Source organism: Thamnophis elegans, chromosome 12, assembly GCF_009769535.1.
Source record: "Thamnophis elegans isolate rThaEle1 chromosome 12, rThaEle1.pri, whole genome shotgun sequence".
Taxonomy (NCBI): domain Eukaryota; kingdom Metazoa; phylum Chordata; class Lepidosauria; order Squamata; family Colubridae; genus Thamnophis; species Thamnophis elegans.
Window position 1 is genome coordinate 34,640,681 of NC_045552.1, and position 71,263 is coordinate 34,711,943.

At 48.4% G+C, this 71,263-nt stretch overlaps 1 protein-coding gene across 3 annotated transcripts; it reads left to right on the forward strand.

The window, feature by feature from the left end:
- Window positions 1–2,168: 2,168 nt before the first annotated feature.
- LOC116515688 (ubiquitin carboxyl-terminal hydrolase 12-like) lies at window positions 2,169–57,762 on the forward strand. Of its 3 annotated transcripts, XM_032227849.1 has the most exons (9): window positions 2,171–2,352; window positions 35,624–35,704; window positions 39,429–39,642; window positions 40,776–41,002; window positions 42,070–42,146; window positions 42,726–42,809; window positions 44,749–44,946; window positions 51,589–51,667; window positions 55,266–57,762. In XM_032227849.1, the coding sequence occupies exons 1-9, from the start codon at window positions 2,305–2,307 to the stop codon at window positions 55,365–55,367; spliced, it is 1,110 nt and encodes a 369-aa protein (XP_032083740.1). In that variant the 5' UTR covers window positions 2,171–2,304; the 3' UTR covers window positions 55,368–57,762. The 3 variants fall into 3 exon arrangements, with proteins under 3 accessions (XP_032083741.1, XP_032083740.1, XP_032083742.1); XM_032227850.1 differs by lacking the exon at window positions 44,749–44,946 and having other exon boundaries at window positions 2,169–2,352; XM_032227851.1 differs by lacking the exon at window positions 2,171–2,352 and having other exon boundaries at window positions 35,623–35,704; window positions 39,569–39,642.
- Window positions 57,763–71,263: the final 13,501 nt, after the last annotated feature.

Below are 71,263 nucleotides of genomic sequence, written 5' to 3' on the forward strand. Positions count from 1 at the left end.
CCTTTCCCTTTGACAGACAGATGCTAATCTCTCACAAATATTCCCAGAGAGAAATAGGTCTAGCAACCATCCCTAGAGACTTCTTAATTTAAATCAGCGTTTCTCAATCTTGGGAACTTTTAAGCCGTGTGGACTTCAAGTCCCAAAATTACTCCGCAATGGCTATGATGGCCGTGGAATTCTGGGAGTTGAAGTCCACACATCTGAAAGTCTTGATGGATACACATTAAGTTTGTTCAATCAATCATGTTGCTCATATCTAATTCTATACCATAAGCCATTATGCAAACTTTGAGAGCAACTTTTCCAACTCACACATTTGATTAAATAGCTTTGAGGGAGATGGGCGGTATAGAAACATGAAATATAAACAAACAAACAAATTAATATGCAGCTCACTTCAAGAGAGAGATTTTAAATTGGGAGGAGGCAGAAAGAGAGAGAATGGGAAGCTGGGTTATGTGTGAGGCTGATACGTGGTATTTTTTTACTCTAGCAACTTTTAAGATGGGTGAACTTCAATTCCCAGAATTCTCTTACTAGCATGCTTGAGAAACCCAAACAAAGGAAATCAAGCTGGCTGGGTCATGAAATGGAGAGAGGGGTTATGAAATGGACTGGAATGAATTATCCTGAGACTTCATGAGAAAATGGATAATGGTGAGGAGGAGGGGAAAGGAAATAGCAATATAATTTAGACATATACCACTTCACAGTGGTTGACAGTCCCCTGTAAGCGGTTTATAGAGTCGGCATATTGCCCCCAACAATCTGGCTCCTCATTTTACCCACCTCAGAAGGATGGAAGGCTGAGTCAACCTTGAGCAGGGGAGAATCTTAAGCCTGCAGTACTGCATTCTAACCTCTGCGCCACCACTACCGCCATAATCTTTGCGGATACCAAAGGACATAACAGAATAGAAAAGCAGAATTGTTGGAAGGGATCTTGGAGGTCTTCTAGTCCAGGTACTACAGTACTCAGGTACTAGTGATACTGCAAACTCTATTTAAATATAGGAAGGAGGAAGATCATTCAAGTCTACCATATTACCTGAGGAATTCTGGGAAATGAAGTCCACAAATCCTAAACGTTGCCAAGGTTGGACACCCTAAACTAGAGCCTTCAGCAGCTCCAGGGCTGAATGTTACTTTGAAGTGCTCAGCACCCAGTGCTCCTGAGCACCGGTGGCAGCTGGAACTCTTCCCTAGAGGGGTTCACTGGCCCAGATAAAAGCTGCTCCAAGGTTCATCCTTCCCAGGTTTCTGGAGCACCTTGGCTCAACCCTGGCAATTTTAATGATATTGAAATATATGCCGTAGCATCCTGGCCAGGGAATTCTGGGCTTTGCAGTCCATCTGTCTGAAAGCCTGCTGGCCAGGAAATTATGGAAACCAAAGTTTGTACATCTGGAAGTTGCCAAGGTTGAAAACACCCCATTGCCCATTACAGGATGTTGGTTTGCTGGAACCTATAGAATGCAGGTAACCCAAAATTTATAACCTTCCGTTTGGTGACTTCGAATTTTCAACAGCACAGAAAAAAAGTGGCTTATGACCGTTTTTCTGAGTTAGGACCGTTACAGCATCCCCATGGTCACGTGATCGAAATCCAGATGCTTGCCAACTGTCTCATATTTGTGACAGTCGCAGTGTTTCAAAGCTCACACAATCCCCTTTTGCGAACCTCTGACAAGCAGAGTCTGGGAAGACCAGAATCACTTTTTACAACCCAGTTCCCGGAACTAACAGCAGTGATCCATTTAACAACTGTGACAAGAATGGTCGTAAAATGGGGCAAAATTTACTGAACAATGGACTTGTTTCATTTGCTAACGGAAATTTTGGACATTTTGTGGTCGTAAGTCGAGGACTACCTGTTGTTCCTGTATGGGCGAGACGGGAATTTTCCAAAACCCGGCTGGGCGGGAGAGGCGTCCGCAGCCTCCGAGGATTCCCCCGCCCAGACCTTTTGAAACCTCCACCCGCCCAAGCACCGAAGCCTCGCCCCGCGTTCCCGCCCACTTTCGCGGGAGGTCACAAAGGGGCGGAGCTTCGTGGCGTTCGAAAGGGGCGGCGGCGGAACGGAGGGTGGGCGGAACTTTCTTCCCGAGGCTGCGCGGGTAGGACGGAGCCGAGAGCGAGTGACGCGCCCCCCGCCGCCTCCGCCTCCTCCTCTACCCGGAGCGCTTTCTCGGTGGCGCCACCTGCGGCGGCCGCGGCTCCGGCGGCGGCGCTCCCTCGGGCGACGGGCGGCGGGCGGGGGGCCAACATGGCGGCGACGGCGGGTTGCGGGTCGCCGCGTGAATGGCAACACTGATGACCATCCGGAGACTTGCCTCCATCTGTATCATGGTGAGGAAATGAGGAGGGGCCCGGCAGGAAACCTCTTCCCTGGGGCGGTCCCGTGGGCAGCTCTCTGAACACGTGCAGAGTGTTTTCTCCCGCGGGAGAGGCGGAGGGAGGTGGGAGGCTCGAAGGGTGTCTTCTCTCCTCTGAGCGCCTGTTTGGATTCATGGAATCAATGCACGTCGCCCCCCCCCCCCCGCTGCTGACTCTGGGATCCCAAAGACAAAGCCTGCTCCGTCCACGCAGCTCAGGGGGAGCTCGGGCTGCTCCCTCCATTCGGACTTTTCTGGATCCCAGATTTCCCTTTCCTGCTCCTTTTTTTCAGCTAACGACCCCAGTTTGGAGCCCCCTCTGGATCATCTTCTCCCCCTTGGCTAAGAGGGGCATCTATCCCTCTATCGCTTTTTCTGATAGTTTGTTTATGACGGTGCTCTTTAGACCGCATCCTCCGTTGTTTTTCTGTTTGCTGTAGCGAGAGATGTCGGTAACAGTTCTATTTCAATGGGCCTGGCCTTATCGGTGATTTGATTATGACATAATTATATGCAGTTACAACAGTAAAGAAAAGCTGCCATAGCAGAATAAGGGGAGAGGGCGTCGTAAGTTTGCACACAATGCCAAAAGGGTTCTCCCTCCATTCCTTGATAAGGTTTTATTTGATTTTTATTCTGCTTCTTTACTTTATAAGTAATGCAAGGCAGCAATCACTCCTAATACACTTCCTCCTCCTCCTATTTTATCCACAACAACCCTGGGTTAGGCTGAGAGCGAGAGCATGACTTGTCTTTTTCCTCAGCTTTCTTGTTCCTCTTTGGTCCCTTCTGCTTTATTACTTTTAGTTATTTTTCTCCTCAGTATGTTTGCCACAGAAAACATATCCTGGAGTAGAAATGGCTTGAAATGTGTGAATGCACCGTGAGGTGCGCAGATGAGTCATGTAGGTGCTCTGTGGACTTGAGCTACAACATGTAGCCTGTTGGGAGACGGGTGACATGGTAGATTCCGTAAGTTTAGTTCATTAAAGTGAGTAGGATCATATTGTTCCCACATTTTTAATGTAATTTTATGTCACATAATCTGTATAGAAGTGGAACGAGTTGGTGAAATGAGAAGCAATACAGGTAGTCCTTGACTTACGACAACAATTGAACCCAAAACAAGACATTTGTCAAGTGAGTTGTGCTCCGTTTTCCGAATTTTCTTGCCACAGTTGTTAAGTGAATCATTGCAGTTGATAAGTTTGTATAACACGGTTGTTAAGTGAATCTGGCTTCCCCATTGACATTGCTTGTCAGGAGGTTGCAATGCTCACATGACCTTGGGACAGAGCAACCATCAAAAGTATGAACCAGTTGCCAAAGATCTGAGTTTTGATCGCATGATCATGGGGATGCTACAAAGGTCATAAATGTGAAAAATGGTCATAAGTCACTTTTTCGGTGCTGTTATAACTTTGGACAGCCATTAAATGAACTATTGTATGTTGAGGGCTACCTGTATTTAACAATATGGAGAGATTAAAATGTCTAGAAATAGTAATATATTAAATGTATATGCCACCTAACTTTCAGTAACTCTGGGCAGTTGATTATATGTTGAAATCTTATTTTGTCCCCCCTTTGACTCCAATTCATTTTTATTGAGTCAGAAAGTTGAGTTAGATGCTCTTATATAGTGGTGTATACTTAAAGTAGCACAAAGATGTGTTGCAGTGTAGGTCCTTTCTAGCCAGCAAGCATGAGATTTTTCCCTCTGGGTTCCTGAGAGAGAAAATAATTGATTGTCAAGACCAGAAAGGAAAGCAGTCTTCTGCAAATGAGGAGGTCCTTCCCCCCTGCAGCTCTTGCAAGCAATTCCTTCTCTCCTGAAGCAATTTGTGCTGCAGGATTGATGCTTGTACAGCATTTCATTCCAGCAAAGATCATCTGGAATTCTCATTGCTTTGTATTGGGGAAGATCTCTTGACATTTTATATATTTCATCTTTTAGCTTCCTTCCTTCATGAAAGTCAAGTGTCATGGGATAGTTTTGACTTGAATGAAGGAATGCAGTTGAAACTTCATCTAGATGAGAACCGTGCATTATAGGTGAGAATAATCTGTTGATCTGATTGGAAATGCACAACTGAGTGATTTGCGTTCTCCTTGAATGCCTCTGTTGTTGATCTGCATCTCCCAGCACTACAGCTGCTGGAAGCCGTGTTCAAAAATACCTGGAGGGAATGTGTTGCATAACCATGCCTTTAAGACTGAGGGATGGTGTTGAGATGTTGTCATGGATGTGGCATTTTGTTAAACCGCAATTGTGTCAGTGGTTGGGTGTATCATTTAACACTGTTGGCTTGTTTACCAACTGTGATCTAAAGAAAACTGATTTTGCCTCCATTAAACAGGATCTGATTACCCTACATGCTTTATTGAGGCTGATGTTGCTGATGGCTTGGAAACATTCAGTTCAGTTTTGAACTGAAAAAGCTTCTTGGATGAGAAGCGAAACATCTTCAAGGACAAACAAAGAAAACTCAGTTGGCTTTTGAAAATTCACCTTTGGGATCAGTTTGTAAGTTTCTACTGTCTGGCCCATCAGAGCCCATGGAGCCTTCTCCCCAATATCCCCAAATCTTTTGAATTGTCCCCCCCCCCCGAACAAAGTTTCTATTTTTTTCTTTCCTAACTTCTTTCTTTTAGCTTGTAGTTGTCTAGTTACACTATATCAGTGTTTCCCAGCCTTAAACTTAGACGTCCACCCTCAAAATACCTGAGCAAGCAATGTTGTGATGGCATTCTGGGCATTGAGGTCCACCTACCTTTAAATGGCCTCAATTGAGAAACATTGTGCTATATTAAACATTCAAATAAGATCTTTGTTGCAGTTGTCTTTCTTCTGCTGCTGATCACTTAGATCATGGGTGTCAAACTCGCCGTGTCATGTGCCATTCCGTGATGTTTTTCCCTTCATGGAGCTGGGGTGGGCGTGGCCTGCATGTGATGCATCTGGTCCACTTTGGCACCCCTGACTTAGGTGTTTAATTTTGTGGTTTGGTTTTTATTTTTAAAGAATGGTCTGTTTTTAAGAGGTTTTGCTCTGAAAGATGAGTTAAAAATGGCAACATAAGAATAACAATGATAAATATCCAAGTGTTTCCCATCCTACCTTCTCCCTGGATGCTTAACATCAATGGGACATTTGGCTCATATATTTGGAATCCATATCCTGTCTATTTCTTTTCCCACAGATAAATTCTCAAGACAAAAGCTGCATTTCTCTTTAAAACTCTTTCTGAGATAGATAAATGAATCCAGTCCAATCAGTTTATCTTCTTTCTGTCTCCCTGAATCTCATGGAGCTTCCCTCCACCCCTTGTCCAAGAAGGCCACCTGCATTATGTTCATCCCCAGAGATTGTTCTAGTTTCTCGTACCAAACCACACCTCGCTCTGCAGAGGTACATGGTGTTGATGGCCATTTAGCCATTAAAAGAGTCTTGGGGAGAGTGTCTCAATCTTGGCAATTTTAAGATAGGTGGACTTGGCTGTCTGGGGAATTCTGGGAGTCGAAGTCCATGTATCTTAAAGTTGCCGAGGTTGAGAAATACTATTCTTGGATAAAAACATTCTCAATGGAGAAAAAGGCCCTTGACCTTTCCACAGCAACCTCTTTCTCCATCAGTAGCTTTCGGCTTCTGTTGCATTTATTCGACTCATTATGTTTGTTTCTAATGCATTAATGTGAATAAGCACAGCAGTTTTGGACCATTGGGCAATATAAATAGTCCATAAGTGGACAAAATCTACATGGAGGCCACCAAAATGACATTGAAGCATGTGCCTCTTCTCAGTCCCCCAGAACCTTCTCTTGAATCCTCCTGGTGTTACTTAGAGCAGTGTTTTTCAACCTTTTTTGTGCAAAGGCACACTTTTTTCATGAAAAAAATCACCACCATTAGAAAATGTTAAATTTTTTTAACTCTGTGCCTATATTGACTATATATAAAGTAATTCTCTTGAATCCTCCGCGATTGTTGCTATGGGCGCACGCATGGGACGTCAGTGACGTCCCTGCGTGCGCTACCTCCCGGCGGTCCCCGCGTTTTTAAAGTAAACGCGGGGCCGCAGGGACTTAATAGAGGACACAGACAATGTTCCCTCTAATTTTTTTTCAGTGTGAGCAGAAAAGTATAGTGTTTGAGCGGCATATTTTCATGCCTGAGCACCTGAATTTTTTTCACAGATGTCACCTAAGACAACAACGAAATCAGTATTATTTGAAACTCAAAGTTATGTTTATTCAAGGTACCCGCTTAATTAAAAGTGCTATATAATATCAGTATCACTTAACAATGGTCCTGCTTAGCAACCAAAATGTTGGCTCAGAAACTCTGGCATTGAAGCATGCAAGTCTTAAAGCTGTCAAGTTACAAGACCTTTTCACCCCTAACCCTTTAGAAAAAAAAATCCCAAGGGTCTCCAAACCTGACAGCTTTAAGCCTTGTGGACTTCAACTCCCAGAATTCCTCCTCCAGTCATGTTGGCTCAGGAACTCTGGCATTGAAGCATGCAAGTCTTAAAGCTGTCAAGTTACAAGACCTTTTCACCCCTAACCCTTTAGAAAAAAAAAACCCCAGGGGTCTTCAAACCTGACAGCTTTAAGCCTTGTGGACTTCAACTCCCAGAATTCCTCCTCCAGTCATGTTGCAGCAACGTCATCTGCGTGGATCTGCTCTATCTTCGGTTTTTTTCACAGGGGGCAGGGCTGCCGCTGAAGATGCCAACGAGCCCCCGCCGCCACTAGAATAGCTGCTGCCGCCTCCTCCTCCTCCTCCTCCTCCAACAGCACCAACATATTTGCTGCCCAGCGCTGCAGCCGAGGTGAAGCCTCCAAAGCTCCCGCAGGCGCCCCCGCCCATGGCAGCGGCGGCGGTGCCTCCCCCTCCGCTCGGAGCACCTCAGCTGGGCTCTGGGTTACCCCTGCCGCCGCCTCCACCTCCGCGGTTTTTCAGAAGCCATGAGGCTTTTTTCCCTGCTCCCCCCCCCTCCGCCGCCTTCCTACTAGCTCCCGCGGCCAAATGACTTCTCAAAAGCACGGCGGAGGAAGAAGGGGGAGGGATAACAAGGGGGCCAGCTCAGGTGCTCTGCGTGGAGGCTAAGTCAAGGACTGGCTGTATTGCAGAGGAGCTGGGAGCCACCCAAGAATTTCACGGAGCTACGAGGAGGAGAGCGAGCCTCTGAGCAGCTGCGGGGAGCCTGCCTGGCCAGGAGCGACCTTCGGCTGGACGGAGGGGCGAGGGCTGCCTGGAGAAACAGCAAGGGCCCTTTTGAGCTAGTGAGCAGGAACGTTTGTGGAGCACACCGGTTGTGTGTGGAGGCTCCACGCAGAGCACCTGAGCTGGCCCCCGTGTTATCCCTCCCCCTTCCTCCCAAAGCGGGAGCTTTGGAGGCTTCACCTCGGCTGCAGCATTGGCGGCAAATCCGGCAGTGCTGTTGGAGGAGCCGCGCACCTTAGAGGGAACAGTGGACACAGAGATGTCCCGAGGCAAAAACACCCGGCGGGTGTTTTTCCCACGGCACACCTTACACTATGTCACGGCACACTAGTGTGCCGCAGCACAGTGGTTGAAAAACACTGACTTAGAGGGCAGGAGGGAAGAGGATGAGGCAGAAGAAAGAAAAAGCTGTGCACAGGTAGTCCTCAAATTATGACCAGTCATTTAGCAACTATTTGAGTTTATAATTGACCTACCTGGGGAGTACAGGTAGTCCTTGACTTACAACAGTTCGTTTAGTGATTGTTCAAAGTTACAACAGCACTGAAAAATGTAACTTATGACCGTTTTTCACACTTACGATCTTTGTAGCGCCCTCCATGATGAAGTGATCCAAATGGTTCCAACTTACGATCGCTGCTATGCCTCAAGATCATGTGATCTACTTTTGTGACCTTCTGACAAGCAAAATCCACAGGGAAGCCAGATTCACTTAACAACTAGGTTACTAACTTATGTTATGAACTGCTTAAAGCGCGTGATATTTTCTATCAGTTCAATCTAGGATAAGGAAAAGAAAATTATACTGATGAAATATTGAAGCAATGGGATTACCTACTTCTTATTTATTTCCAGCCTTTATTATTTTTACAAGTAACTGAAGATGGCAAACATATCCAACAAATCTTCCTCCTATTTTCCTCACAACAACAACTCTGTGAGGTGGACTGGGCTAAGAGAGAAGGGGGGGGGGACTGGCCCAAAGTCACCCAGCTGGTTTTCATGGCTAAGGCAAGACTTGAACTCACGGTTTCCTGTTTTCTAATCTCATACTATAACCACTAGACCAAACAGGCTCTCTGTGTTCCTGCCTCCCCCTTCACCATTGAAGCTGTTTTCCCTATTTACCCCTTCCTTCTAAATCCTGGCTTCCATTTGCACATCTTCATTTTTATTATATTTTATTTATCAAATTTATTTGCTGCCCATCTCATGGTTCAGGTGACTCGGGATTTTATGAGTCCAGTCTACATCATTTCAAGCATTTTAGTGGCTATTTGCTGCTAAGCTTCGTGAAATTTCCCTTTGTGGAGCCACTTTTAAAGGCAGAGCTAATACTTTTGATAGTTTCTTGTCTGCACTACATTGCAAGGCTAACAAGCTTTGGGATTATATATTTGGAGATCCTGGATGCTGCTTTATGAAATAGTTGCTTTAACACACTTTGACTAAAATAACTCTTGCAGATGTTGTATAACTGTAGTGGGTTGCTTTTGGCACACTTTTAATCTATAGCATGAAGGGCCTAGGGTGACTTTTCTGTTAGCTTCTCTCCATGATCTACTCCAAGAGGGACAATTAATCTTAGAGTTAGTCTTTTGATAACATGGCCAGGAAGGGATTGACTAGTAGATTTGGAATTCAGGCATGTTTCTGAACTGTTACTGATCTTTGCTTGCCAGTATGCCGGAGATTTCTTTCTAAGGAATAGCTGAAGAGTAGTCTACACCAGAGAGTAGCAAGTTCATGACTCATCCAGAGACACAACAGACCACCTCCACTCTGCATGGCTGCATTGGTGTTACAGGCATCTAGAGAAATATTTGCCAGCCTTAGCCATTTTAAGATGTGTGGACTTCAAATCCAGAATACCTCAGCCAGCATTGCTGGCTGGGGTATTCTGTGATTTGAAGTCCACAGAGAGGAGGAGAAAGCTGTGCTGGATATGTCTGCCATCTTCTGTTATTTGCAAAAATAATAAAGGTGGGATTAAATATATAAATAAAACACTGATCTAGAGTAAAATTTCATTCTCAATTATTTTACAATTTATATTATATATTTCCATATGTTTTTCAAATAACAGGGTTTGGGCAAAGATTGCAGTAGCAATCTTCCCAGTGAAAGGTGTCAATCTACTTTGCTTTAATTTGTGATTTCCTTGGTTTTGGCTTGTCAGAATGGCAGAGTGTTGTAGTTGGATTAAAACAGTTATTAAATAGTCCACTCATTCTTCTTTTCAAGCTGTTAGATGATTTATTCCAGAACTTTGACCTTTTTCATATTCATTTGCCAAAATCACATCCAGTTGCAGCTGAACATTTCTTAGAAGTGTTATTTTTATCTGAAGGGAATAATTCTGTGTTTGAGATTTTGGTGCATAAAAAAGAGGACACAAATGCCATGGCTGACACTCCCACAGAGCTCCATATGCTACTTCAAAATTGACAGAAGGAGAAAAGAAGTAAATAAAATTCAAATCTTAACCCAAGCGTTTCTCATTTTAATCCAGTCTATTCCCCCTCATCATCTTATGTGCAAGGCCACCGGAGTCACTCAGGCTCTGCCCAGGCATCTGCCCAAATAATATTTTGTACTTAGGATTGACAGGATTTTAGGGAAATTCTGGCGTGATGGTGGAATGCAAAATATAGCACTTCCACACTTTATTTGCTTGTAAAATGCACTATGCATTTTATACGTGACATGCAAAAAAAAAAAATTCTGTTCTTTAGCTTTTGTGTTTTCCAGCTTTGTGTTTCTTTATGTCAGAGAGCAGCCTTTGGATAGTGTGGTGGTTCCACTACTTTTATACTCAAGCAGTATCTCAACCTTGGCAAATTTAAGAGGTATAGATTTCAACTCTTAGAATTCCCTGGGGAATTCTGGGAGTTGAAGTCCATACGTCTTAAAGTTTCCCTGGTTGAGAAATGCTGCACTAGGGTCTCTAGTGACATAGTGGAGGAGTGATTTGTATATCCGGAAGTCGTGTTCAGGTAAGCATTTGGGATTTCAATACTCACTTCAGTTAAATTGGGGCTAGTCCATCATTTTTCAAGCTTGGAAGTCTTCATGTAAGAATATTGTTTGCATCTGTCATAAAGTAAGCAGCACATCGTCAACTGTCAAGTTCTGTGTGTAACCCTTTGATTATATCCTGAGTGGTGGACTGTGGTAGTCTGTTAGTTTTTGTTGTCCTCCCACCTCATAATTACATGCTTCAGTGATTTTGTTACTCTATTTGTGGCAAAACCGTACTTAGTGCTTGTTGTAGGGAAAATTGACAGGCGTCTCTAGCAAGCAAATGAGTGGATTTGGGTGACAATGTGTTAATAGGGATGAATCAAGTGTGAGGTGTTCCTCATTGAAATGATGCATCAGCATCCCTTCATGGGCACCATCTTTTATCTAATATTTTTCATTATTTCATAGTTTTCTAAGTTTGACACTTGTTGCTTTAATATAGGTAGTCCTCGACTTACAAAAGCTTGTTTAGTGACTGTTTGAAGTTACAAAGGCCCCGAAAAATGTGACTTACTACTATTTTTCCCATAGGACTGTTGCATCCCCATGCTCACGTGGTCAAAATTCAGATGCTTGACAACTCATATTTATGACGGTTGCAGAGTCCCAGGTCATTCCGTCTCCTTTTGCAAGCAAAGTCCAGATTCACTTAACAACCATGTTAATAGTTTAACAACTACAGTGATTCATTTAACAGCTGTGGCAACAAAAGTCATAAATTGGAGCAAAACTCACTTAGCTGTCTTGCTTAGCAACAGAAACATTGGAGTCAATTATGGTTGTAAGTCGAAGACTACCTGAATTAAGAGAGATATTTGTAATGCACGCATTCTGGTATCAAATTATTAATTGAACTGATTGGAAGCTAAGTTGTGGCAGAATTTTTTTATTTTTCTGACTTTAGGTGAAACTGGTGTGGGCAGGTTGATAAGAGGTGGCTTCTGAGCCTTCCCACCTGTGTGTGTCCATCCCTGTGGCAGAAGGAGATGGGGAGGTTTGCATTTTTTCTGGGCAGCTTCTGCCCAGAGAAAGTCATTATGACCAGGCCAGGGTTAGAAGCAATGCTTTTAAAAGGGAAGCTTTTTGCATTGCTGTTAAACTCACCCTGCCTTCCCAAGCAAGACAAACCACACTGCAGTGGGTAAGCTTGGCCAAGGCATTAGTCAGCGTCTCATCTCATTGCAAATGCAGCTGGAGATAGCAAAGGTTTATCTGGTCAGATGCAGGCAAAGAGCTGCGAGGGATAATGTTTCGTGTAAAACAGCCGTCCCCAACCCTTTTGGTACCAGGGACCAGTTTTGTGCAAGACCATTGTTACCCAGACCAGGGGGGCGGTGGTTTCGGTTTCACTCACCTGCCCGCCGCTCACCTCCAGCTGTGCTGTCTTGTTCCTAATACACCACAGACCAACATCAGCCATTGACATGGGCTCCTCAGATATAAAGCCCGGGTGTCCAACCCGTTTGGCTTGCCTGGGCCTCATTCAGTGAAGAATCTTCAGCTGCATATAAAATAATATAGATATTATACATATAAACATCACTAAAAACGTTATATAACATTAAAATTTACGTTCTTCTAGGGCTGCAGTACAGCTAGTCCTCAACTTATGACCACAATTGAGTCCAACATTTCTGTTGCTGAGTGAGTCAGTTGTTAAGTGAGTTTTGTCCCATTTTACGACCTTTATTGCCACAGTTGTTAAGTGAATCACTGCAGTTATTAAGTTAGTAATGGTTAATGTGAATCTGATTTCCCCACTGACTGCTTGTCAGAAAGTTGCGAAAGGGGATTACTGCAACCGTCATAAAATATGAGTCAGCTGCCAAGCACCTGAATTTTGATCACATCACCATGGGGATGCTGCAACCATCATAAATGTGAAAAATGGTCATAGGTCACTTGTTTCAATGCTGCTGTAACTTTGAATGGTGACTAAATGAACTGTTATAAGTGGAGAACTGTCTGTATTAGCTGTCCAGGGCCGCATGGACACATGTGATATAAGGTGTTCAATTCTGCACTGTTTCTGCGATCTTTGCTCTGTTTGCCTTCAGCATAGCAACAGCACTTATATGGTGCTGCTTCACAGTGCACTTTACAGCCCGCTCTGAGCGATTTACAGAGTCAGCCTCTTGTCCCAAACAATCTGGCTCCTCATTTTTCCGACCCGGGAAGGATGGAAGGCGGAGTCAACCTTGAGCTGGTCAGGATCGAACTCCTAGCAGTGAGCAGTGAGTTAGCCCTGCAATCCTGCATTCTAACCACGCGCCATCCTTAACTTATTTCCTATGATCAAACACGAAAGTGCTTAGGGGCAATCTGATTTTAGGCAGCCTTTGACAAGCTGGCTGACTTTACCATGTAGTCCTCAACTTGTGATCACAATTGGAACCAGAACTTCCATTGCTAAACAAGGTGATTGTTAAGTGAGGCATGCCTGATTTTGCAACCTTTTTTTCACCACAGTTGATAAGTGAATCACTGCAGCTGTTAAATGGATCATGCAATTAAACAAAATCTGCTTCCCCCATTGTTTTTTGGAAGGCAGCCAGGTCACAAGTGGCATCCATGAAGCTCTAGGATGCTGCAGTTGTTATGCATAGATGCCAGTTTGCCAAGAGCCCAAATTTGGATCACCTGGCCATGGAGATGCTGCAGCCCACAAAAGTGTGAGGACCAGTCACTTCTTCATTGCCTTTGTCACTTTGAACGGTTGCTTAAAGGCATATTGTAAGTCAGTGACTACTTGTGGTTACTTTAAATCAGCTCCCCACTTTAGCAATCCTCTGATGATCTCTTCTACCTTTTGATTCTTTTCTAAGACTTTCTCCACAGTGAGTGGGGAGGAGTATCCAGAATGGGTTGACCTTGTCCTCTCATGATTGGATTGAGTCAGATAAGCTCTTTGGGCAACGCCCCCTGGCCACCAAGAAGACCCCAGTTATTGACTCAATCCACTCACTGGAAGGTGCACCATTCTGGATCTCCAGTATTCTACAAAGGATTAAAAGAAAATAAGCTTGGACCCGTCGAATCTTGCTTCCCTGCTCCGCGCACAGCCTCCTTCTGCAGGAATGGGACTGCCACAAGCCCCCCTGGGCCGGCACGCTACCCTGGCCACTGAGTGAAACCGAAGTCACTCAGCGAGGACCTTGGCTGGGCAAGCAGGGGAAGAGGGCACAAGCCTCCTGGAGGCAAGCCCTGCCGCTGAGGATTGTAAGACGCTGGAGCGCTCCGTCGCTCCCCCCCAGGGGTTGAGCGATAAACCGCGGCTTCCAAACGCCGCAGAGAGCCCGCGCTGCCTCCACGTGGCCAGAAGATCGTGAGAAAGCTGAAGAAGCCTTTCCTGGCCACAGCGGCATCGGAGAAGAGGCAGGAGGAAGAAATCTGGCTGGGAGGGCGCGTGGCAGCTCCTTGGAGCACAAGCCGCTCTGCAGGTACTTTTTAAATTTTGCGCTCCTTTTCCAACCGTGCGGCGCCATTTTAAAGCCGGGAGGACCCATGTGGTCCAAGATGGTGGTGCCCAGCAGCTCCCAGGAAGAACAAACCCAGGCAGCTGCAAGCATGGCAGGCAGCCCCACCGGAGGAGCAGAGGAGCAACAATCAAGGTCAGTGGCTTCCCCAGAGACTGCCCGAGGGGGGGAAGGAAAGGCTAAATACAAAAGCAAGCACCTCTCCCCCAGGGCAGATCCAGAGGAAGGGAGGGTTCACAAGCCTTCCAAGTACGAGAGGAGAAGGCACAAGACTTTAGAGAGGCTCTGCAAGAAGGCTGGCAGCCATCAGGCCACCCCAGGCAAAGGGGGGGAAATTGCAGGCACTACCTTACCTAGTGGAGGCACAGTGGAGAATCCAGCCCTGCCAGCAAGGATCCCTATAGACACCTCAGGACTTTGGGGCTCTACTCAGGGGTGGCAATCCCAACCCCCTCCTGCTGTGGGGGCAGCCTTGCCTACTGGACTTCCCCACTTGGGCATTCCCTCTGCTCAGGGGGGCATGGGCCCCAGCCAGACACCCTCCACAGGGGCTGCCAACTTTCAGGAGCTGATGATGCAAGCCCTATAGCAATGCATGGCAGCGGCATTCCAACAGCCACAGCCACGAGGGGGGGGCTCCCCCCCCAGGGCTCCTGAATACCTAGAAGCCCAGGAGGAAGAGGATCCCCAGCTCCTCAGCGTCATCCTAGGAGGACAGTGACCTGGAAAGTGAGGAAGGCGAGAGGAAGGGAGGAAGGTGTGAGGAAGGGAGGACAAGCTGTCAGAGGACAAAGGAACGCCCCCCCCCTCCCTAAACCTACATTCACCTGATTGTTCCAGCCCTCACTGTTTAAGTCCCTGCTCTTCAAGGCCAAGACAACAGCCAAGCTAGGCACCAGGGCTTCTGAGTGGAGAACATCTTTGATGAGCAGGCCATCGAGGCGGATACCGTCCCTACGCCCAAGACCTTCCTCAACCTGGTAAGGCACCAATGGGCATCTCCTACCACTGGTCCCTCACCCTCCTCTTCAGACAGGGTATTCTTTAATGTGGACCAAGAGCTAGCTAAGCTGTTGGCGCAGCCCTCCATTGATGCTCCAGTCGTGGCTCTCCATACATCTACCAACATACCCAGGGAGCCAGAGGATGCCTTGAAATCGGAGGACAAGAAGGCAGACCTCACCTTGCAGAGGAGTCATCAAGCAGCTGCCTGGGCAGTGAAAGCAGCTACCACAGCCTCCTTCATCAACAGATCATCCTTGCTGTGGCTGCAGGAGCTACAGCAACACACTCCCATAGCAGATGTCCGGTCACATCAGGATATCAACAGGCTAGTGGCAGCCATCCAGTTTTCATCGGATGCCAACTTAGCTGCAGCCAGGTTTGCTTCCAGGGCAATCGCGTCGTCGGTGGCATCACGCAGGCTGCTGTGGCTACGGCATTGGCAGGCGGAGGTTCGTCACAAGTGGCGCCTGGCTTCAGCCCCCTTCACAGGGGACTCCCCCTTTGGACCTGTTCCTGATTGAGAACAAGGACAAGAGGAAAGTCCCGCCCACCGCCCTGAGGAAAGCCAGCTTCAGGACGGCTCCATACCCCAGACACTCCTTCTCCCGGGGTCAAGACTTTGGGTCCTTCTTCCGGGGTCAGGATTCCTTCAGGGGGTCAGAGGCAGGGTACTCTGGGAACAGGCAGTACCAGGGGGGATTCCCTGCTAGGCAGAGGTACCCAGACAAACAGCAGAGAGGCAGGCAACAGAAGCGGCCCTTTCGAGGGGGCGGAGGGGGCGCTCCTTCCACAAAAATTAAATCTAGACCCAGCGCTCTTTCCATTGGGGGTGCTTAGTACACTTCGTCAAGCACTGGGACCTCACCTCCTCTGACAAGTGGGTGCAGAAGACCATCAGGCATGGCCTTTCATTCAAATTCCTTTCCAGTCCCCCGAGTTTCTTCCGGATATGCCCGGTTTCAAAAAACCCGACCCGGAGGTTGCTGATGCAGGAGGCCATCCAACACCTGTTGGAGATCAGGGCGATCCAGCTGGTGCCTCCAGAGCAACAGGGTCAGGGGGACTACTCCATTCTTTTTGTCATTCCCAAGGCCTCGGGGGGCTGGAGAGCGATCCTGAATTTGAAATGCCTGAACCGTTCCATTTGTTATAGGAGGTTCAAGATGCACTCTCTGCACTCTATCTTGGAGGGGGTTAGGCAGGGAGACTTTCTTACCTCCATAGACCTCTCAGAGGCCTACCTGCACATTCCCATTGCCCAGGAACACCGCAGGTATCTCAGGTTTTGTACATGGGACACCACTTTCAATACCGGGCCCTTCCCTTTGGGTTGTCTTCGGCCCCGAGGGTATTCACCAAGATAATGGCAGCACTGGCAGTGCACCTGAGGCAGGTCCCGGTGCACATCCAATGTTACCTAGATGGCCTGTTATTACAGTCATCTTCATTTAAGGATGCCCTACGGGATTTAAATGTCACCATGGCAGTCCTGAGGGATCACGGGTTCACAGTGAATCTAGCCAAGAGCCACCTCCACCCCTCTACTAGTCTGATCCACTTAGGAGCCAGAATAGATACCCAGAACGGCAGGGTCTTTTTGTCTTCTGACAGACAGATAGCGCTTAGAAAGCTAGCCTTCTTGGTAGCCAAGAAGCATAAGATATCCTTAGCCACTCTGTCTAAACTGCTGGGCACCATGGTCTCTGCCATTGTCATCGTCCTGTGGGCTCATCTCCACACCAGAGACCTCCAATGGTTCCTCTTGCCTTTCAAACGAAGGCGCACAAGCTGCTCACGGGCCAAGGTACTTCTTCCTGCAGAGGTCTCCAGTTCCCTGACTTGGTGGATGTCTCCAGCGATCACGAAGGGCGAAGTCTTCTGGACACCAGACCGCATGATGGTAACAACAAGTGCCAGTCTGAGCGGGTGGGGCGCCAATCTGCTGGCTCAGATGGCGCAAGGACACTCACAACTTAAACTGGTTGGAGCTCAGGGCGGTCCGCCTGGCCCTGTTACATTTCTAGCGCTCAGTCAGGGGCCATCACATATTAGTCGTCACAGACAATATCACCACCAAGGCCCACATAAACAGACAGGGGGGGACCAGATCGAGGGCCCGCATGAAGGAGTCCAAACGTCTGGGACAGTGGGCTGAAAGGAACCTCCGGTCTTTGAGGACAGAGCACATAGCGGGGGTGGACAACACCAGAGCCGACTGGCTCAGCCGGGCCGAGGTGGACAAGTCAGAGTGGAGACTGCAGCCGGCGATTTTCGAGAAGGTGGCTGTGCGCTTCAGGCACCTGGAGGTCGACCTATTCGCCACTCCACTCAACACCCAGCTCCCGAGGTTCTTCTCCATGTACCAGACATGGGAGGGGGGGCGGAAGGAATGGTCGCTCTGCGGAGAGCCTGGCCCAGCGGCCTTCTGTATGCCTTTCCTCCTTTACCCCTGATCCCCAGGATCATACAGAAAGTCCTTCGGGAAGGAGCAGAAGTGATTCTGTTGGCCCCTCACTGGCCCCGGAGGCCGTGGTTTGCGGATCTCCATTCACTGTCAGTGGAGAGGTCCTGGAGAATCCCCCAGGAGAGGATATTCCTCAGCCAGGGGTCACTGGAGCACCCAGAACCTCAGTAGCTCCAGTTGATCGCTTGGCGCTTGAGCAGAGCATCCTGAGGAGAGACCTCTTCTCCCCCAAGGTGATACAGACTATCCAGGCTGCCCTCAGATCATCCACGGAGTGCATCTACGGCTCTACATGGCGGGCCTTTGCCTCATGGTGTAACTCCCGGGGGTACAATCCTATCCAGGCCATGGTGCCACAGGTTTTGGACTTCCTTCAGGCGGGCCTGGACAGAGGGTTAGCTCCTAACGCAGTTAAGAGACAGGTTTCAGCCATCTCATCAGTTCTCCTGTGTGGCGGGAAACAGAGCTTGACTCACCACCTCATGGTCAGGCAATTCCTCAAGGGTGCTTCCAATCTCAAACCACCCACGGTACACAGGTACCCTTCCTGGGACTTACACAGGGTATTGGATGCTCTAACAGGCGCTCCGTTTAAGCCTTTACGAACAGTTTCCCTTAAGTTCCTGACTCTTAAGGTGGCTTTCCTGGTGGCCATCATCTCCGCCAGGCGGATATCCGAACTGCAAGCGCTGTCCACCAGGAAGGATCTCTGAGGATTTACCTCAGGAGAACCAGGCCAAACAGGAAATCCGAAATCCGAAGCTCTGTCTCCTTCCAACCAGGGTCCCTGGGTAACAAGGTAACTTCCACCACCATAGGCAGGTGGTTACGAACCTGCATTGCCACTGCATACCAATCGCAGGGCCTACAGACACCAAATCATATCACAGCTCACTCCACGTGGAGCGCAGCCACCTCCATGGCCTGGGCCGTGCAGGCATCCCTGGCCAAAATCTGCAGGGCAGCCACGTGGCTTCCCCCTCTCCCTTTGTTAGGAACTATAAACTGGACTCCTTTGCCTCAGCCGAAGCCTCATTTGGCCGCAGGGTGTTGCAGGCGGTCCACGAGGCGGGGTCCACGCCTCAATAGGTATGAGTTGGGAGCATGTGGCCTCAGGGGTCTCCCTCCTTAGACACGTATAGGCTTTGGTACGTCCCATTCTGGATATTCCTCCCCCCTCACTATGGAGAAAGGGCATTGGTACTTACCTGATACGCTTCTTCTCATAGTGGGGGGAGGAGTATCCAGCCCCTCCCTGACTATGTTTGTATGACTAAGAGTTATGTTCAATTGTTTATGAAGTTACATGAATATTGATGTTGAAAACAATAAAAGCTAAGAACTGAATCAAGAGTCTGGAGTGAATGGTGCAACGAATTGGATAGAGTTCTTCGCCAATAACTGGGGTCTTCCTGGTGGCCAGGGGGCGTTCCCCAAAGAGCTTATCTGACTCAATCCAATCATGAGAGGACAGATCAACCCATTCTGGATACTCCTCCCCCCACTATGAGAAAAGGCGTATCAGGTAAGTACCAACGCCCTTTCTCTTTGACTCAACATCCTCCACTTTCCGTTTTTATCCCAGTTAAATTGAACGTATCCACCATGACTCTTTTACCCTACTTCCTTATCTATTCCTCCTTGGCTTCCCCAGACTTACACCTCTGTCCTTTAAGTTCAGTGGAAACGATCATTTTGCTGTTTTCATCCATTTTCATCACATGCCACCTTGATCCCGTTAATATGGGATTCCTGATTTCTATCTTCCTTGGAAATTCTATCATATCATTAATGTAAGACAGAGCTTTTTATTTGGATTATGGACCAGCATAGGATGATAGAAAATGATAAATATAAAGATGATAGTCCTTTCAGCAGTAAAAGTTAGCTTTTCCAGTGGAAGAGAGGGAGGGGTTACGCGTGGGTTATTCTCAAAGCCTGATTGGTCCAAAGACTGGGGGAAATTTCTTAAATACTCCTGCCTTTTCCTTTATCGCCCAGTTTCCTCTCAGTCTTTTTTGGTCCAAATACTGTACTTTTGAGCTTAGGAAGGAAAGTTGTAATTGATATTGGATTACTTATTTGGCTAATTGGATATTCTAAATTTCCAAATTAATTTGCTGCGGCCCACGGAACAGTCTTTTCTGCCCCACGCGGTTTGGGGAGAGCCTTGTGCGGTGTTGCCCTCCCCTCTGCAGGCCTTGAGGCCTGAACATATCGCCAGGTCAGTGGGAGTGTTCGATACTTTTTGAGCAGCCCGGGGAGTTCATTTCTTCGCCTGGAAGACTGCGGGCTTTAAAACTGCTGCCGGGGCTTCCAGAAGCGCGTGCGAGGTTCGCAATCGGCCGCCCGTCACTTCCTTTGTTTGCCGGCCACCATGTAGGAGGGCAGATTGACTAACCGGCCTCAGCGCAGCGATCCCCAGGCCACAGACAAGCCTTATCGAGCCAGGGATAGGGAGAGGCGAGCCGCGGAGCCCTGCAGCGCCAGCGATCGCGCTAATAAGGACGGAAAGAGCGCGGTCGGAGGATTTTGATTGTGCCACGTGGAGGAGGCCGCAATCCGCCGCGTGTTTCTTCTAGCGGCTGCTCCAGTGGTCTTCCTTGGCAGCCAGTCGCAGCCCACACAGGCCCAGGCACCAGCGGAGCCTACAGAGGCCTCTTCTTTGAGCATGTGAGTGGGGCGATGGAGGCGAGTGCTGAGGCGAACCAGGGCCCGGAGGAGGCCTTTATGGGATGAGAGGAGCCTTCCCTTGGGCCTAGGATCAGATCAGAGTGGCCGCTGCTAAGCCTCTGGAGGCCCAATGCCCATCCAGGGCAACTACTAGGGAGGACTTGAGACGGCATAAGGCCCTGGAGAAGACTTTTGCCAGGGCGGAGAAACAGGCCTTAGCCACTAGGCCCAGGTCAACCAGTAGGTCCAGGTTCCCAATCAGGCACTCCTCTCACCACTCGGCCTCACCTAGGGGCTTTAGCCCTTCCTCTCCTTTGGTCTCCCCCCCCAGGTCTACTGTCTATATTGGGTGGGGAGTGTCCCCCTCCCCCTCGGTTTCCCCTGGGCCACCAAGGAAAGAAGAGGTTGACCCACTGGAGGGTACCTCCAGGGCACACCATCCTGCCAGAAGGTTGGCCCCTCAGGACCCAGGTCCCTCCCGGGAGGACCTTGAGGACCTTGATCTCTTACCCAAAAGCATCAAGCGACTGATCTCTGCTGCCATCTCTCATGGCATCTCCCAGAGCGATAGGGCACCCTGTTCTGGCAGGGCTTCGGGTCATTGGGGTCAGTTCTATCATAGGGCTCCTTCCCCATCCATGGTCAGTGAAGGTTCCACTATGGGTGAGGACAACCAACATGATATGGGGTTTTTGGAGGACGAGAACTCAGCTCCTACTGATCCCCCCTCCTCTACGGGTCTGTTTTCCCCTGCTATGTTTAAGACGCTTTTGAATAAAGCTAGGAAGACCACTAAGATTGGGACTAGGGACCCTACAGTTCCTCAGCCCAGGGACCCAGACATGGCCATGTTTTCTAATACCACCACAAACAAAGAGGAGATTCCTGCTCCTCCCCTGTTACTGGAGGTGGTGAAGAACCAGTGGGACCATCCCTCCAATTTCTCCAACCCGGGCAGAAATGACTGCCGTTTCTACAACGTAGAACAGGTGCTGGCTAAGACTCTTCAGTTGCCAACTATTGACATCCCTGTTGCTGCCCTGGTCGCCTCTTCCCTGGTAGTGTTGGGGGATGCCACTGATAAGCTAAAGCTGGAGGACAAGAGTGCAGAACTTACTTTGCATAAAAACTTTAATGCCTCCGCCTGGGCCGTCAAATCGGCAGTGGCAGCCTCTTATTTCAGGCGGGGGTGGCCGTCCCTTCCGCAGAGGGACTCAAACTCGATTCTTCCCATATGTGGATCATTAGGACGAGATCACCTCAGACGCCTGGGTCAGATCCACCATCAGGCACAGTCTGCGGTTGGAGTTCCTCTCCACCACCACCCCCGAATCTTTTCAGGACGTTCTCTCATCAGCAATCCTATGGTAGTTCCCCGGTACTCCAGGATCTCTGAAAGATATAGTTCAGTTGTTGGGAAATCTCGTCTGCCAGTTCCTTCAGATCCCTGGGATGTAATCCATCCAGTCCTGGGAATTGGATCTTGTTTAGCGTAGACAGGTGCTCATTTACCATTTTCTTCCCTATCTCAACTTGGGTTCCTAATCTGATTTTTGTGGTGCTGTTTTTTGACAGGTTGGACTGTTTTATCCCTTTGTGTAAAGACAGATGCCAAACATGAGTTAAATAGTTCTGCTTTACCCCTGATGCTTGTCACCTTCTGGCCACTTTCTCCCAGCAATGGACCAATTGTTTCCTTAGTCCTTTCTTGTTTTTAACATGTTGGAAGATGCCCTTCTTTGTTTTTTCTTTTACCTTGTGGCAGGCCTTTCTTTATGGTGAGCCTTCCTCACTTCATCTTTACACGCACCCTAGGGGCTGACCATTGAACTCCGTCTGCGTTTGCATTCAGAATATTTCTGAGCTAATCCTAGTCATAGAATCATAGCACCCTTATAGCCAGGGGGAAAGGGTCAGACAGGCCGGTCCCCAGACCAGAACCCACCACAAACTCAGAATGGGATGTCCGACTATGAGAAATTGCAGAAGCACCTCAGATAGCCCATGATCTTAGACAGCATTCGCTGAGGGCAGAACACATATCAGGGGTGGAGAACATCAGAGCCGACTGGCTCAGCCGGACCGAGGTGGACAATTTGGAGGGGAGGCTGCAGCCAGCTGTCTTCGAGGAGCTGGCGGAGTGCTTCAGATGCCCGGAGGTCAGCTTATTCGCCACATCCCTCAACACTCAGCTCCCGAGGTTCTTCTCCAGATACCAGACATGGGGGGGCAGAAAGAGTGGATGCTCTGCGAAGCCCCTGGCCCAGGGGACTTCTGTATGCCTTTCCGCCCTTACCCCTGATCCCCAGGGTCATACAGAAAATCCTTCGGGAGGGGGCAGAAGGGGTTCTGTTGGCTCCTCACTGGCCCCGGGGGCCAATGGTTTGCAATTCTCCAGTCGCTTTTAGGGGAGAGCCCTGGAGAATCCCCCAGGAGAGAATATCCCTCAACCAGGGGTCGCTGGACCCTCAGTGGCTCCAGCTGACCGCTTAGCTCTTGAGCGCAGCATCCTGGGGAAAGACCTCTCCTCCCCACGCCCAGGGTGATACAGACTATCCAGACTGCCCGCACACCCTCCACAGAGCATATCTATGGCTCCATGTGAAGAGCCAAGGTGGCGCAGTACTGCAGGCCACTTCAGCTGACTGTTATCTGCAGTTCAGCGGTTCAAATCTCACTGGCTCAAAGGTTGACTCAGCCTTCCATCCTTCCGAGGTGGGTGAAATGTGGACCCAGACTGTGTGGGCGATATGCTGACTCTGTAAACCGCTTAGAGAGGGCTGAAAGCCCTATGAAGCGGTATATAAGTCTAACTGCTATTGCTATTGGGCCTTTGCCTCATGGGGTAACTCCCTGGGGTACAATCCTATCCAGGCCTCAGTGTCACAGATTCTGGACTTCCTCCAGGCAGGCTTGGACAGAGGGTTAGCTCTTAACACGATTAGGAGACAGGTTTCAGCCATCTCGTCAGTTCTCCTGCGTGGCAGGAACCAGAGCTTGATTCACCATCCTGTGATCAGGCAATTCCTCAAGGGGGCTTCCAACTCCAAACTGCCCACGGTATTCAGGTACCCTTCCTGGGACTTACATAGGGTAGGGGACACTCTAACAGACGCTCCATTTGAGCCTTTACGAACAGTTTCCCTTAAGTTCCTGACTCTTAAGGTGGCCTTTCTGGTGGCCATCACCTCTGCCAGGCGGATATCCGAACTCCAAGCACTGTCCACCAGGGAGGATCTCTGCGTCTTCCACCAAGACAAGCGGGGTTATGACTGGATCCGTCCTTCATCCCCAAGGTGGGCCCCTGCTTCCATTGAGCCCAGGAACTGATTTGCCCAGCTTCTGTCCAGACCCTTCTCACCCGTTGGAGAAGAAGTGGCACACTCTGGGCGTAAGGAGGGCTCTGAGGATTTACCTCAGGAGAACCAGGCCAAACAGGAAATCCGAAACTCTGTTCGTCTCGTTCCAACCAGGGTCCTGGGTAACAAGGTAACTTCCACCACAATAGGCAGGTGGTTGCGAACCTGCATTGCCACTGCATACCAATCGCAGGGCTTACAGACACCAATCATATCACAGCTCACTCCACACGGAGTGCAGCCACATCCACGGCCTGGGCCACACAGGCTTCCCTGGCTGAAATCTGCAGGGCAGCCACGTGGACTTTCCCCTCTCCCTTTGTTAGGAACTATAAACTGGACTCTTTTGCCTCGGCAGAAGCCTCTTTGGCTGCAGGGTATTGCAGGCGGTTCACAGGGCGGGGACCACGCCTCAACTGGCATGAGGGGGGGACATGGGGCCTCAGGGGTCTCCCTCCCTAGGGACATGCAGGCTTTGGTATGTCCCATTCTGGATACTCCTCCCCCCTCACTATGGAGAAAGGGCATTGGTACTTACCTGATACGCCTCTTCTCATAGTGGGGGGAGGAGTATCCAGTCCCTCCCTGACTATGTTTGTATGACTAAGTGTTATGTTCATTGTTTATGAGGTTATATAAATATTGATGTTGAAGACGATAAAAGCTAAGAACTGAATTAAGAACTGAGTCTGGAGTGAACGGTGCAACGAGTCAGATAGAGTTCTTTGTCAAATAATGGGGAATACCTGGTGGCCAGGGGGCATTGCCCAAAGAGCTTATCTGACTCATCCAATCATGAGACGCCCTATTTCTTATATCTTCATTTGCAAAAGCTTTACAAAAATGTCTCAGTTTATCAAAAGTTCTAAGCATATTCTACTTCTAATTTATCTGGCATTAATCCTGATGCAAAAGATTTTCAAAGAAAGAAGACTGAGCAATTTTGAAGTTGAGAGGGTGGGATTTCTAGCCCTTGATTTACAATTTTAAGAATGCTTGCAGATAAATGGGTAACTGTACCTTTAAAAATAATAATACATGTATTTCATTCTGATATAATACCTGTCAGACTGGTTTTATAATTAAAACAATATAAAACAGTTTACACTGTAAGTCTTCAAACTTACCCCCAAAATAAACAGAATTAGCTGCAACCCTGCAACAGATTTTGCAGGATCACTGAAGCAGCAATAATGTTTTTAACCATCTCCATGGAAGTGTAGCTGTGGGATGCATGTTGACCTGGGTTCAGGAAGAAAATGTATATAGGTGTACTGGGAACTGCCAAAAACTCTGCACCACTACATTCTGGACGAGCTTCAACTTCTGAATGCTCTTCATGGGCAGCCCCACATAGAAGACATTATAGTAATCCAATCATGAGTGACTAAGACCTGAGTCACTGTCAGGAAGCCTCCCGGTCACACTTATTTGCACAAGACGAACAGTGCAAAGGTCTTCCTAGCCACAGCTGCCGCCATTCACGAGTCCAGGAGGATTCCCAGATTGCACACCAACTCTGATTATGGAAGAACTAAAGATGGAAAATCTCTGGATCTGTGAAGGCCTTGAAATCCACAGCCATCTTGTTGGGCCAGAGCCTGTTCTCCTCCATCCAAACTCCAGAGGCTCCAGGTGGTGGGAAGGAACCTTGATAATTTCACCTGGTCCTCCAGGATAGAGATGTATAACTGAATATCATAAGCTTGTTGATAATGCTTGACCTCATACCAATAGATTACTTCACCTAGCAGCTTCATGTAAGTGTTGAATAGGAGTGGAGAGAAAGTGGAGCCCTGAGGCAACCCATAAAGCAGGGGCCTCAGCTCAGTTTCTCTCCTGGAAGAAATAGAAATGACTAGAACCAATGCAATAGAAAGGAGAAGCATGGAAGCACCGGGCCTTTCAGTGCTCTGAGCCAGCTGAAAGAAAGCCATGACTGATAGTATCAAAGGCTGCTAAGAGATTAAGGAGGGCTAGAATGATGCACTTACCCTTATCCCAAACCCACCAAAGGTCATCAACCAATGCAGTCAAAACCACTTCAATATTCTGCCTAAGCCTGACTGGAAAGGGTTCTGATAATCTTCTTTCAGAACTTTTTGGAGGTGTAGGCCAGTTATCTGTGGCCAGATTTGTTGGATCAAGCAATAGCCTCTGACGAAGGGGTTGGAAAGCCATTTCTTTCAAGGCAGGTGAAGCCACCTTTTTTGCAGAGAAGCATTCACATCCAAAAGACAACTGGACTTTCTTGGTTTTTTCTTTAAAAATGTTTTGCTTCTCATCCAAACAGCTTCTTCAATTCTGGATCTTCTTGGATGAGAAGCAAAATGTTTTCAAAGGGGGAAAAAACCCAATAACGTCCAGTTGTCTTTTGGACAAAGCACCTTTGGGACAACCATGACCTGGATGATTGAGAATCTCCATAGATAAACATTTGCATCTCATGGGCCCAGCCACCGATCATCTTTTGGGAAACTAATCAACCAGGAGGGAGAGGCATCTAAAAGGCCAGTGGCCAAACTCCCAGCATTGAAGATTCTGCTCACTTCATTCATAACTATCTCACGGGGGACTCTGATTCACCAGAGGTTTCTGTGAATAGAAGGAATAGAATCTGGTACAGAATTTTGCTTGGCCTCTAGAGATTTTTTGCCAAAATTACCCAATTAATTAGTGATCCCTATTTAGGTTATAAATGTTATGTTTGCCTAATGCAGGAGCCTCCAATCTTGGTAACTTTAATCCTGGAGGACTTCAACTCCCAGAATTTTTACAAAAATGTTTCAGGTGTTAAAATGAAACTTCAGTTCATCAAAGTTATTGCTACATATTAAGCTTTATGTGCATCACCTAGAATGGTGTTTTGGGGGAAGAAGATTAAAAATCAAGGCTTGTACAGTCCAAAACTGGCACGCAAAGAGATGATGTGACTTAAGCATCTTTACTAGGAAACTTTGTAAGGCAATAAATCTCTTCTTTTGTTCATGAATGCATTTCATTGCCCAATAAAAGAACTCTTGCAACAAACAGGCCATAAAAGATGGAGGAAGGAATATGTTTCAAATATAAAAACAGGCTGTAAGTAGCGAGTTGTACTTTTATTACAGTATTGTAATAAAATATTGGAGTAAGAAATGAGACAACATATCTGCCTGATTTAATTGAGTTCTTTACCCATAAAAAGATTCTACTGGCAAAAAAGGGGGAGGTGAGTGCCTGGGGGGGTCGCGTTCGGGCGGCCCCTGGATGGCGTTCCTGTGTCTTTACATCTCCTTGTTGGCTGGCGGCGGCGGTGGCGTTCCGCGGGCAGCGGCAGCGGCGGCATCATTTGGACAGCGGGTGCCTTTCAGCTGTGCTGCTGGAGAGAGGTTTTTGATTTATATTGGACTTGCTGGACCTGGGCTGGGCGTTGTTGGAGTGGTGGTCTGTGCCTCACCCCGAGGAGGGGGTGCTGAGTCGCTGCAGCAATGTGTGCCGGGACTGGGCGGCTGGGCTTTGCCGCTGCCACAGTTCTTCCAGGCCTCCCCCCCCCTCTCTTGATGCGGCCTTCTTTTTCTTTTCCTTGGTTGTTGCCGCTGCGGGGCTTTCGTGCTGCTTGGTACTCTGCTGCCTGACACACTGTCCATTTTTCACCATGGTCAGGGCAGCCAGCGCTATCTGCTGCCCCCTATTCCCCTCCCTGCAACCACCCCAGCCATCATAGACTCTGGGCCCTTGGGCCCTCTTTGGCTTCTTCCGGACTTACAGGAGGGGAGAGGGACTGAGGAATTCTTCCTCCTTTTCATTATCATTGGCCCTGACCTCCATATCTGCACAAATCTGCTTGAGTGGACTTCTTAAGATCTGCGCAATTTCTGTGGATGGAGTGTGTATGGTGTGATTGTTGATGAGTGAACCCACTTAAATTTAACTAATTTTATATTATTATTCACTGTATTTTGTACGCTTTTAATTGACCATAGTGGGGTATGTATGAGAGAGTGACTGTGGGTATATATGAGAGGACCGAGGGTGCAGCCTGGTGCCTCCTCCACTGAGTGCATAAGCAGAAGTGGTAGGGCGCCCAGGCCTACCTCTCGTCCTAGAATGAATGATAGACTTGGCCTGCCGGTGAAAGCGGGGGCCATGGGAGGGGGGATCTACGGGGTGGGGCGGAGCATTCCGGTCATGATGGGGAGGGGCAGGTATGACAGGAGTTACAGGGCTAGCCATCACTGGGGAAGGAGGGCTCACTACGTCACAGCAATCCCTTGTTCCAGCCCTGTAAGCTCAACTCAAGGACCTGGTGGCAAGAGAAGCCAGGATCCTGGTCTCAGGTTGTTGTTGCTAAATGCCAGGTCTGTGATTCATAAAGCTCTCCTCGTCCAGGACTTAATACTTGACGAGGGGGCAGACCTGGCATGTATTACTGAAACCTGGCTGGTCCATGAGGGAGGAGTCCCTCTCTCAGAAATGTGCCCGGAAGGGTTCCAGGTGCTCCACCAACCACGACACCAGTGAAGGGGTGGGGGAGTGGCAATTATTATCCGAGGATCATTGGTTCCTTGCAGGATCCCTGCTCCGGAGACTGTAGGGTGTGAGTCCCTTCTCTTGAAGTTGGACCTAGGGGTTCAAGTGGGCTTGCTTTTGACGTACCTACCTCTCAGCTGCGTCACAACAGCCCTGCCTGTGCTCCTGGAGTCAGTAGCCGGGTTGGCGGTGGAGTTCCCCAGACTGATAGTACTGGGGGACTTCAACCTGCCGTCCCTAGGCGAACGCTCTGATGGGGCCCAGGAGTTCATGGCTTCCATGACAACCATGGACTTGACCCAGGTAATTCAGGGTCCAACTCATAGAGCGGGACACACGCTCGACCTAGTGTTTCTCTCGGGGCAGTGGACACGTGATCTTGAGCTAAGGGGTATAGAGATCTCGCCCTTGTCATGGTCAGATCACTTCCTGTTGAGGCTTGATTTTCGGAAGCTACTCCCCCACTGCAGGAAGGTGGAACCGATTAAGTGGTTCCGCCCCAGGCACCTGATGGACCCGCTGGGATTTCAGAAGGAGCTTGGGGAAATACCTGACTCTCTTGCCCACAATCCAACAGAGTCCTTGGTCACCGCCTGGAATACAGCGGCGACTGGGGCGCTAGATCGGATTGCGCCTTTGCAGCCTCTCTGCGGCAGTGGATCCAGGAGGGCACCTTGGTTTACCGAGGAACTCCGGGAGATGAAGCACCAAAAGAGACGCCTAGAGCGATGCTGGAGGGCTAGCAACTCCGAATCCGACCGAACACTACTAAGAGCCTTCATTAGGACTTATTTAGTGGCGATACGGGCGGCAAAATGTGCACATTTTTCAACTCTTATTGCGTCCGCAGAATCTCGCCCAGCCGCCCTGTTTAGGATAACCCGCTCCCTCCTGAAAGGGGGGATGCCTTACAGGGACCGGCTGAGGAGTTTGCCCAGTTTCTGTCGGACAAAATCGCTCAGATCCGGACAGACCTTGACTGCACTTGGACAGAACCAGTGGAGATGCTGGGGGAGGGTCTTGCTCAGATTTCCTGGAATGAGTTCCAGCTTGTCACCCTTGATGAGGTGGACAAGGCCATGGGAGCGATGAGTGCCTCTACCTGTTTACTGGATCCATGTCCCTCCTGGCTGGTTTCGACCAGCAAGGAGGTAACACGAGGCTGGCTCCAGAGAATTACGAACGCTTCCTTGCGGGAGGGTTCTTTTCCACAACCTCTGAAGGAGGCAGTGGTGAGACCCCTCCTCAAGAAGCCTTCTCTGGATCCAGCTATTCTTAAAAACTATCGTCCAGTCTCCAACCTCCCTTTTTTAGGGAAGGTTGTTGAGAAGGTGGTGGCCCTCCAACTCCGACGAACCTTGGATGAAGCAGATCATCTAGACCCTTTTCAGTCTGGTTTCAGGCCTGGTTACTGCACCGAAACCCCTTTGGTCGCACTGACCGATGATCTCTGGTGGGCCAGGGATAGAGGACACTCCTCTATCCTTGTGCTCCTTGACCTCTCAGCGGCCTTCGATACCATCGACCATGATATCCTTCTGCGATGGCTGGAAGAGGTGGGAGTGTTAGGCACCGTTTTATGGTGGTTCTCCTCTTACCTCTCCGACAGGTCGCAGTCGGTGTTGGTTGGAGGACAGAGGTCAACTCCTAGGCCCCTTAATTATGGGGTGCCGCAGGGGTCGGTCTTGTCCCCCCTCCTACTTAATATCTACATGAAGCCACTGGGTGAGATCATTCGCCGGCACGGGATCAAATACCACCAGTATGCGGACGATACACAGTTGTATTTGTCCGCCCTGTGCCAACTCAGCGTAGCGGTGGAAGTGATGTTCCAGTGCCTGGAAGCTGTTAGGGTCTGGATGGGAGTGAACAAACTTGCACTCAATCCTGACAAGACCGAGTGGCTGTGGATGTTGCCTCCTAAGGACAGTCCAGCTAGTCCGTTCCTAAGCCTGGGAGGAGAAACTTTGCTCCCCTCAGAGAGGGTCCGCACCTTGGGGGTCCTGGATCCGCAGCTGATGTTGGAACATCACCTGTCAGCTGTGACCAGGGGGGCCTTTGCCCAGGTTCGCCTGGTGCACCAGTTGCAGCCCTATTTGGACCAGGAGGCACTGCAAACAGTCACTCACGCCCTCGTCACCTCAAGACTGGATTACTGTAATGCGCTCTACATGGGGCTGCCCCTGAAAAGTGTTCGGAGACTACAATTAGTCCAGAATGCAGCTGCGCAAGCGATACTAGGTGTACCTAAGTACACCCACACTACACCTATCCTCCGCGAGCAGCACTGGCTTCCTATTGGTCTCCGAGCACGATTCAAGGTGCTGGTTATCACCTTTAAAGCCCTACATGGCCTAGGATCCGGATATCTACAAGACCGTCTTCTGCCGCACACCTCCCTAAGACCGATAAGATTGCACAGGATGGGCCTTCTCCAGGTACCATCAGCAGGACAATGCCGGCTGGCGACGCCACGGAGTAGGGCCTTCTCTGTTGCCACTCCGCCCCTATGGAATGAGCTACCCCCAGAGATCCGGACCCTACCCACTCTCATGGCCTTCCAAAAAGCTATCAAAACCTGGCTATTCCGGCAGGCCTGGTGCTGTTGACCTCTGGATTGAGGTCCAGCCTCGCTTACACTGGGTGCATGTTGTGTCTTTTTAAATTTGTTGTGTTTTATTTGTTTTTAATCTTTTTTAATATTTTTGTTTCTGTAAGCCGCCCGGAGTCCCCTGGGATTGGGCGGCCTATAAATTTAATAAACAGTAAACAGTAAACATTCTGACCAAGGCTAGGACTTCGTCCATTCAAATGGGACTTCCTGCCCAATCTGATAAGAATACCGCTGATCAGGGTAACAAGGAGACTATAGGACCAGGGGATCCAGGCGCAGGCCTCTTTAAGGAAGCTACTCCTCAGGAGTTGGTTCCAGTGCCACAGCTGTTCCTGGAAATTATCCAGCGACAATGGGTTCAACCTGGGTCATTGGCCAATCCTAGTGGGGTGGATAAAAAGCTCTATTCGGTAGAGACTGCCATGGAGGAGCTCTTGAAGCTTCCGCAAGTAGATGATCCCATAGTGGCACTGACCTCCAACTCAGCCCTCCCAGCCGATCTACTGGAAGGTCTGAAAGCGGAGGACAAAAAAGTGGAGAAGGCCTGCCATAAAACTCACATGGTCACTGCATGGGCCATGAAGGCCTCCTCCTCCTCTTCCTACTTCAGCAGGGCAGCACTGTTTTGGCTTCCCAACCTCCCTGCTGGGGATGCTAGATCACGCCAAGATGTGAACAAGATCATTGCAGCAGTCGAGTATTTGGCCGACGCTTCACTTAACGCCACCAAATTTTCATCTAGGGCTATGGCTTCAAATGTGACCACCCGCCGCTTGCTGTAGCTATGCCACTGGCAGGCAGTCATGAAGGCTAAGTTGAAGTTGGCCTCACCACCCTTCAAGGGTGACAAGCTATTTGGGGAGGCCTTGGACTCTGTCTTGATTGAGTCCAAGGACAAACGGAAGATTTTACTGGTGGTCACCAAGAAACCAGACCGCAAAGGTCAGCCCTATTTTCGTAGGCAGTCCTTTCAGAATAATGACTCCCCTTCCACATTGGGGAGCTTTGCCAGGTCCTATTCCCAATCACAGGACCGCACCCAGAATAGGGCGTCCTTCAGGGACAGACCCAGGCAGCAGGGGAACCACAGGTCCTTTCGAGGGGGGGGGTTCCAACTGCTCCTTTCGCAGATCCAAGTGACCATCACCGGTCTCCTCCCATAGGGGGTCGGCTACAGCTTTACACCGACCAGCGGGAGGAGACAACAACGGACACTTGGGTACTGAACACCATTCGTCAGGGTCTCACCTTAGACTTCCTATCCCTTCCTCCTTGGTCCTTCATTCGTTGCCCCATCCCAAAGTCGCCCCACAAGCGACAAATGATGCAGGCGGAAATCCAGCATCTACTGGACATAGCGGCCATAGAGCAGGTGCCCCGGGGTCAGGAAGGCAGGGGATTCTACTCGATCCTCTTTCTGGTTCCCAAAGCTTCAGGTGGGGTGAGAGCCATTCTGGACCTCAAGAAACTCAATATCCACATAGAGTACAAGCGCTTCAGGATGCAGTCCCTCCAGACCATCTTGGGTTGCATCAGGCAAGGTGACTTCCTGACTTCAATCGACCTGAAGGAAGCATACCTGCATGTTCCCATTCATCCAGCGCATCGCAAGTTACTGAGGTTCCAGTTTGCAAACCAACATTATCAATACAAGGCTCTCCCCTTCGGCCTGTCATCGTCCCCCAGGACTTTCACCAAGCTCCTGGCTGCTGTCGCTGCACACCTCAGGACTTGTCTGGTGAGGATCGTCTACTACCTGGACGACATCCTGTTAATGTCGGTGTCCAGACAGAGGGCGCGCCAGGATCTCAATGCCACTGTCTATGCATTACAGCAACACGGGTTTTCCGTCAATCTGGAGAAGAGCCATTTGGAACCTACCTCCAGGATTCAACACCTGGGCATTGTGATCAACTCCAGAACCTGCAGAGTCTTCCTCACGCAGGAGCGGAGGGACAGCATCATATCCCTAGTACGCCAGGTCAGGAAATCCAGGTCAGCACCTCTAGTGACTCTGTCTCAGCTGCTGGGGAAGCTGATCTCATGCATCGCTGTTCCATGGGCGCGGCTGCACGCACGAGAACTTCAGTGGTTCCTTCTCCCCATACAGCGACGCAAGGCCAGCAACTCCAAGAGGGTGGTCACCATTCCCCCAAGAGTGGTTCGGTCACTTGGGTGGTGGCAATCCCCAGCACTAGCGAGGGGGATCCCTCTTCAAGGAACCAGAGTGCCTGGTCATAACAGCAGATGCCAGCTTATATGGCTGGGATGCTCACCTACAGACTCACATGACACAGGGCAGGTGGTCACAGGCAGAGCTCGCCCACAACATAAACTGGCTGAAACTCAGAGCCGCCAGTCTTGCCCTGTGCCACTTCTGTCGATTCATCGAGGGCCATCATGTCCTCATTCTGGCAGACAACATCGCCACCAAGGCTTACATCAATCATCAGGGCGGCACTCGACCGAAAGCCCTGATGTCGGAGGCAGAAGCATTGGGGCGTTGAGCAGAACGCCACCTCGAGTCCTTGAGGGCGGACCACATCTCCGAGGAGAACAATGTGATGGCGGACTGGCTGAGCAGAACGACCATCAGCAACTTGGAGTGGCAGCTTCATCCATCTCTGTTCCACCAGCTGACGCAGAGGTTTGGTCTCCCGGTTCTAAACCTATTTGCCAGTCCCGAGAACGCTCAGCTCCCCTGGTTTATTTCAAGGTTCCACTGCTTTGACGCGGAAGGGACGGATGCTCTTCGGTGCCGCTGGCCCCCAGGACTGCTATATGCGTTTCTGCCCCTCCCACTGATGCCTCAGGTGATCAAGAAGATCCTACTGGAGGGGGACGAGGTACTGCTCATGGCTCTGCACTGGCCACAGAGGTCCTGGTTCACCAACATTTTCAGTTTGTTGGTGACCGAGCATTGGCGCATTCCTCAGGAGCAGATTTCCCTCTACCAGGGGGCCATTCCTCACCCGGACCCTCGATGGCTTCAATTGGCCATGTGGCACTTGAGAGGGAGCTCCTGAGTCAGGACAACTTCTCTGACAGAGTCATCCGCACTATCCAGGCATCCAGGAGACCTCCCACTGTGCAGATCTATGACGCGACATGGACCAGTTTCTCTTCTTGGTGTCACTCCCATCAAATTATCGCCATGGCTGCGACAATGCCACAAATCCTGGATTTTCTACAGGACAGCTTGGACAACGGTCTGGCCCCCAACACACTTCAGAGGCAGACTGCAGCCCTGGCCACCATCTTGTCCAGAGACAATTCTCAAGCGCTCAGCAGACACCCAAGGGTTCGCAGCTTCCTGAAGGGGGCTACCAACTTACGTCCCCTGTTACCTGAATTGGGACTTGTCAATTGTCTTGCAGACCCTAACATCACTGCCATTCGAACCTATTCGCTCTTTGACATTTGTCGCTCAAAACTGCCTTCCTCATAGCCATTACCTTGGCACGCAGAATCTCAGAGCTGGCTGCACTCTCCATTAGGGAGGACCTTTGTATCATACATTCGGACAGGGTCATTCTGAGATTGGACCCAGCCTTTTAACCAAAAATTAACAGCTTATTCCACAGAACGCAGGAGGTGATCCTCCCCGACTTTTGCCCGCACCCTAGCCATCTCAGGGAGTGGGTCTGGCACAAGCTAGATGTGTGCCGCATTGTGCGGGTGAGCAAAAAGAGGACAGCCTTCTTTAGCAAGTCGGAATCGTTCTTCGTTTCATTCCAACCTACTTCAATGGGCAGGAAGGTGTCATCTTCCACCATAGGTCGCTGGCTGCACGTATGCATAAAGTTGGCCTACGAACAACAAGCCAGGCCTGTTCCTCCTTGTATAACAGCACACTCCACAAGGAGCACCACGACGATGGCCGTCTGGGCCACTCAAGCACCCATTGAGGAGATCTGTCGGGCAGCCACTTGGTCCTCGCCGGCCCCGTTCATTCAAAACTACCTTTGCCTCGGCTGAGGCTTTGGAAGGAGTGTCTTACAGTGGGTCCTTGCAGCCCCTGTTAACTAGGACGTTCCTTCTTCCCACCCTGGGATCACATAGCAGCGCCTAGGAGAATGACCGTTGGCTTACCTGAATGGTCGTTCTCTAGGCACTGCGGGAGTGTCCACCCTGGGGTTTTTTCTTGGATGGGTGCAGGACCTTGCACCATAAGACACAGACTTTTCCATACAGCAACCTTTGGATCAGATACCTTTGTTTTTAAAACTGAGCCTCTATGGGGAACAGGAGGCGTGGCTACACAAAGATTTGAACTCAGTCCTTGGGCAGCAAGCTGAAGTTAACCCATACTTGGACGCTCCTGCAGCACCTAGAGAATGACCATTCAGGTAAGCCAATGGTCATTTTGTTGAAGGAAGCATAAATAAAGGAGGTGACACAATTGAAGTTCATTTACCTCAATTTTTGTATCTATTTACAAAATTTATCTGGTTTTTTCCAGGGCGCTGCTCAGGAGAGTCCATGCAAGGGTTAAATACAGCCAAACTGCCCAGAACTGAATTGAATCTTTAAGCCACGCCTCTGGTGCTGATTATCCCCAGATTTTTTCAATTCAGCTAGCCCAGCGAACGGGCTTAAAGTTTCTCTTCATTTCTTTTACTAGCTTGGACTCTCTTGAGCATTTATTGTGAGTATTATTCAATTTAGGATGTGAACAGGCTGAATGAGTGTATTCAATTTTCTTTAGTTCGTTCCTGGCTCACTCTTCTTTCCTCCGGCGTCCTGTTTAACTCCCAGGAGCCGCTCGGAACGCAGGCAGCTGCTGGGGCAAGCGCGCGGGTCGGAGTTCACTAAATGAACTGTTGTAAGTCAAGGACTACCTGTACCCATTTTACCCGTCTTTTCTTCCCTCTGTTTTGTCTTCCAGGGCGCCAATGCCTCTGCTTTGGAGAAAGAGATTGGTGCGGATCAATTTCCTATGAACGAGCATTACTTCGGCTTGGTTAATGTGAGTGGCTCTTTTGTGCTTCTTGGGCAGTTGTCTGATCGTTGTGTCTTCTTTTATCATCCCTGGATTTGGAACCAAACACCCCTGAGTACCCCTGAGTACCCCTTGGATTCACTGCTACTGGAGCCAGTTTGTATCCTGAATCTCAGAAACTCTGCTTAAAAATTGACCTTTGCAAAGTAAAGCAAGAATTCAAACATTGGCCATTTGTCTGCTTGAGGAAGTTTGATCAATTGGTTAGGAAGCAGCAGCAGCAGAAGTGTCTTTCCAGTCAGAATGAGATACAAAACTCCTGAGACAGGTGGACCACAGAGAAAGGGGCTGGCCCAGAAAAAGCCACCTTTCTGCCCTTTTTTAAAAAGCAGAAACCTTTGGGCCAGAGCTTGCAAGTATTTGCTCATTGCAGGGACGTGCAGTCACTAGAGGCAAGGGAGGCAGAGCCTCACCAGTCTCCTCAGGAAAAGGAAAGAAATTTAAATAATTTTTTTAAAATAATTAAAGCCAAGATATTTGCTACCAGATTCCAGGTCACAGTGGCTTGGTGTCTGCTTAGTGTTAACCAAAGCAGGAGGCGAGAGAACTCGGGGCCTCCTTTGCATAAGGAATTTTTCGCCTTCTAAAAGTTAAGAAAGAGTTAAAAGGCAAAAAAGTTCAGATGCAAAAGAGGCACTAATTCTCCCGCCTCCTGATCTGGGAGCAGCGAATCATGTCTTCTTGAGCATGCTTACGTTGGGCGGGTTATTTCGGAGGGCGCGCTTCAGAGGAGAGAGGAGTGGGGGAGAAGGAGGAGGCTCGCTCTTCACCCCTCCCCAACCTTCCCAGGGTCCAGATTCCCTTCGCTGCAACCCTTGCCGTATCTTGCATCCCAAAGGTGGGTGGGTGTGGGAGCTTTGGTGGCCCCAATTCTTCTCTGGGGGGGGTGTCTCCTGGGGCTCCTGGCTAGATAGACTCCCGAGGAGCGACCCCTTCCCTCCTAGTACCCCTGTGGGTGGCTGGAAACATCCGCGCATTTTAGCCAGCCATAAAACACTTAGCCGGGGGTTTCCTTACAAGAGCCAGGCGGGAGAAGCCCTCGCTTCTTTCTTGTGGAGACGGGCACTTTGCATCGCGGGAGCTGCCAAGCGCCTTTGCTGCAGACCTGGGTGCTTGGCGGCTCCCGCGATGCAAAGTGCCCTGCCGCCCGCCTGCTGCCCCGGCCTGCTTGCCAGGCTCCACTGCTGGAAGTCCCGGATCGCCTCTGGGGGAAGGCTGAGTGAGAAGCAGAGCGAAGCTTCTCCGTGGCCTCCTGGCGCTGCGCAGAGGCTCTCGCAGGAGCGCGTGCCAGCGGCCGGCGGCCCGGAGCGGCCCCGGCTACGAGACAAGGCAGCGCTTAAAGCAGCCGCTGCCGCCGCCACCACCCCTCCTTCACCCGGCGGGGCGTTCCTGCCACCTTGGGCCGCTTTGCCGCGCGGCAGCTGCTTCTGCAAGGAGGCGCTGGGCCAGGAACTTGAGAAGCCGGTGGATCGATCTGCCTTGTCTCACAGCTGGGGCCGCTCCGGGCCGCCGGCCGCTGGCATGCGCTCCTGCGAGAGAGACTGCGCAGCGCTGGGAGGCCGCGGAGAAGCTTCGCTCCGCTTCTCATAGCCTTCCCCCAGAGGCGATCTGGGACTTCCAGCGGTGGAGCTTGGAGAAGCAGCGGCCGCAGGCCAGGGCAGCGGGTGGGCGGCGACATTAGGGGCGGCGGGGCACTTTGCATCGCGGGAGCCGCCAAGCGCCTTTGCTGCAGACCCGGGCGCTTGGCTGTTCCCACGATGCAAATTCCCCCCCCCCCCACCGCCGAGGCTGGCCGCTGTCCTGCTGAGCTGCTTCGCAAAAGGATGCCCAGGTGAGCCTCACCAGGCATAAACCTCACCACACGTCACTGGCTGATTGTGAGAGTTTAATCCTGCCCTAATCCTGTGGAAGTGAACCTAAGGCTGGACCCATCCATGGTCAGCTTGGAGCTTGTATTTGAAAGCTGAATTGAACTTCCAGATGTGTGGATGGGAGCATCCCAAAAGAATAGAATTCTGTGGGATGGAGGGAAGCGTAATAGGCTCAGAGACCATGAGATGCTGAAACCCATTGGTCATGTCAATGTCCATGGCTCTTCTCCCTGCAGGGAAGTGGAATTGCAGAAGGGGTGTACAATGACCCCGGCAAAGCTATAATAAAAAGTGTTTCATCTTCATTCAGTTTGCTGCTTTGAGGCAAGAGATTCACAAATCTGCTTCAGGAGTGATTTGATTGATGATTAACTGAACCAAAGCACCCTATCAAAGCTTTCCACAGCCTAGGGTTGAACAGCACACAGCTCCCAATACATTATTTTCAATGGGTAAATATTAGTTTTGTTTATACCAGGGGTCTCCAACCTCGTCAACTTCAACTCCCAGAAAGCTGGCTGAGGAACTCTGGGAGTTGAAGTCCTCAAGTCTTAAAGTTGCCAAGGTTGGAGACACCTGGTTTATACTGAGAGTCTTGATGTGGATGGAGGAAGCTGTTGCGGAGATGAAGATGATGATGTATTCTGAATGTCAGATGATTTCTCCCAGATGTGATCATCTCCCCTCAGATTCTCTTTTCTTTCTCTGAAATGAAGCAACCTTCCAATGTGACAGATGCAAACATCTGCTTTCAGCTTTGTAAACAGGAAGCATGTAGACACTGTCTAACTCATCCCTAGGACATTTTCCTCCTAAGCGTGCTGGTCTCTTCTCTAAACATCCTTGATCTGAGCTGACTCTGGAAAGAGCCTCCTCTAACCCTCCTTGGCATCCCATCAGAGTTCTGGCTGCTGTCAGCTCCACACATAAATCATGGTCGGGTCACAAACAGCCCCCTCGCCCTGAGCACCACCCATCGCTGACAGTCGTAACAGCATAGCAACAGATTCCTCTGGAGTGACAGGCAACGACATAGTTCCCCTCCCTAATTGAACAGCATTGTTGCTTTGTGGAATGGGTGGGAGGGTGGGCCAAATGGCATTGCAAAGCTTTTAAAAAGTCTGGGTCAGCTCCCTTCACGGAGGGTCAACAAAGGAAATACTTCAGGCATATTGTGGGGACGGGCAGCTGTGGGACATTTCATGGTTGAGGAAGTCCTGACAAAGCCCCCAAACTAGCCTACAAGGCAGGCAACCCCAAGACAGATCCAGGTGGAGATTACAGAGGGAATGCATTCGGAGCCAGTGCAGCAGTTTCAGCTTAAGCAAAGCATTCAGGGACAAAAACTTCTCAGGCTTCCTGCAGCTCTGAATCCTCAAAAAGATTCTACTCCCCTCAAATGGTGGGGTTTTTTTGTTAGAATATTGCATGCAACACCTTCGCTTTTTATACTATTTTGTCAGCCTCCCTCTATCCTCTTCTTTGCCAGCTTACTTAGAAGGCAGAATAACAAAAGTTGGAAAGGATCTTGGAGGTCTTCCGGTCCAATTCCTTGCTTGAGCAGGAGATCATCTACTAAGTGTCTCCAACCTTGACAATTTTAAGACTTCAAAGTCTACAAGTCTTAAATTGTTTACAAGTTGTCCATAAGTCTTAAACTTGCCAAGGTTGGACACCCCTGCCTTATACTCTTGGTTTCCTTAGTTCTCTTTTGCCTGCAGTTGGATAACCATTTTGCTGACTGACAGACAGACGCACACACACACACACACACACACACACACACACACACAGTTACTTTTCTTTTTCTGTTCTCCCAGTTTGGAAATACCTGCTATTGTAACTCAGTCCTCCAGGCCCTTTACTTCTGTCGTCCATTTCGGGAAAAGGTTTTGGCCTATAAAGTCCAGGCCCGCAAAAAGGAGACCCTTCTGACGTGCTTGTCGGACCTTTTCAACAGCATTGCCACCCAGAAGAAGAAAGTGGGGGTCATCCCCCCCAAGAAGTTCATTTCCCGGCTGAGGAAAGAAAACGGTAAGGAAGCCTCTCGGGGGGAGAGGATGCTGGAGGCTTCTGCGTGATTGGAGGCCTTTGGAAGCCTCTCGCTCAGAACTAGGGATTTGGGGGAACAGGAAGCTCCCTCATACCGGTAGACCTCGACTTACAACCGCTGAGTTAGCACTGAAAACTGTCTTAAGACTGTTTTTCATACTTATGACCATGCAGCATCCCCAAAGTCACATGATCAAACTTAAGACATTTCCAGCAATTGATGTTTATGACTGTCGCAGTGTCCCATTATCATGTGGTCCCCTTTTGCGACTTTCTGACAAAAAAAGTCAATGGGGAATGCAGATTCACTTAACAACCCTGTTACTAATTTAACAAATCATTCACTTGACCGTTTTGGCAAGAAAGGTTGTAAAATGGGGCAAAACTCACTTAACAACTGTCTTGCTTAGCAAGAGAAATGTTGGGCTCAATTCTGGTCATAAGTGGAGGACTACCTCTACTGGGGTATGTATGGACACACATCTCCATTAAGCTCCCTGTCTCTCTTAACCTTTTAAAAAATTCTGTTAATTTAAGAATCAAGCTACTTGCAAATAGCGAATCACCATAGTGACCACTAGGCACAGATGGTAGAGAGCATCCAGGTTCAACGTCTGATTAAAGAATGTCTTTTAACTGACTAAGCCAACCTTGAGAACTAGTTAGTAAGTAAATCAGACTCACATGGTAATCATTTTGTAACTGGGCCCATCGTTTGTCGTCCTTTGCCCTTAACTTCAGGTAGTTCTCAACTGAACAACCAGTCAATTGACTTATCCTTACGACCTTTGGAGTGTCCCCATGGTCCTGTGATCAGAAATAGTGTGCTTGGCAACTGGCATGTACTTATAGCAGTTGCACTGTCCCAGAGTAATGTGATCATTTCACTCATGATATTATATGCATGCTGTGAATATGTTCACATCTCCTTCTTCAAAACCTATTTTTGCTAAGCACTTTTGCTCATTTTTGATAAAAGCATGCCCACGTTGCTAGGGTTAGTATCTGTCCTTGCATCTGAAATTCTGTAATGACTTTAACCGTACTAGGCTGGCAGCCTAATATTTTAATTCCTCTGCTTTTGTTGTTGTTGTTGTGTGCCTTCTTGTTACCAGAGCTATTTGACAACTATATGCAGCAGGACGCACATGAATTCCTGAACTATCTATTGAACACAATTGCGGACTTGCTGCAGGAAGAAAAGAAGCAGGAAAAACAGAATGGCAAACTCCAGAACGGAAGCATTGAGAGTGATGAAGGGGAGAAGGCAGAGCTTACGTGGGTCCACGAAATCTTCCAGGGAACACTAACAAACGAAACTCGCTGTTTAAACTGTGAAGCTGTAGGTGGCTCTTTACTTTCTCTGAAATTCCTACTTAGTGGTGATCTTTCCCAAGAGTGTTGCCTGTGTTTTCCCCCCATCTTCCTACTGTCCGTATATAAACAAGAGAACAGTCATTCTAGTTGCTAAATCTGTCCTCCCTTGTAGGAGCACATGAAGTTCATAACTCTGCCCCACTCTTATCTCAGTTCTTGTTCTCGATCTGAGATGCTCTCTGAGCTTGGTTGTTCGCTTGCTGATGTTTCACTGCCCAAGTAGGTAACGTCACCAGTGCGAGAGAGTTGTAGTTTGCTTCCTCTTTATATGTAGTAGCTTGCCCTGCCAATGATGGGAGGTGTGTGGTTTTCTCCTTCATAGTTCCTTGATTATGGTAGTTTTTATCTCCTTGAAGTAGTTGCCCTGTTATGTTCTTCAGTCTAAAGGTTAGAGTCTAGTAACCTATAACCTTTGACTCCATAACATAATATTTGTCACTGGTTTTTTGGAACTATAGCAGTACTCCTGTCAGTGCTGAAGTCTCCAAATGGCCTCCCTCTTTTACAGCAGTTTGTTTACTTCAAAGTTACAATGGCACTGAATAAAGGCATTTCCTGCTGTTTTTCTACACTTTGAGACTGTTTGTAGCATCCCCATAGTCAGGATTGGTAACTGCTTCATATTTATGATGGTCACAATGTCTCAGGGTCATGTGATCCCCTTTTGCAGCTTCTGACAGCAAAGGCAATTGGGGAAGCCAGATTCACTTAACAACCATGTTGCTAACTTAACTAGCTGCAGTGTTTCACTTAACAACTGTGGCCAGGAAGGCTGTAAAATGGGACAAAATTCACTTAATAACTACCTCGCTTAGCAGCAGAAATTGTTATAAGTTGAGGACTACCTGTAATGAAGGCAAGCCTAAAACCCGCATTCCTAGGAGTAAGTGTAGGGAATGTGACTGGCTGGGGATCCTTCACTGAGATGAAAGGCTTAGCCGAGAACAATGCTCCGAATTAGATGCTGTACAGTTGTACATTCTTCATTCGATTTCTTAAAGATTCTAAAATCTGCATTTTTACCTCTTCAAGGTAAGCAGCAAAGATGAAGATTTTCTGGACCTGTCGGTTGATGTGGAACAAAATACATCAATCACCCACTGCCTGAGGTACACATTTCAACAAAAGCAGAAAATGCAGCCAGATAAAACCGGGAGGCTTTATTTAATCCCAGGACACCGAAGCCCCGGAACCAACACTAATACTAATAGCTAAAACTAATAGCTTCCTAGAGTGTTATTTATTTTTATTTAACTATGTGTATTCTGCCTTTTATAAGGCTTCTAAAAGAGTTTCAGGGAGAGTTATTTGCTTGGTTTGGCCATCATACAATTGCAAATCCTTGAATCACTGGGCCACTGTAAATCCAGTTGTTTGATGTGATATTTATGTTAGCCACAAAAGGTCCCAGTCTAACAAAGTCGTCATAAGTGGCTTTTCCTTACTGTTCCTTCTCTGAGTCATTTAGGGATGGGGGCCTAAAGGAGACAGGGAAAAAATAGAAGAGGGATTAGCTTCAACCATTAAACTGCCCGTTTTGTGGTGCTGCGTGACATTTGCATTTCCCACTGCAAACAGAGGGATCTTTGTCCTGTGGGGAAGCTCTGTACAGACGACCCAGAGAAAATCTGTTGAGTGCTGGAAAACCTGATAAATGATAACTTCTGCTCCAATCTTCCATTTTGCAGAGGGTTCAGTAACACCGAGACACTGTGCAGCGAATACAAGTACTACTGTGAGCAGTGCCGCAGTAAACAGGAAGCACAGAAGAGGTGAGGCCAAGAGGCATTTTTATTACATATCTGGGTCCCACCAGGGACTTCGGTTCTTGGTACGTTTACAACACACTGCCTGGCAGATAGACTGTGCTGAGAAAGAATCAACTCCCCCACTTTAGAGTTGAAAAAGATCTTTCTGTCATTTATGAAAGACACATTTCTAATTTGTGATTTGTGGTTTTGATGATAATGGAAACAGAACTAATATAATGGAACTTTAGAGCGAGAGGGTCGAATATGTTTTATCTATAACTGTTAGGGAAAATTTTAGAAGCCACTTCTCTGTATTTTTCTTCCTTTCTATGTTACTTTTCTTCAGCTTTTTTCTTGCATTTCTTCCTTCCTTCCTTCCCCTCACCTACCTACCTCTTCCTTCCTTCCTTCCTTCCTTCCTTCCTTCTTTCCACCCAACACACATAAGTGACTTCTTCCTCACTATATTAGTTTGTGTTAGCTTTTACCTTCTCGTTGTATCTTTTTGTAATAAAAAGTATATAGAGGAAATGGATGCGACTTCTGTTATAGTTTATTGAGGTGTATTCAAAAACATCTGGCTTAATCTCAGAAATGTGAAGAATGGCCAAATGAGTTTCTACATGAGAAAGAAAAAAGTAGCTGAATAACAGATGAATAACTGATCCCGCTCCTCATAATTCTGTTCATTTTTTATTTTGTATGATTAACTCTGCAGACGCAAAGATAACATTGATATTACTCATGACTATAATTCTGCAGTTTTTTCCTTTGAAGAAAACCTCAAATTCAAAGTGGACCAGGGACTCCTCTGCAGTCCTTACTGTAGTTCAAGGGTTGCCTTCTCCTTCCAGGAGAGGCTTCACTCATTCTGGGGCCCAGGAGCTTTTCAGAGCAGTTGACCTCTGATGGTTTTTGGAGCCTGAAAAACTAGTGAATTCCAGGTGTCGAACCATGAAATTAATCACGCCAAAGAAAGAGACAGAGGAGTGTCATAAATCCTCTACGGGACCAGATGTTCTTTCTGTAGCATTTGACTCTTGTTGGTGGCTCCAAACTCAAGTTTTCTTGATGCAATATGGGGGAGGGAGAGCAAAAGGCCCCTAGTTTGGGCAAGTACAGTGATGGCGAACCTTTTAGGTACCGAGTGCCCAAACTGCGCATGTGCGCATACCCAAATTAAAAGCTGTTTGCATGCACACACTTGAGTGATTTATAAACAATTAAAAAGGTGGGATTTTAAAAATTGAGAATAAATAAATGCATTTTTTCCTGATTTCTTTGTCAATATTAGCCAATTTATTTGGTTGGTGGTTTGGGTCTGAACTAATAGCTGCCTTGCATTCAATTGTTGCTCAGGGCTCAAGTCATCCCAGAATTAAGGAAGTCTGCTTCATATCTTTCCTGGCTTCTTTTTTGGGGGGTGGGGTGGATTTATCAAGCAGTACAGGTAGTCCTCGATTTACAACAGTTCTTTTAGTAACCGTTCAAAGTACGGTTCATCACTGAAAAAAGTGACTTCTGACCATTTTTTTACAGTTGCAACCTTTCCAGCATCCCCATGGTGATCAGGGCCTCAGGATTTGGATGCTTGGCAACTGGTTCACATTTGTGACAGTAGCCGTTTCCTGGAGTCTCCTGAACAGCATTTGCGACCTTCTGGCAAGCAGAGTCAATGGGGAAGCCAGATTCACTTAGTAACCGGGTTACTGACTTATCAACTGTAGTGATTCACTCAACAACTGAGGCAAGAAAGGTTGTAAAATGGGGCAAAACTCACTTAACAAATGTCTCAACGACCGAATTTTTGGGCTCAATTCTGTTTGTAAGTCAGGGACTATCTTTACTTTATTCACTGGGGTTATTTTTTAAACTTGAATAAACTCGGTGGAATTGGTTTTTTTAAGAGCTGCTTTTGTTTCTGTTTTCTTTTTTTGTTGATCTTCCATTGCTCCCCAAGGATGCGAGTGAAAAAGCTGCCTATGATTCTGGCTTTGCACTTGAAAAGGTTCAAATACATGGACCAGCTACACCGATACACCAAGCTTTCCTACCGCGTGGTTTTCCCTCTGGAGCTGCGACTCTTCAACACATCAGGAGATGCTACAAACCCAGACCGGATGTATGATCTCGTGGCTGTGGTGGTACATTGTGGCAGGTAAATATCCCCCCCCCCCCGAAAAAAACCCTGTCATATATGTTACTAATCACCTATGACCGTGATGGAGAACCTATGGCACGCGTCTCACAGGTGGGGCACAGAGCCCTCAGCCCAGCTCAGCTCCATCAGGCATTCGTGCACGCCTCCCCACTGGCCAGCTGATCTTTTGGCATGCACAGGGGCATGGCACATGCGGGAGATGCAAGCGCTTGTGCGTGGGTGGTCATGTCAGCATGTGCGGGAGGAGCATGATCCTCCCTGGCCTCTTTTTGATCCCAGGAGGCTGCAGGGAGGCCTGCTAGCCCAAACTGGGGTGTGAGGGATGTGTCATGCATGCATTGCATTATGGGTGCGGGCACACACATGCATTTGGCACATGACGACAAAAAGGTTAGCCATCACTGACCTATGGGGTCCTTGGTGCTCTCTTGCAGGTGCTTCATGACCCAACTAGAGCCATTAGTAAGCAGCCCAGTCATACGAACTGACAACAAACAGCACTCCTTACTACCAGTAACACTGATGATGTTACCTAGTTAGGGCAATGAAACATCTGGAAGAAAGCAAGGAAGTACAGAGAGCACCTGTGGACCTCTCATTTCAATCTTGAGCTACAAATATTCTCCTTTATCAATGGCCCAACTAGGTCACATCCTCAGTGCTAGAAAAAGAGTGGGCTTTGCAATGAGGAGGAGAAGGAGGAGAACTGTGGAGTCCTTGGTCTTCTCTGGGCTTGGTGATTTTCTTGGAGACGTTTCATGACCCAGCTAGCTAACGTCGTCAATGCTAGAAGGGAGCCGGGTTTGCAGAGTGGAAGGAGAGGCCCATGATGCTCTCTGAGCTTGGTGGTTTTCTTGCAAGTGTTTCATTAACCTCATCAGGGCGAGGATTAACACTGATATTACCTAGTTGGCAGTTGAAGCACCTGCAAGAAAGCCACCAAGCTCAGAGATCACCAAGTCATAGCTAAGCTGCAGCCCCCTCGTCTTTCCTGAGTTGCAGGTGAACTTCAGGGAGACAACACCCCCTTCCCCCCAGCAATGGTGGGTTCTGGATCCCGGTGCAACTGGTATGGTACAGGGCCCGGCGTCCACCACATGAACGTGCGCAGCACACTCATCCATCCTTACCTCTTGCGACACCTCCGCGACATTTCAGCTCTCGGCGGAGCATCACAGAGTCGCCATGCGCTCTGTGCACTCTGTCCATGTCCACAGAAGCGCCAAAAAGCTCAAATTCAGGTAAGGAGCTCGGGTGGGCCCTCCAGAGCACCGTACTGGAACGGTGCCCAGTGCTCCAGGCAGGCACTGGTATGCCCGTACCGGGGCATACCACCTGCAACCCACCACTGCCCCCCAGGTTTAACCCAAGGATAGATTTGGGCTAGCATTACCATTTGGGCAAGGGGTAGATCAGTCATCAAGATGCAACGGTAACATTTGGTGCATGGCTGGATGCATGCAATTCTAGGTAGGGCTAAAATTCCTCATTCCTCCCCCCTCCCAAATTAACTTCCCCCTTCTGCTCCAGACCTTTCTAAGCTCAAGTTCTTCTCAATTAGCTGCAGTTTGTTCTTAGCAGATCCCCTCCGTCACTAAATCTCCCGGCCTCTTCCCCCATCCTCTCTTGAAGCCCTCAATTGCCAACTGAAAAGACAAAACCCTTCCGTTCTGCACCGTTTCCCCTCCATTTTATTTATGGTCTGGCCATCGCATAGGTAGTCCTCGACTTATGACCACAGTTGAGCTCCAAATTTCTGTTGTTAAACAAGATAGTTGTTAAGTGAATTTTACCTCATTTTATGACCTACCTCGCCACAGTTGTTAAGAGAATCACTGCGGTTATTAAGTTGTTAAGTGAACCTGGCTTTCCCCTTGACTTTGCCTTTCAGAAGGTCTCAAAAGGGTGTGACCCTGGGAGGCCAAACATGTCATAAACATGAGTCAGTTGCCAAATGTCTGAATTTTTATCTCATGGTCCTGTGGATGCTGTGCAGCCTTATGGATGGAAACACTCCTAAGTCACTTTTTTCAGTGCCAATGTAACTTCAAACGGTGAGAAAAAGACCTGTTGTAAGTCAAGGATTGCCTGCATACCTTGCTCTAGCAGCTTTCTCCCTTTGGCCTGGATTTGCATCCCCAGGGCAGCTGTAGGCGAGCAGGAGGAGAGGATTGTGTTCAAGAGAGCTGTTGAGGCCAAGGGTCCCTAATCTGCTATACGCCCACAGGAACCTTTGGCTTTTTTCCATCCTTGGGTGGATAATTGATATGCGCATTTTTAAATGTGTATGTCGGTTAAATGGATGGATAGAAAATGTTGATGGGAACTTCATCTACTGCAAAGGAGAATTGAAACCAGCCATTATTGGAACAAAGAAGCTATTAAAGCAGTTTAGCCAAATGATTTAAGGGTTTTTATAGCAGCAGCCCCGGGCAGTTAAGCTGCATATTTTGCAAATGTTTATTGAATCCATTAATTTTGGCTTTGTTCTCAGAGCTCAGTTATAAGCCTCCCTAATTAGTTTTTGTACAAGAGGTGTGTAATATAGAGCCATTCTTTCCCTCTAGAGCCGTGATGGCAAACTTATGGCACGCATGCCACAGGTGGCACACACAGCCCTCTGGGTTCTGTTGCACACATGTGCAACGACCAGCTGTCCAGCGCGTATGCACCCACGGCCGGTCACTCTCTTCCGGGTTCAATCATGCGCATGTGTGAAGTCCAGCTGGCTGGCGCCCATGCACACAATGGAACTCAGAAGAAAGCGGCTGGTTGTGCACGCATGCACACCAGCCGTATGCTCTCTTCCGGGTATCTGTGGTCCGGTGTGAGCGCCCTCCTGTGTCGACACTCAGTGCCAAAAAGGTCAGGCACCACTGCTCTGGAGGATCCTATCTCAGCCATAGATTGAACTCCCAAGTCACACTCTGCATGATTTGTGCAACTACAATTTGCTCACCAAACCATGCTTGGTGCTGTTCTGTCAGTCGTGGATTTGCACATGATCGCCTGGCACAAAATGTGATGCCCTCTGTCTGTACAAACAAGGCTTAAGGTCGTCACCTACATTTTAGGATTAAATTCCAAGGTGCAAGTGAGACCTCCAAAGCACATGTCTATTTATTCATTGACAGTTTTTGGTTTTCTTTATGTTATTTATTCAACTGGTATGGCAGAGCTCTTAAATTCATGCTTTGGGGTAGCCAGCAAGGCTTAAAACGTTACTTAAAAAATGTGTACCAAACCTATACAGGTAGTCCTCAACTGACAACCACAATTGGTTGAGCCTCAAATTTGTTTTGCTAAGCAAGATGGTTGTTAAGTGAGTTTTGCCCCATTTTACAACTCTTCTTGCCGCAGTGAATTGCTGCAGTTGTTAAGTGAGTCACATGATTGTTAAAGGAATCCGGCTTCCCCGTTGAGTTTGCTTGTCAGAAGGCCGCAAAAGAGATCACGTGACCCCGGGACACGGCAACTATTATTGGCAACTGTTGTAAGTCAAGGACTATCGTAATGCTTATTTTTCCTGCCCAGTGGTCATGGGGCAAGCCAAAAGTCTCATCTATACCCAAGCAATTTTGAACCCAGGAGTGGAAAAGCAATAAGGAAAATCCACATGGAATCAAGGATTCCTTGTAGCCAAAGAAGATCCGTGAAGCCAGTGCAGAGAGTGGGCGAAAGTTTGAAACTCTAGATGATTTCCACACAGGGGCAAAACCACAGTCCAGAGCCAACCTTGCTTCCACCATCTGATGGGGAGTTGTCCCTAACTTTTCTGGAGAGAGGGATAGTTCTTACTAGGCCTTCAGGAGGGAGTTAAATCTATTCAGGAGGGAGTCCTGACTGCTAAACTAGTTTTTACTCCCAAAGACCTCTGCACTTACCGTATTTTTCGGAGTATAAGACGAAAAACAGCCCGTTTTTGGGATGTCTGCAGAGTGCAAAAACTTCTTTTTTAAATTTCCCTCTTCAAAATCTTGGTGCGCCTTATACTCCGAAAAATATGGTATGTACTACAGGTAGGCCTTGACTTATAATAGTATGTTTAGTGACCATTCAAAGTTACAACGGCACTGAAAAAGTGGCTTATGACCATGACCAGCCTTCCATCCTTCCATCATTCAAGAGGCTGACTCTGTAAACCCCTTAGAGAGGACTGTAAAAGCACTGTGAAGCAGTATATACATATTTTTGAAGTATAAGACACACCTTTTTTCCCCAAAAAAGAGGGTGAAAACCTATACACTTAATACAGCATTTTTGGCCTCCTGAAACCCCGCCCTGCGCATACTGTTTTTCTTAAAAATGGACATGCAAAGGGTTTGGGAGGCCTGTAGAGTGCTCCTGGGGGCTGGGGAGAACAAAACCAAGCAAAAAATGGGCCCATTTTTCACAAAAACAGGGCTGCTTTTGCCCTCCCCAGCCCAATGTTCCCTCTAATTTTTTTTCAGTGTGAGCAGAAAAGTATAGTGTTTGAGCAGCACATTTTCATGCCTGAGCACCTGAATTTTTTTCACAGATGTCACCTAAGACAACAACAAAATCAGTATTATTTGAAACTCAAAGTTATGTTTATTCAAGGTACCCACTTAATTAAAAGTGTTATATAATATCAGTATCACTTAACAACGCTCCTGCTTAGCAACCAAAATGTTGGCTCAGAAAGTCTGGCATTTGAAGCACGCAAGTCTTAAAGCTGTTGTTACAAGATCCTTGCACCCCTAACCCTTTAGAAAAAAAAATCCCAAGGGTCTTCAAACCTGACAGCTTTAACACTTGTGGACTTCAACTCCCAGAATTCCTCCTCCAGTCATGTTGGCTCAGAAACTCTGGCATTGAAGCATGCAAGTCTTAAAGCTGTCAAGTTACAAGATCCTTGCACCCCTAACCCTTTAGGGAAAAAAATCCCAGGGGTCTTCAAACCTAACAGCTTTAAGACTTATGGACTTCAACTCCCAGAATTCCTCTTCCAGTCATGTTGATGTCATCTGCGTGGATCTGCTCCATCTTCAGTTTTTTTCACAGGGGGCAGGGCTGCAGTTGAAGATGCCGACGAGCCCCCGCCGCCACTAGAATAACTGCTGCCGCCGCCTCGTCCTCCTCCAACAGCACCACATTTGCTGCCCAGCGCTGCAGCTGAGGTGAAGCCGCCAAAGCTCCCGCTGGTGCCCCCGCCCATGGCAGCGGCGGCGGTGCCTCCCCCTCCACTTGGAGCACCTCAGCTGGGCTCTGGGTACCCCTGCCGCCACCTCCACCTCTGCCGCCTTCCTACTAGCTCCTGCGGCCTCATAGCTCCTCAAAAGCATGGCAGAGGAGGAAGGGGGAGAGATAACACGGGGGCCAGCTCAGGTGCTCCGCGTGGAGGGGGAGGCACCGCCGCCGCTGCCATGGGCGGGGGCGCCAGCGGGAGCTTCGGCGGCTTCGCCTCAGCTGCAGCGCTGGGCAGCAAATGTGGTGGTGCTGTTGGAGGAGGAGGAGGTGGCAGCAGATATTCTGGTGGCGGTAGGGGCTTTGAGGATTCATTTCAGGCACAGCACCGGGCTAGGATTGGCCGCCCACAAAGGACCTCCCCGGGCTTGCTTTGCTGAACACGGGGCGACTGATGTAGTTTGAGCGGCCGCGGCCGGCGCAAACTACCGTCAGTCGCTCCGTGCTCATCAAAACAAGTCTGGGGAGGTCCTTTGCGGGGGCCAGTTCTAGCAGCCTGCAAAGGACTTCCCCACGTTTGCTTTGACAGAAATCACTGCGCGGCAGTTAGAAACTGCTACACGGGGTTTTCTTGCCACACGCGCGGCCGCGCACCTTAGAGGGAACAGTGCCCCAGCCCCCAGGAGCACTCTACAGGTCTCCCAAACCCTCTACACACACCATTTTTTGCAAACAAACGGGGTGTACAGAGGATTTGGGAAGCCTGTAGAGTGCTCCTGGGGCTTGGGAGGGCAATTTTTTTTTTAAATTTACCTCTTCAAACTCTTGGTGCATCTTATACTCCGGTGCATCTTATAATCCGAAAAATACGGTAAGTCTCAGTGCTATTGCGATTCCCCTGTGGTCACATGATCAAAATTCAGGTGCTTGGCAACTGGTTCATATTTGTGATAGTCGCAGTGTCCCAAGGTCACATGATCCCCTTTTGCGACCTCCTGACAAAGTCAATGGGGAAGCCAGATTCACTTACCGACCATGTGACTAACTTAACAACTGCAGAGATTCACTTAACAATTGTGGCTAGAATGGTCGTAAAAAGGGACAAAACTCACTTAACAAATACGTTTTGGGCTCAACTGTGGTCATAAGTTGAGGACTACCTGACTCTTTTCGTTGCTTTTCCTTTCAGTGGTGACATCCTCTTGGGATTGTGGAAAAGCTTTGGGATCAGAAGTCCGAAGCGAGTGGCTCTTGCCTTTAATCAAGCAGAGACACTTTCTCTCCAGTCCTCATCCTTCCTTCCCTCTCGGCTAAGATCAGGGATTCCTCAGAGCTGAATCACAAAAATCAGCCACAGCTTCCTCTGAAATAGATGGGAGCACAAACGATGCGACTTCCACTCACAAAGGGAGATAAAAGTCCTAGGAGAACCGTAGTTCGTATCTACGTGCCCATATCCAGCTTTAACCTTACCTCTCTCCTTTGTTGCAGTGGTCCAAATCGTGGGCATTATATCACCATTGTGAAGAGCCACGGCTTTTGGTTGCTCTTTGATGATGACATCGTAGAGGTAGGCTTGGTTCCAGTGCTTTGTAATAACTGGCTCAAAGCTATTTTCAGTGTCTGCTTTTGTGCCTAAATATAAATACGAACTCTTTGTAAACGGTCATGCAAACAACAGTTCCAGCCCTAATAAATCAATACTAACAAGCCTTCAGATGACATCAAAAAGGCACAAATGCCACAACAATCCAGGACAGCAGAAGACTGGAGAAGTCTGTTCTCCCTCCGGAGATTGGGTGAGGAGCTGTAAAATGCTTAGGACGGGGTCTAAATAAGAGGGTCTCGTAGCCAAGGAGGACAAGGTCTCCCTCCAAAATCTCAAAAATTGGATGGAATCCAAGCTCCTTAGGATCCTACAAGCCAAGGGCAGTTTCAGAGATTCTGAAGAGGTGAATAAGGGAGCAGATCAATTACGGAGCCGTTTTGATCAAAACCTCCATATCTTTAAGATGTATGAACTTCAACTCCCAGAACTCCCAAGTTGTGGAACACTTGTGTAAAGGCCTCACACATCACACACTTTAATAACTGAGCAGCAGTATGCTGCCAGATGATGACCAGGGTAGTCCATCAGAGAGGAAACAAAGTTATTCCAGGTAGTCCTCAGCTTACAATAGTTCATTTAGTGACCATTCGAACTTACCAAGGCACTGAAAAAAAAGACTTCTAATCATTTTCCACACTTATGACCATTGCAGCCTCACAGTCACGTAATCAAAATTCAGACGCTTGGCAACTGACCCATATTTATGACAGTTGTGGTGTCCCAAAGTTATGTGATACTTTTTGCGACCTTCTGACCACGAAAGACAATGGAGAAACCAGATTCCCTTACCAACTGTGTTATTAGGAAGTTTTCCCTTAATTCCAGGTTGCTTCTCTCCTTGATTAGTTTCCATCCATTGCTTCTTGTCCTACCCTCTGGTGCTTTGGAAAATAAGTTGGCCCCCTCCTCTTTGTGGCAGCCCCTGAAATACTAGAATACAGCTATCACGCCCTCCTCCCTCCCAGTCCTTCTTTTCTGTAGACTGGCCATACCCAATTCCTACAACTCTTCTTCATATGTTTTTGTCTCCAGGCCCTTGATCATCTTGTGAAGACATCCTTTTTTTACAATATAGTTTTCAGTTTGCAGCATTGTTGCTTTTAGAAATGGGTAGCTAAATAAAATGAGTGAGATAAATCACCATGTTGCTGGTTGCTCTGCCCCCGGTGGGTCCTTACAGCTTTACTAGACTCCATAAATTTTAAACACTTCTTTATTGGATGCAGCTATATTAGATTGGCTCTCTGCTCAACCCTCTAACGTACACAGGCACCGCGAGTTCTTTTGCATGGTGAATTTCTCTTCACTGCTAGGATGAGGCAGTTGGGAAGGAAAACAAGGGCCAGTTTTACTTGTCAGGGCTGAGGGCGAAGGGTTTTCTCGGGTCTGGCGAAAAAAGTGTTAGCTATTCAGTGTTTCTCTTGCATGAAAGCTAGTAACTTTGAGAGCAGATTTCGCTCTCTTGAAGCGTTCATTCAGGGGTCCTGCAGATTTTCCAGTTTTTACATGCAATGTACATAAAAACCCGTCAGAGCTGTGATTCGGCTGTGGTGGCCGTTATCTGCATTGTTTTGAACCAAACTCTGTGAATATCCCTGCTATAAATAACTGGTAGTTTTCAACTTAACAGCAACTGGAACGGGGATTTCCATCTCTAAGCAAGATAGTTGTTCATTGAGTCATACCTGATTTTGCAACTTTTTTTGGCTATAGTTGTTAAGCAAATCACCACAGTTGTTAAATGAATTATGTGGTCATTAAGTGAATCTGGCTTCCCCTATTGATTTTGCTTGTTGGACTTTGCTGGCTGGGAAGATCACAACTGGCCATCTGGGGACACACACTTACACAGATATCAAGATGTAAGTACATGTCCCTTGTTAAGATTTTGATCAGGTGACTATGGGGATGCTGTGGCAGCTGTAAGTGCCAGGACCAGTTCTAAGTCACTTTTTTATTGCTGTTGTAACTTTGAATGATTGCTAAAGAAATGGTTGTAAGTCGAGGACTCTGCAGATGGCGATGCAATATTCTCTATTGAGAATATGGTTTGATTGGCAAAACACACACCCTAGATGAGTGAGAATTGTTGAATGTGAATTACAGTCTCAAGTCTGTAGTCTTATGTAGTAGTCCTTGATTTACAACAATTCATTTAATGACCGTTCAAAGTTACGATGGCACTGAAAAAAGTCAGTTATGACCATTTTTCACACTTATGACCGTTGCGGCATCCCCGTGGTCATGTGCTCAAAATTCAAATGCTCGGCAACTGTCTCATATTTAGGATCATTGCTGTATCTCAGGGTCACGCGATCCCCTTTTGCGACCTTCTGACAAGGAAAGTCAATAGGGGGAGGGCAGATAGACTTAACGGCCCTGTTACTAGCCTAACAATTCCAGTGATTCACTTAAGAACTATGACAAGAAAGGTCATAAAACGGGGCAACATTCACTTAATAAGTGACTCGCTTAGCAGCAGAACGTTTGGGCTTAGCTCCTTGTCTCTGGAAGGGCCCAACCTCTTCCCAGATAAATACATTCAGCCCCGTGGACCGCAGGAGGTGGCGCTAAATTTGCAGTGAAGTCGTTAATAGCAGCAAAGAGCAAGTGGGTTGTTTCAATTCATTGGTTTGTTGCATATTTAATGTATTTTAAATGTATATTTAAAGCAGGAGCCTTTTGCTTCTTAATGTCCATTTGTTTGTCCAGAGATGACAGTGGGGAATCTCCCTGCCTTTCTGACTGGGAAGAGGCCACATGTGCGGAACCAATCATGCACCATCCCTTACCTTGTGCTGACCTTCTCAGTGGGAGGAGCCAGGGCCACTGACTTGATTGTCAGCTGAATTTTAATGAGCTATATAACAGAATAACAGTTGGAAGAGACCGTGGAGGTCTTCTAGCCAACCTCCTGCTCAAGCAGAAGACCTTATACCATTCCAGACAAGTGGCTGTCCAATCTCTTCTTAAAAGCTTCCAGTGTTGGAACATCCACAACTTCTGGAGGCAAGCTGTTCCACTGATTAATTGTTCTCAACTGTCATGATATTTCTCCTTACTTCCAGGTTGCTTCTCTCCTAGATTAGTTTCCATCCATTGTTTCTTGTCGTGCCTTCTGGGGATTAGAAAATAGGTTGACCCCCCGCCCCCATATTCTTTATAGCAGCCCCTCAAATATTGGAACACTGCTAACATGTCACCTCCTAATCCATAGACAGAAGGTCCCCATAATGATAAAGGCTGGAACAAAATTGCTTAAATGAGAGGTCCTTTGGTGCTCTCTGAGTTTGGTTGTTTCCTTGCAGGCGTTTCATTACCCAAACTAGGTAACATCTTCAGTGCTAGTTCTGATGACGTTACCTAGTTTGGGTAATGAAACATCTGCAAGAAAACAACCAAACTCAGAGAACACCAAGGGCTCCTCATTTTAACCCTGAGCTACAAATATTCTCCTTTATCTGCTTAAAATCAGGGCGTGAAAATGCTAGACCAGGGGAAATAGACAGTGATTCTGATTCTCTCTCTTCATTAACCTCTCCATTGTCTTAAATTGTAGAAAATTGATGCTCAAGCAATTGAAGAATTCTATGGATTGACCTCAGACATTTCCAAAAATTCAGAATCTGGATATATCCTTTTCTACCAATCAAGAGACTGAGATGGCACATTTTGGGGACATCTTGTGCACAAAAGAAGGGATCAAGGCTGTGCCCAGAATGATGGCAGAAACAGAGTGATGGCAGAAACGTTTCCTCCTGGTTATCGTGGGCAATCAAGTGGTGCATTTCCTTGAGGAGAACAGTCCTGAGCAAGGATGCATTTTGCTTTGGTTTTCTTTCTAGGCTATTTTATACTTGCTAACTTCCAAAATCTTTTACCTCTACTTGAAATCTGGCTGCTTAACTCTTCAAGAACCAAGAAAGTGATTTTTAAAGTAACATTGTAAAATCCATTCACTGTTCAGTTATGGCTTAAGACTCGTCTTTGGTTTCCGTTATTGCCATTTTTCTGTTTTCTAACAGAATGATTTCCCCTCTGGTATTTGCTGAATTCCTTCCTCTTTTCGGACTCAAGAGGAAGAAAGTTGCAGTTTTGATACTGTGCAGCCAGCTTAAATCATTCTGGAAGCGTCGTGGTTTAATTTTTACTTTTTTTTCTATGGGAAAAGGACACTAGGTATTTTTACAGGATTGGAGATTTTTTAAAGACGTCACTTTTATTTCCGATAACACTATTTATTCTACATTTGTTCCGCTTTGTCTCTTTCTTAAAATTTTCCTTGGAAGGTAATTTTTATATGCTTTATAAATCTGTTAATCCTTTGTAAAAAGAGATTTTGACTCAGAACCACAATACTGTAGAAGTCAAAAAAGAAATAGTTGTAAGTGTTGGAGGTCACATCTCTTCTCTAAGCCAAAAGTGCCATCTGCTGAAACAGGATCTATTAAGGGTTCAGTTTTGCATGTAAGCAATTCTCGGCATGGATCAACATGCTGTAAATGGACATCACCGGTCTAAACTTTAAGGTTTAAATAATAATTACAATTTTGGCCTTGAAAACAGTTCAGGGGTGGGACTTAAACTAAGGTCTATCGATGCTTTGAAAGGAGTTCCTCTTAACTTCATCCTCTCCTGCTCTCCAGCTTTCATTTTTCCAGTCCACATTTATGCTGCGCTTGCTGCTTCGACAGAGGAATAAGGCAGTATTAGGAAGACTAAATCACACTTACGTCTATTTTCCAATGTTGCGCATTATAACTCTAAGCTCTTTTAAGAGGGGAAAAATTATACAGTGGAGAAGAATCTGCCAGATTTAGGCTCGTAAGAAGCTTAGACTGAGCTTAATTTGGGCTGTGGGAACCATTGGTGCCTCTCCCTCTTCACAGCAGCCTCCCAGAAGGTCTGATGCCCAAGCGCCCTCCCAACCAACAGCAGCTGATCCCAGCAGCTCTTGGTGAGCCTTGACAAAGCATAGATTTCTTTGTTCATCCACATGAACAGTAATAAGAACGGGCTTCCTGTTTGGGAGAACTCGGAAATTATCTCTGCTTGTCCCAATCACCTTCCTCCATCATCTTCTGCCGGGAATTGCCAAGAACAGAATCGACTCAGAAAATGGCAATGGCTGAACTCAAATCTGGGATTAGAAGGTCGGGCAAAATGCTTTCTTTTCCTTGCTTCCTCGGCTCCATATCTGGGTTTAACTTTTCCATTGGAAAGCTTTTTCTTGCATTGCACGATTGTCCCATCTCTGCAGCAGCATTCAAGCTCCACAGACAATGTCCGAGAAGAAAGAGACTCGCCATCGTTTGCCTTAGACCACTTCAGAGCATCAGAGTTTCTACAGATTTCCATGAGGCCTGGGAGAAGTTGGAGACCCTCGGGGGGGGGGGATACCAAACTGAATATCTGGGACCTCCAGGGAGGTCATAAGATTGCAGCCATAGTCTTAACAGTAACTGCTTCCTTTTGGTTAACAGTGACATTCCATTAGCGACACATAATGTCATGTAATGTGTCGTCAAATAATTCGGATTTCAACAGTCTCCCTACTTCAGGCGGGCAACTGGTGTGGATATATTCAATCCAAAGTGCAGAGTCCAATTTTCTTCAGAGGATGTCATCTGTAACACAAATAGCTATTGGCAACTAGTGGGCAGTTTATGCATTATTTATGCATTAGGGAATGAACTTTCGGTTAGAAAATATCTCCAAGCAAAACCACTTCACCCTGGAGACTCCCTCTTTGGTGGGCAAAGCTGATAGCTCCCTAGACAAAGCCCCCACCCCATCAGAAGGCAGGGGCAACTGCCCAGCATAGGAAACGGCTAGGCTTGTATTTTGTATATTTGGTGATAATGTTTTTATGAATAATACCTGACTTGAAAGAGGGAGAGAATATTGAAAAAAATATATGTTATAGATTAAAAGTGCACTTTTGCTATAGATTTATAAGGGGTTTGAATTGGAAGAGAATGGTGTGATGTGACTTCTGTATAATAAATGATGCCCTGATATCGCCAATAAAGGCCACGTATGGTGAAATTGTCTCAGTCATGTGTGGGGGTTTTTTTTATGTCATTGAAATGCCACAAAAAAACACATTTTTAAACCTGCTTTTTTCCAACATTACCAAGGTAACAGCCAGTTCCAGACAATATATTAGGATGCCTTTTGCTGAACTAGAAAGTTGAGTTCATGTGTCACATGAGCCGTAAGCCGGGGTTCCCAAACTGGGGTATTCAGCCAAATTGGAGCCAATGCCAAATGATATACCGTATTTAATGTAACTTTTCTCAGCCCTAATGAGGTGCTAACAAGTGAATGATTTTCCGTGCTTTGCCTGCTTTTCTCATTGCTGCTCCCTCCAACATTAGCGTCTCATTAGGGCTGAAAAAAAACTTCAAATATTTTTACTGCAGCATACTCACCCCTTCAAATACCGGTACAGCTAAATGAGGCTTGGAAGAGTAGAGACAAACAAAATGGAGTCTGTGCTTCAAAAAAGGTTGGATAAAAGTTCCAAGATGGCAGCGTGCGTAGACACTGAGGCTTTGAGCTCCTGGTGTCACAGTGGAGTATGTAGGCAAAAACTAGTCTATGCCTACAGGGAGTTACTGAAGATTGGATCCTCTAGTCAACTAGATATTACCAACAACATCCAGCAGTCTTAGAATATACCAAATGACATAGTAAGACTCCGTGGATCATTGTTGGGCCTAGGAGGCAGTGAAGAGAGTAGAAGCAGGGGTGAGGATGTAGAGCTGGTTGGCTAGTTCAGTTACGGAAGCAGCCTCAGACCAGCCTTACCAAGCATTTTTCTAACCAACTCTAGATCCTTTGTCCACAAAACTGATGAACTAGAGCTATGGATGGCAGCAAATAAGCTTATTCGCGACTGCTGTGTCATGATCATCACAGAGATCGGGCATCATCCACTTGTACCGGACGCATCAGTGGAACTAACTAACCGCTTCGACAAACAGCACCTCCAGTAAAAGCAAAGGTGGAGGACTTTGTATTTACACACACAATGATTGGTGTACTAACAGTAGAGTTACTTATACACACTGTTCTCCAGATGTGGAATTCTTAACTCATTTGTTGGCCATTACCTAGAGAGATTTCTGTTATAGTTATCATCGCTGTCTATATTCCACCTGATGCAAATGTTAGCACAGCACTCTCTTAAGTTACATGATGCCATCGAGCAGGCTTATCCTGAGGGCGCTTTTGTCATGGCTGGGGATTTTAATCAAGCCGTCTAAAGTCTGTTCTCCCCAGTGACGTGCGGTGAGGATTACAGTTGGTGAGGCAAGAGCGCGGCAGCAGCGAGAAGCAATGTCCCCGCCACTGTGTCCGACAGGCGTCTTGCATTTATGTCCTCCATAAACATGAGACGCCTGTCAGACACAGCGGCGGGGACAGAGGTGGGGCGACGAGGCGGCAGAGCACGGCAGCGGTGAGAAGCAATGACCCTGCCGCTGTGTCTGACAGGCAGCTCATGTTTATGTCCGCCATAAATGCGGGACGCCTGTTGGACACAGCGGCGGGGACGGAGGAGGCAGTGGGCAGTGGCCGTAACGGCGCCCGGCGGAGAGACGTGCACTGACATGGAGCGGGAGTTCGGGCAGGCGGGACCACTGTTGCAGGAGCAGTGGCCGTGACGGCACCCGGCAGAGAGACATGCACCAGGCTGGGCTTCGTCAGCTTCTCCCTGCCGGAGGACGCACAGCGGGCCCTGAGCGAGATCCACATCTTCGGCAGCCACCAGGTCAGCCCAAGAAGAAGCGGAGGGCGGCAGGAGAAAGGTGGTGGTGAAGAGCCCCCCCCAGGAAGCGCCGGAGCCCCCCAAGGCCAGCCCCCCCCAAGAAGGCCCAACTGATCATCCGCAACCTCAGCTTCAAGCGGCGACACAGACACAGTGGTGGGGATGGAGGAGGAGGGGGCGAGGCAGCAAGCGGTGGCCGTGATGGCACCTGGTGGAGAGACGTGCACCGACCTGGAGTGGGAGTTCGTGAAGGCGGGGCCGGTGCGGCAGGTGGTGGCCATGACGGTGCCCGGCAGAGGGACGTGCACCGGGCTGGGCTTCATCAGCTTCTCCCTGCCGGAGGACGCACAGCAGGCCCTGAGCAAGATCTGCATCTTTGGTGGCCGCCGGATCAGTGTGCCGCTGGCGCAGCCCAAGAAGAAACAGAGGGCGGCAGGAGAAGGCGGTGGTGGTGAAGAGGCCATCCGGGAAGCGTTGGAGCCCCCCAAGGCCAGCCCCCCCCCCCCAAGAAGGCCCGGCTGATCGTCTGCAACCTCAGCTTCAAGCGGCGACAAAGACACAGCGGGGGACGGAGGAGGTGGGGGGGCAAGGCGGCAGCCGGCGAAGAAAGGGGAGAGGAGGAGGAGGAAAGGGAGAGGGGAGCAGGATGGGGCTCCCGGTGGGGGGAGAGGAGAAAGGGAAGGGGGGCACAGCAAGCAAAAGAAAGTGCCAGCCTGCCAGCAGAGGTGGCTAAAAAACCCGCTTCTGCTGGCAGGCTGCCCCTCTCCTCTCAAACAAGGCTGCCCTCCCTGCCTCTTCCCCTTCTCTCTCTTCTCAAACTCTCTCTCAAATTGAGAGAGAGTTTGTTTGAGTGAAGTGAAGAAACGCACGCGCACACACACACAAATTACTCATAATAAAAAATTACTTACAAATTAAATTACAATAATTTTGAATTCCTCCCCCCTCCCTCCATCTGAGCCACATACCTTTTCCAGCTGTGTCACAGGATTTTAACTCTCCTCTCATCCGCCATGATGAAAATGTAAAAAGAAAAAGGCAAGACCTGCTGCTCCCAGAGCAGGAGGCGAGAGAACCACATGCCTCCTTTGCATAAGGAATTTTTTGCCTTTTAACCCTTGCTTAACTCTGCTCAAGTGATCATAATGATAGTCTAAAGGAGGCACGTGGTTCTCTCGCCTCCCCCTGCAGTTAATCACTAAGCAGAGTCATCCACTAAGCAGAGTTGCTGACTCTGGCAGCAACTACCTTTGCCTTTTTCCTTTTATTTTTTCTTTTCTTTTCATCATGACAGTGGTGAGGCCCTGCCTCCCCTGACTGCACATCCCTGGTTCTCCCTAAGTTTGTGCAGTATGTGCAGTGTACCACCAGGGGCAAGCATACTCAAACCTAAGACAGTCATATAGAGCAATCCCCCTCTCCCATTTGGATACATCTGATCACATTTCTCTGCTATTCTGCCCAAAGTATATCCCCCTTAGGAAAAGGATATGGCCGGTCAGGGAAAATGTCAAAATCTAGCCGGAGAGAGCACTCTGCCAGTTGCAGGACAGCTTTGAGACTACTAAGTATATTTGAACATTTGGAGCTGCAAGAAATCACTGACGCCATACTCTCATACATTAAAACATACACAGACAATGTAATGGTAAACCCTGGATGTCAGCAGAGGTATAATCACTTCTGAGAGTCTGAAACTCCACCTTCAAGGCAGGAAACGACGAATACAACGAGGCCAGGGCAAACTTGAGAAGAAGCATTAAGGCGGCTAAACAGAAATACAAACAAAGGTGGAGAAGCATCTGGAAGATAATAACTCAAGACAGGTATGGTGGGGGATAGAACTCGTAATCAACTATAAGGGCAATACGAAAAAAATAGCCAATGCTAATGCTCTGCTGGTGAAAGAGCTAAATAGCTTCTTCGCCTGTTTTGAGGTCAAAAGACTGTGGCTTTGTGGCCCTAGCCCAAAGGCCCTCTGACCTCCAGCCACTCGCCCTGGATGAACATCAAGTGAGAGCTGTGCTGAAGGTTGTAAATCCCAACCAAGCTGCAGGTCCAGACGATGTGTTGGGGAAAGTGGTAAAAACATGTGCTGACCAATTAACAGGGGTCCTGACAAGGATTTTTAACCTCCCTGCAACAGGCTAGAGTCCCATCATGCTTGAAAGCAGCCACAATCATCCCAGTTCCAAAGAGAGCAGCCATAAAAAGCTTGAATGACTATAGACCCATTGCACTGACGTCTATAGTGATGAAGTGCTTTGAGAGACTGGTCCTACAACACCTCAGGTCCTGCCTTCCACCAAATTTTGATCAACACCAGTTTGCTTATAGAAGCAACAGGTCGACAGGGGACGCTGTCACCACTGCTCTACATATTGCACTGAACCACCTTGAGAATTCTGGGAATTATGTCAGAATGCTTTTTATAGACTATAGCTCGGCCTTTAACACCATCTTACCAGGAATTCTCATTGAAAAGTTGATTGACCTGAATTTCCCTCCCCTCACTTGTGAATGGATCGAAGACTTCCTGATGGATCGTCCACAAACAGTAAGGGTTGGGTTCTTTACATCTTCCACGCTGAAGCTCAGCACAGGCTCCCCTTGGGGCTGTGTGCTCAGCCCCAACCTGTACTTGCTATATACACATGACTGCATATCAGTGGTTCCAGATCCTGTTCCAACCGGCGGTTGGAACGGGCCTGGCGTCACCCACATGGATGCGTGCAGTGCACGCACAGACACAAACACAGTGCGCGTATGCGTTGTAGCTGCCCGTGATGCTTCCACAAGCCTCTGCAATGCCCCAGCTGCTTTTTGGAGAGTCGCATTGGCGCTGTACGCATCATGCGCATGCACAGAAGCACCAAAGGCTTTAAGGGACAGGTAAGGAGCTCAGGCGGGTAGGTGGGCCCTCCAGAGCACCATACCGGAACAGTACCTGGTGCTCTGGGCAGGCTCCAGTATGCCCGTACTGGGGCGTATCACCTGCAACCCACTACTGCTGCATATCCTCTGATCCATCCAACTTCATAATAAAGGGTCTTATAACTGGAGGGGACGAATCAGCATACAGGGAAGAAGTCCAGAAGGTATCCGCATGGTGCTCAAGAAACAATATCTAAATACTAGTAAGACAAAGAAGATGGTGCTAGATTTTCGGAAGCACATAGAGGACCCTGCCCCACTGTATATCGAGGGGGGCTGTGTGGAGAGGGTTTCCTCTTTTAAATTCTTGGGAATGCTTATTAGAGATCTCACCTGGAAAAACAACACGTCTCTGGTGATTGGAAAGGCCCAACAGAGACTTCATTTCCTTAGAGTCCTGTGAAAAAATCAGGTGGAACAAAGGCTGATGACCTCTTTCTATTGGACCACCATAGAAAGTGTCCTCACATATTGCATTACAGTATCAATAGCAATAGCAATAGCAGTAGACTTATATACCGCTTCATAGGCCTTCAGGCCTCTCTAAGCGGTTTACAGAGAGTCAGCATATTGCCCCCAACAATCTGGGTCCTCATTTTACCCACCTCGGAAGGATGGAAGGCTGAGTCAACCCTGAGCCGGTGAGATTTGAACTGCTGACCTGCTGATCTAGCAGTAGCCTGCAGTGCTGCATTTAACCACTGCGCCACCTTGGCTCATGGTATGGTATGCTGGTTTAACAGCTGCGGACAGGAAGACACTACAGAGTGATGAATTCGACACAAGAAACCATTGGTTGCCATCTGACACCACTGGATGACATCGCCAGATCTCGCTGCTTTAGTAGAGTAAGGAAGATACTCAGAGATGATTCACACCCTGGTCAGTGTCTCTTTGCACTTCTACCATTGGGCAGAAGACATCAAAGTATAGCCAGCCAAACAAATAGATTTTAAAATAGTTTCTATACTTGGACTGTCAGACTCTTAAACACAACCACAATCACTCCACGCATACGCAGAAACATATGACTAGTTTTTGTTTTTCTTTCTTTTCCTTTTCCCATAATTGCTTGCTTTGGGATTATTCTTTATACTATTTATGTTGTTTGCATTTGTTATCATGCATTGCACCAGTGAGGCTAAAACCAATTTTGTTGTATCTATTTTGCACAATGACAATGAAGGGTATACTATATGATACTATACTATACAAAAACAATTTCTCAAGGAATGGAAAATCTATTTCTCTCTAATGCAACACATTATTTTGCAAATTGTGGCTATCTTTGAATTTTCTCCTTTAAGTATGCCTGTCAGCCTCCGCTTTGCTACTGCTTCGGCTGTCATTGAAACGGGGAGGGGGGCTATGGTATTTGGGAGGGGAATCATTGTTGTGCTGGAGGAAGTTTCTAGACTCTGAACTGACCACCTTACTGCGCATGTGGAGGAGGAGTGTTTCCCGCCAAGGCCAACGGTCTAGCATTCCATCCTGGTGATGCCTTTCGACATTTGGGAGAATTATGATTGGACTGTGCACGGGATGCCAAGGGGAGGGGAATGAATTATACAATATAATATTCGCATTCGCGCCTAATTAACCAGACTTAGCTTAGCTTTGCAACTGTTCATTTATAATTAGTAAAAGTACACTTGATTTCAACAAATGGAGTCCAGTGGTTTTCTTTCTTGATTATTGAATGAAGAAATTCTGACAATAAGCTAAGTCTCATTTTTCACCCAACCCGGAGCTACAACCTACCGAGGGGGGTGTCCTCATAAGAAGAAAAGAAATGTCTTTGCGTGTGAGTGACCAAGAAGAAGATGAGGGGGTGACGGCAGGACCATCTTTAACTGAAAGGCTGCTTGGGCTAAGAGTGGAAGAGCCAGTTGTTCGTCCCAGATGGACTTTGAGTGTGGGACAAAAAGAAGAGTCGGAGGAGTTGGATGCTGGAGTCACGAGAAGGAGACCAAAGAAAAAGTCAGCGGATTGGTGTGACTCTGGGGAAGAGGATTACAAGCTGTCCCATGCCATGAGACTCCTCGAAGAAGCTTGGTCTGAACGCAAAAGCCGTGAAAGAGCAGCGGAAAGGGAGCCGGCTGAAGATCTTGAGCAAAGGTACTCAATGCATAGTTTAAGGGAGGGTGAAGAAGCCGAGGGGGGTTGGGCACAGGAAAACCCAGAACCAGCCTCCCCCCCTCCAGCTAGGGCCGCTCAAAGAGTAGGGGGGGCCCCCAGGAGATGCCAAATGGCAAAAGTCCCTCCCTTAACTGTAAAATACGATGGAGATCCAGTTGTTACTAGGAATCAAGCACGTTCTAAAGTGGAGATGTCCCAAGACTTTCTTTCCAATCTCAAGACAGCCCTCCCTGATGATGATTGGTTCCAGCAGCACGTGAATGAATGTACTATGAGGGATGAGTTGCCCTGGATTGGGGTGAAACTTTACATTCCTGCGTCTCTTCGATTAATTGTTCTTCAGCGGGCTCATGATTCCTGGATGGCAGGGCATTTTGGTTTCGTTAAAACGCTCCATCTCGTCAAGAGACAGTTTTGGTGGCCTTCTTTGAAAAAGGACATTGAACGTTATGTTGCCAGTTGTCCTGTTTGGCCGCTGCTAAACGCCCGCCGGGGAAACCACAGGGACTGCTTCAGACTGTAGCTCGCCTGGTCGCCCCTTGGAAGGAGATCTCTATGGACTTCATCGTCGAACTTCCTGAGAGTCAGGGACACACCGTTATCTGGGTTGTTACCGACTTGTTCTCCAAGCAAGTCCATTTCATCCCTTGCTCAAAGATTCCTTCTGCGAAGACTCTTGCTAAGATGTTCATCTCCCACATTTACCGCTTACACGGGTGCCCGACCGCATCATTTCGGATAGAGGTTTGCAGTTCACCTCCATATTCTGGAAAGAGTTTCTGAAGCGGATTGGCTCCACCCAGGGCTTAAGCTCCACCCACCACCCTCAGACTAATGGGGCTTGTGAGAGGACTAATTCTGTTCTGGAACAATATTTACATTGTTTCATCAACTACCAGCAGGATGATTTGGTGGATTTGTTGCTGCACGTGGAGGTGGCTTATAATAATTCTGTGCATAGCAGCACTGGCTTCACCCCTATTCGTGTGGTGTTTGGCCAGGATTTTGTGCCCATTCCTGAGGTTCCTCGTGAGCAGCCCCAAGTATCATCTCTGTCCGAGTGGAGTGATCGCCTTCGGCACGTTTGGTCATTAGCTCTTAAAACTTTGGACGCTGTGCATCGCACACATAAGAAACAGGCTGATAAGAAGTGGACTAAGCCATATGATTACAAGGTTGGTGATCAGGTTTATTTGTCCACCAAGTTTCTTCAGACTCCACAAAAGTCGAAGAAGTTGGGGCCTAAATATGTTGGCCCATTTCCTATTATCAAGATAATCAATCCTGTTTCTGTTCGGCTGCAGCTGCCTAAACACCTCAACCGGGTGTACCCTGTTTTTCATGTTAACCTCATAAAGCCTGTTTGCACTTCATCGTTACGTCCGCCTGTTCCTCCACCGCCCGCTCTGCTTTTGATTGACGGTGAACAACATTTCGAGGTTCGCGAAATTTTGGACTCTCGTAAACGACGGAACCATGTCCAGTACTTGGTGGCTTGAAAGCATTTTCCCCCCTGTCACGCCGAATGGGTGGATGGGTCCCATGTTCGGGCCCCTCAGTTACTCCGCAAGTTCTATTCTACTTATCCTGACAAGCCCTGATTTGGCCAGTTTCCTGACAAAAATTTTTTTTCTTCTCTCTTTTCTCTCTCTCTTCCTCTCCCCTTTTCCACTTTTTCATGTCTTGTTGTTTGTCTGTTTGTTTGTGCTTTCTCGTTTCTGCAGGTCTGACTACCTTTTTCTGGAGGAGGGCCGGATGTCAGCCTCCGCTTTGCTACTGCTTCGGCTGCCATTGAAACGGGGAGGGGGGCTATGGTATTTGGGAGGGGAATCATTGTTGCGCTGGAGGAAGTTTCTAGACTCTGAACTGACCACCTTACTGCGCCTGTGGAGGAGGAGTGTTTCCCGCCAAGGCCAACGGTCCAGCATTCCATCCTGGTGATGCCTTTCGAAATTATCTCACACCTGACATTTGGGAGAAATATGATTGGACTGTGCATGGGATGCCAAAGGGAGGGGAATGAATTATACAATATAATATTCGCTTTTGCGCCTAATTAACCAGACTTAGCTTAGCTTTGCAACTGTTCATTTATAATTAGTAAAAGTACACTTGATTTCAACAAATGGAGTCCAGTGGTTTTCTTTCCTGATCATTGAATGAAGAAATGCTGACAATGCCCTTCAACTTTTCTGTGTAGCAGATAATTTGCTAGTATTACTGCTCCAAGTTTCCAGAATAGAAATAGCATCGATCATGCTGGTGGATGATTTTAGATAGAGTTTAGATAGGAAAGTGTACTCCCTTTTGGTCCAAATATACTTCTCACTTGCCCTCAATAATGATTGTTTGTAATGATTGTGATTGTTAATCAGTGTGGCCTCATTTGGAATACATAGCCCAGGGAATAAAAAGTGTGCACACTCAAAACCAGCAAATTTATATGCTGAAGCTGACCAGACTGAGGACGCTAGCCAGATGAATATCTGGTAGGCAGATTTCTTTTCCTATTTTCCTCCCCAAAAACTAAGGTGCGTCTTATACTCCGAAAAATATGGTATGTTGTTGTGTAGCATAATTTAAATTTGAATTCCGTCACTTCTAATTTACCGATAGTTCTCAACCTATGACCACAATTGAGCCCAAAATCTCTGTGGCTAAGTAAAACATTTGTTAAGTGAATTATGTCCCATTTTATGACCTTTCTTGCCACAGTTGAATCACTGCAGTTACCATATTTTTCAGAGTATAAGATGCACTGGAGTATAAGACGCACCAAGGTTTTGAAGAGGCAATTTTTTTAAAAAAAGTAGGTAGGTAGGTAGGTAGGTAGTGGGATAGAGAGGGAGAGAAAGAGAGAGAAATATAGTAGGTAGGCAGGGGGGGAGAGAATAGGTAGGTAGGTAGAGGGATAGAGAGAGAGAAATATGGAGAGAAATGTTAAATATTCATTAGTGGATTTGTGTATGCATTACATTCTAGCCTGGCCACAGTTACTTACTGATTGGCCGAGGTACTGAAGTCAGCGGTCACGCCCAGTCCTCGGCCAGTGATTGGTTGTTATAATTGTAAATACCTTGGCGCGCGTTTCTGGGGAGAATCGCTGTCGCCTTCCTTTTAATGTTGAATAAACCTGGACTGTTTTGTTAACCCTGGCTTTCACGTTCCTCTTCTGCCGAACCACAAAACTGGCGACGAAGGTGGGATTTTTTTTTTCTGAAGGAACTCTGGTCTCTTCTCTCTACTCCGAAGAGTCCTTCCCGCATCTAAGCCACGATGACTTCTGCCTTGCCTCCTTTTGCTCCCTACGGCTCGGGGGGAGAATCCTGGGAGGGATTCATGGAGCGTTTTGAGTGTTATCTCATTGCGTCTAAGAACCAGGTACAAACCGACGAGGAAAAATGCAGTTTCTTTCTCTCTTGTTGCGAACCCTCCATGTTCGCCTCCGCCCGAGCCTTGGCCGCTCCAAGGCCGGCGTACAAGTTAGGCTGGGACACTCTAATGACCAGGCTTAAAGGACATTACGCACCGACACCCTCGAAGATCGCCCGCCGCTTCGCTTTCCGTCGCCGGGTGCAGAGACCTAACGAGTCAATTAGCCAATTTCTAGAGTCCTTGCGGACTGCCCAATGTGACTTTACCAACTTAGAAGAAAACTTGGTGGAGCAGTTTGTCTGTGGTGTGCGGGATGTAAACTTGCGAAGCCGTATGTTCCGCCATCAAGACATTACCTTACTCCAGGCCGTGGAGACTGCCAGAGCAGTGGAGCTCTCGGAGCAGTCCACGGCCGATATCGAGCGGCTACAATTGGCTTCGCCTACCCACAACTCTGCTGGCCCCTCATCACAAACGTGCCTAGCCGATGACCTGCCACCCCCGGAGGATCCATCTGATGAAATTGTGGGGCAGCTTAGGACGCAGCCGAAGCGCAAACCTCAACCGCAGTCGGCTGCGCCTCCAACAGCTGGCGCTCCTTGCTGGGGTTGTGGCGGTCGCCATGCCCGTACAGCCTGCCCTTTCCGCAACGCAACGTGCCGCCGTTGCAATGGGTAGGGGCACATCGCTAGAGTTTGCCGAGCTTCGCTGCCTGCTCCATCTTTCCTGCAAACCGCTGTCCAACCCCAAGCGCAGCCGCGCCGTCAACCACCGCGGCCCGCTCGGCGGGTTGAAGACTGCTACACCATTTGCCAACCGCAAGCCTCTGACTGCTTTCTTCACCAAGCCTCCGCCGGAGCCCGGAAGATCGCTACCTCAGTCCAGCTGGAAGGTCAGCTTTGCCGGATGGAGGTGGACTCTGGCTCCTCTCGCTCTTTGCTGTCCTGGGCTCTTTTCTCCCGCCTCTGCCCCAGGGTTTCCCAAAGCCAGCTCTTGCCTGCTGAGACCACCTTAAGGGACTATCAGGGGCATTTCATCCCCACCTTGGGCTCTTTCCCCATTTCGGTCTCTTATGGCCCCTTTGTGGGAAAATTGCCCATCCTGGTAGTTAGGGATTCTCTCCCTGCCCTCTTAGGCCTGGATTGGTTCCCTGCCCTGGGTCTATCAATTGGGGGGGTGCACCGGGTTGTCTCTTCTTCCCTAGAAAGCGTCCTGTCCGATTTCGCGGAGGTTTTTGATGGCCAGTTAGGCTGTTATAAAGGCACCCCCATATCCCTTAGTCTCGACCCCCAGGTTGCTCCAATCAGGCTGAAGGCCCGCAGGGTGCCTTTTGCCTTAAGGGCCAAGGTTGATGCCGAGCTGGATAAGCTTCTGGCGCAAGGAGTCATCGAGCCCGTTGACCACTCCCCCTGGGAGACCCCTATCGTTCTCCCCGTCAAGCCGGACGGCTCGGTGAGGATCTGCGCCGACTACAAGTCGACGATCAACCTGGCCCTTCAGGCAAACCCCTATCCAGTCCCCATGGTGCAACACCTGCTCCATTCATTGGGCCAGGGTTGCACGTTCGCCAAACTGGATATGGCGCAGGCCTACCAACAGCTCCCAGTGGATGATGATGCGGCGGCTGCGCAGACCATTGTCACCCATCGTGGGGCTTTTCGTTGCCGCCGCCTTCAATTTGGCGTTTCTGTGGCCCCAGGGATCTTCCAGAGCCTCATGGAGCGTTTGCTCCACGGGCTTCCCGGCGTAGTACCGTATTTCGACGATGTCCTGATCACTGCTTCCAGCCGCTCAGAACTTGTCGAAGTACTAAGGAAGGTCCTCCTGCGTTTTAGGGCCGCGGGTCTCAAGTTGAAGCGCAGCAAATGTTCGTTTGCTGTCCCGAGGGTGGAATTCTTGGGCTTCTTGATTGACGCCCAGGGCATCCACCCCACGCCTTCTAAGGTTGCAGCCATCAGGAATGCCCCTGCACCCACCTCTAAGGTGGAGCTACAAGCGTTCCTGGGGCTACTTAACTTCTACGCGCCATTCATTCCGCATAAGTCGTCGCTAGTCGAGCCGCTGCATCGGTTGCTTGACCGATCCGCGGCCTGGCGCTGGGAGAGCCGCGAGGCGCAGGCGTTCGCGGCTGTCAAAGGGATGCTGACGTCATCGGCAGTCCTGGTTCAATATAATGATAGGATGCCTCTGCGCTAGCTTGTGACGCCTCTCCCTATGGTCTGGGGGCAGTCCTGAGCCATGTCCTCCCGAATGGCTCGGAGGCCCCGGTGGCCTTTTATTCCCGGACGCTCTCCTCGGCGGAGCGCAATTACAGCCAGATTGACAAGGAGGCTCTGGCTGCGGTGTCCGGGATTAAGAGGTTCCACGATTACCTCTACGGGCGGCACTTCACTCTTGTCACTGACCATAAGCCGCTCCTTGGGCTTTTGGCAGGTGACAAGCTGACCCCCTCCATTCTCTCCCCACGCATGACACGCTGGATGGAATTCCTTGCGGCATATTTTTATATGCTGCAATACCGTCCGGGCAAGCAACTTGGGCATGCGGATGCCCTTAGCCGCTGCCCACTGCCGGAGACCGACACTGCCCCTGTGCCAGCCCTCTCTGTTCTATCCATCGCGGCCTCCGGCCTACTCATTTCAGCAGTGGAGGTCGCGGCCTACACGAAGGCCTATCCTATCCTCTCCCAGGTCTCCTCCTGGGTCTTGAGGGGGTGGCCCACAGACAAAGTGGCGGAGGGTTTCCGGCCCTTTAAAGCTCGGCAAGCGGAGCTTTCCATCCACGGGGGGTGTCTCATTTGGGGGGATCAGGTAGTGATTCCTGCTGCGTTGCGGCCACGAGTTCTGCCTCTGCTCCACAAGGATCATCCAGGCATAGCGCGGATGAAGGCCTTAGCCCGCAGCTATGTCTGGTGGCCTTTGTTGGATTCAGAGATAGCGGCCTACGTGGGCCGCTGTGCTACATGTCAACTCTCTAGGCCCAATCCTCCGGCCGGGCCTGCTCGGGAGTGGGAGGTTCCGAGAGGCCCGTGGTCACGCCTCCATGTAGATTTTGCCGGTCCCTTCCACGGCCAGAATTTCTTAATTGTGGTGGACGCCTACTCTCGGTGGGTGGAACTGGTCCTGATGGCCTCCACCACGGCCGAGAGTACGGTCCGGGCCTTACACAGACTGTTCGCAACCCATGGGTTGCCGGACATACTTGTTTCAGATAATGGCCCGCAATTCACAGCCACCACGTTTCAGGAGTTCTTGGCCGAGCAGGGGATCCGGCACGCGCCCATAGCCCCGTACCACCCGGCCAGTAATGGCCGGGCGGAGCGGGCGGTCCGTTCG

What these genes read in the sequence shown, in the direction of transcription:
- LOC116515688 (XM_032227849.1), top strand. Translation starts at nt 2,305, where the DNA reads ATGGCAACACTGATGACCATCCGGAGACTTGCCTCCATCTGTATCATG. An exon ending in GTGGTGGTACATTGTGGCAG is followed by an intron (nt 44,947 to 51,588) that starts GTAAATATCCCC and finishes CCTTTGTTGCAG; the next exon opens with TGGTCCAAATCGTGGGCATT. An exon ending in TTGATGATGACATCGTAGAG is followed by an intron (nt 51,668 to 55,265) that starts GTAGGCTTGGTT and finishes CTTAAATTGTAG; the next exon opens with AAAATTGATGCTCAAGCAAT.